Source organism: Coregonus clupeaformis, unplaced genomic scaffold (assembly GCF_020615455.1).
Source record: "Coregonus clupeaformis isolate EN_2021a unplaced genomic scaffold, ASM2061545v1 scaf0965, whole genome shotgun sequence".
Taxonomy (NCBI): domain Eukaryota; kingdom Metazoa; phylum Chordata; class Actinopteri; order Salmoniformes; family Salmonidae; genus Coregonus; species Coregonus clupeaformis.
In genome coordinates this window covers 64,418-136,506 of record NW_025534419.1, presented here as the reverse complement: position 1 = coordinate 136,506, position 72,089 = coordinate 64,418, and the positions used below count along the sequence as shown (strand labels likewise).

The following is a 72,089-nucleotide window of genomic DNA, read 5'->3' as shown; positions in this document are numbered from 1 at the left end:
GACTCGCAGTTCAGTGTGAAAGCTGCAGCTATCCGGCAAAACAAGTTTATTTTTATTTTATTGCTGCAATTTATCAAACGGGATTGATATTTGCTGGGCAATTCTTTTTGGCAAAAATGGTTGGGGAAATGAGGCGCTACTCTGAGGTAAAGCTGGCTGCTTTTGATGTTTTCTTTTACATTAGTGGGGATAGTTTATAAAGAGTTAACGAGGATATAGCTAGCTGCAACACAAGGCTTATTCGAATGCTGTACAGACTGGTTCGGAAAAGCGCAAATTCATCTGGTGAGTTATATGCGATTGTATCAATTGACAAACCTAAAGTATAGCCTACAATAAATATATCGCTGCAGGGATTTGTTTTAACCGTATTTGGTAACATAACCGTTTTGGGGATGTAACGCTATTCTTGTTGTTCTGAGCTTTTTCAAGTAGATCATGTGAATGACAAAATAATGTAATTAAATCGGACTGAGTGAGTCGAGGCTAAATAAATTATGCCAAACTAAAGTTTACATTGTGGAGAACGAGATAATTTAGCCCATTCAAAAGAGGGGAAACTGTAAACTCCCTTGGGCCTCCTTGGGTTCTTGAGAGCTACGGATAATTTAGCTACAAATGTTCTGAGATTTGCATCTGAGTCAGATTTACTAATGCTGTTGTGTGAGAATTTCCATAATCATAGCCTATTATGTCCTCTAATGTGGATTATATTTTTTCTTTCTAAGGGGCATCTCTGTTAGATTAAGTTTAGCCAGACCTTTTTTTCAGGGGTACCTCCTGCTATCACTATCACTGCAACTAGGCAGCCCCTGCAGCTGCAAGCTCTTTTTCTTGAACTTTTCCTGAACAGACTGTCTGTTGTGCACATCTAACAATGACCTTTCCTTCTCACTGACTGGATTGTCAGCAAAAAGATTGGAGAGGCCCCTCTGTTCTCTGGGCCAGGGCTTGCATAACAGGGGGCGAGGGTGTGGGATGTCGGTAGCAGTAGCTTAGTGGTTAAGAGCGTATGTGCCAGGAACCAAGGTCGTGGTCTAATCCCCGAGGCTGACTAGGTGAAAAATCTGCCGATGTGCCCTTGAGCAAGGCACTTAACCCTAATTGCTCATGTAAGTCGCTCTGGATAAGAGTGTCTACTAAAATGTAAATGTAATGTCACCAGATGCTTTTTAGGCTGGCATTATCAGACAATGTGTATGATATCATACACACACACACAATTATTGGGTAAGACTGGTAGGCTATATGTATGCTGCTTTGCCCAGTGCCCACACATCACCCATATTAGAAACCCAGCACATCTAGTGGAGCCACACACAGCTTTAGGGTGCCATTTCACCATAGTATTTACTGGCATCTAAATGGTATACTGGGCATACTATTAGCCTATAAGCCATATAAATAGATCACTATCCTGTTGAAGCTGTTGGAATTCAATGTCAGTCTGCCAACCTTGAGGATTAGTTGTAGATCTGTGTTGTTCCTCAGTGGTTTAAGATTCATGGGGGAAACCATGTGATACACTGTGAACAGAGGATGACAGTCTTGGATGTCACAGCTAAACCTCATCATTTGACTGGGTTTAGGCTATAAATGCAACACTGGATAATCCAGCCACAAATCTGCCCCAGAAGTGTCAGAAGTAATGTGAGTTTTTTTTCACCCCCTTGTTAAAGGTTAATGGTGCATCACTTTTATGCAGTGCCTCCAATGTCTTACCGGTCCTCCCTTTTCTACTCCATTTCATCTCAGCCATTTGCATTTTAGGCCCATAGCAGGAATAATAAAGTATATAGGGCCATCAATGGTTTGGGAATGGAAACTTCGCAGTTCAGCCAGTGGTTATGGATCCTAGGTAGTCATGTAGCTAAGCTTAGCTTTGTAATCTTGCCACAGCAATTGTGTGCACAATACACATTATGGGAGTGATAGCTTAATCGTTTTATTGTCACGGCAAGTGGCACAGTGAAATGCCTCTTCCAATCCCTTTCAACAATGCAGTAATCAATATGAGAAGTACTATAAAAAAAGTAAAAGGATTGACACTGATTCACAGTTATTCTGAGATATCCTTTCTGCTCACCACCCAGCCTTTGTAACTGAGATCCTGCGGTACAGTATGCTGTCACTTCCTGTTACTACTTGTTTTTGTTTTGAATGACGGGAGACTTTGATTTTTTCTTTTGGGTGTAGTGCAATCCCTCTGTTCAAGCAGATGGGGAATTTTTTTGAGTCTATCCCTTTTCAAATATCACCAATCTCATGCTCTCTTTGGAGTTTGTATTACAAATACTGAGTGTTTGCACGACCTTTCATAGGCATTCTTAAATCTGTCCAAGGCATATTCAAAATGGTTGGGGCATGGTATTCTTTCAGGCTCACTTGCCATGTAAAGGCTATTTGTAAGGTAAACTACCTGTGACCAGATGTAAGTGCTGGGAGGCTGGCACTCACGCTCCAACTTGACGTGTAGTCTCTATCTCACCCTGGATTACATACCATTTGCCTTACGATACATTATATCTTCATGTTTTGATCATGCCTTAAAATGAATGATATTCAGATTTATTTTCTCTGCTTCTCCTTTGGTAGCTCACCTAAAACATTTCTGCTATCCATCTATCCTATCTTTTACATAGGATATACACACAGTGGCCAGTTTAGGTATCTTGTACTGGGTCGGACCCCCCCTTTGCCTCCAGAACAGCCTGAATTCTTCAGGGAATGGAAACGTTGCTCAATTGGTATCAAGGGACCTAACGTGTGCCAGGAAAACATTCTCCACACCATTACACCACCGCCAACAGTCTGTACTGTTGACACCATACAGGATGGGGCCATGGACTCATGCTGCCTTACGCCAAATCCTGACCTGCCATCAGCATGACGCAACAGGAAACGGGATTGGTCGGACCAGCCAATGTTTTTCCACTCCTTAATTGTCCAGTGTTGGTGATCGCGCGCCCAATGTAGCCGCTTCTTCTTGTTTTTTAGCTGACAGTGGAACCCGGTGTGGTCGTCTGCTGCAATAGCTTATGCGTGACAAGGACTGACGAAAGTTGTGCGTTCCAAGATGCCGTTTTGCACATCACTATTGTACTGGCGCTGTTATTTGCCTGTTTGTGGCGCGCTGTTAGCTTGCACGATTCTTGCCATTTCTCCTTCGACCTCTGCTCAACGAGCTGTTTACGCACCACAGACTGCCGCTGACTGGATGTTTTGGTTTGTCGCACCATTCTCGGTAAACCCTAGACACTGTTGTAAGTGATGAAAAGCCCCGGAGGCCGGCCGTTTCGAGATACTGGAACCGACACCTGGCACTGGCGATCATTCCACGCTCAAAGTTGCTTAGGTCACTCGTTTTTGCCCATTCTAACGTTCAATTGAACTGCCTGTCTGCCTGCTTTTGTAGCAAGCCACGGCCCGTGACTCACTCTCAGAGGAGCGTAACCATTTTGCAATGGGGTAGGTTACTTTAATAAACTGGCACCACTAGTGTAGGGCAGTCAAAGGGTTCAGTCAGATCACTCTCATTCTCAGATTCTTGTGGATCTATAAATGAACCCTCATCCATATCAGAGTAAGGGAGAACAGAGTGAGTGGTAAGGCAGTGGAGGCACACAAAATGTCTTGTCCTTCTTTCATTGGAAGTTAAAGCCTGTGTGTCGAGAAGTCAGCCCAGTGACATATATCCTATCCCAGCTCCTGCAGCAGCTCAACTGGACATAAGCCTGTTTTCCGCATGCCAGCCCGACAGCTGTGTGCATGCTCATATCAAAGGTTGCCAGAACACTTTTCCCCAGCTTTTTCAAAAAGAGCATATCTGCCATTAGTATTGCCTTGAAGATAAAGGGAACTGTAAACAGCTGAAGATGGAGAGAAAAGGGGGAATGAAGACTGGGAAAGAATTGGTTCCATCTGGAGCGTTGAGCCAGAGTGCTTCCAGCTACGGTGGCAGGGGACTTGTGGTTATTGTGTAGGAGTTGCAGCTGCCATGAACAGTGTCAACCTGGGGGTGCCCTTACCCATAAAGAGTCGAATGGAGCTCTGTGGGATGGGTATTTAAGGGGCCCGACATCGTTCAGCAAACAGCCCCCCACTCGACGAAAAAGATGTCCACTGGACCATTCTTTAGGAAATCTGGCAGTGAAAGTCAGAAGAGACAAAAGTCAGCCTCTTACGCCTGTGTGTAGAGCGAAGGCAGAGAGAGGAGCTTTGTATGGACTGTTCATTAGGAACAGAGTTCTCATTTAGGTGGAAGGCCTTTTACAATACTTTCATGTTAACGGAGACATTATTCATGTTCGTTCTCCTCAACCTAAACACCACATGCTTGGTCCATGATGACAGGCTGTATGTACATACACCACATGCACAGTTCCAATGCGTCTCCTCTATGCAAAAGGTTTATGAGCTCCATAAGATGTTATGCTAGGGGCTGAGTGTCTGGAGTGGCTCCTCATTCCTCTCTACCATGGTATTTATGCAGTAATTCAACCTCCAGACTCACGGTCTGATGTCGGATTTCCAACGGGAGTCCCAAAACCTCTTTCCTCGGTGAGAACGCACTGAAGAAAATTTGAAATGGTCTTTGAAGCGAAAAGAATGCCTCTGCGGATACGTGGGCCCATACACTCCTCATGTCCTCTGGTGAGTTGTGACGTCTGGAAAGAGTTGGAGCATTTTCAGAGGTTTTACTCTGCTTTCCCTATGTCTCTTGGCTGTAAGCGAGCTCAGCTCCACAGTGGTTTTAAAACCTTGGAGTATGCTGATCAGCAGAAACGGTCGGGAGGACATGTCGCCAGAGAGGCTGAGACAGAGGGTGTAGTAGCAGACTGGAGAACAAAATTAGAACAATGCTTCTATTTCCGGAAGCCTTTGTCGTTGTTGTTACACACTGATTTCCACCAGAGACGTTGTGGTGCTGGATTGAAAATTACACCAAGCCAAGGCTACTCCTCAGGAGGTTCATTCAGTTATCCATTGTGATGACGGATGCTAAATAACAACATACTGTTATCATCACAAACCAAACCATGAAAAGTGCAGTGTTCACGAAATCACAGTGACATCTTATATTGTCAGTATGCCAACTGCCAGGTGTTGATGAGCAAGGATGCATAGTTGAGTATCTGAGAATCTTTGTTGGATGGTAAAGAAGCCCTTATCATTGAAGCCAGGTGCTCTGAGTTCCTGCCCCTCTCTTGTTCATCCACCCTTTGAAATGTAGTCTAATGTGTTGAATGCCAGGCCTGATGGACAGGCCAAATATTAGCACATTCCTCTATGTGATGGGCTGGCCTGTGGGCCTGTTGACCTGTCAAGGCTGACAAGGCCATGGACCAAATGGCTTCACTATGAGCTGAAACATTCCACTGCCCATGCACGTCACACGCGCACACACACATGCACATGCACACACACACACACACACAAACTAGCGGGAGTAGCTTTGCATAGTATTTGTGTGTTTCGGTCACCCAATAAAGGGCTTACATTTTAACCCTGAGTTTGCCCACTCAAGGACATGTTGAAAACAAAGAGTTCTTCAGTTCCACCCCAAACTGTCTCAGGAACACACAACAGACTGCCTCAACAAAAGCAACCATAGTTTGTGATCTAATGGTACAGTAAGGACACTTAGTAACTGGACATATAGTAACTGATATTATCCAACCTCACGATTTCCCCCATAATGGATATGCCTTCTGCTGTAGAATATGGTATGGCTAAGACAAAAATAGGACAGTTATGAGTTAGTGGTTTGGATGGCTACATACTCTAAGTCATGTAGACACATTTTAGTCATTTAGCAGACGCTCCAGAGCGACTTCGTTTCCTCCCGCCCCGCTTGTCGTTAGGGGAAAGAGTAAATGTACTTAGAAAAAATTGCTTTAACTAACTGAACCCAGGTACATGCCAAACATTTTGCCTTCTGCCTGGGGATCTAACTGTAACTGGCTCTGAGGAACCTGTCGATAATCACAGGATAGTTATTTGTATTCCTTTGTAACTACTGTGGAGCAACATTACTTGCTCAACTAGTGGTCAATCAGTGCTTATCCAGTGCTCACCCCAAATGTAGTTAAGAGGAGGAACTAATCTCCATTGATGTGGAGTGTTTTCCATCTGTTTTTCTACCTTGTGTCCTGGAGTTCAACAGAATATGGTTGTGTATGAGCTTTAGTCATGCAGGGTCAGGTTAACCTGCAGTTCACTTCTGGTTGTCTGTGGACCCCTGTTTGGTGGGCAGAGTGGGTGTAAATCTGCCTGCTGTCATCCATAAATGCTTCCCAAATGGTACCCCTATTTCCTATAGTGAACTACATTTTTAGACCAGAACCATAAGGCTCTGGCAAAAGTAGTGCACTATTGAAGAATAGGTGCCATTTGGGATTCAGGCCATGTAAACGTAGCATGAATCAATTAGAATGCAGAGGTGGGAGGACAGGCAGCCTGTTGAAAGGACAGTTGTTAGCTCCCTTTGTCACAATTCCAGGCTGTGTCTTGTTCATAACGTTCGCTGAATGTTAAGTCAATATCAAATTCCATGTCAATATCTGACAGGTAGGCGCATTCCTGCATAGGTAGTTAACCCTTGTGGTTAAAACAAAGCTGACGGTCTCACCAGTGACAGTGGTAAAAAATAGGTGGGTAAACCTGATCGTCGGTCGATGAAAAAAGCTAACGCATTTCAATACATTTTTTCTGCAAAAAGGTGGGTAAATTGTCAAGCAAGTTTGTTTACTTGTTTACCCTCCACTACATCACTGGTCTCATCTGAGCATCTAGGCCGACCATTGTAAATAAGAATTTGTTGTAACTGACTTGCCTAGTTAAATACAAAATAATCCACATAAAAATCTCTTCCCTTGACATTTATAAATGACTGAAAATAGAAGTTTAGGATGCAGTGTTCTTAAATCTCTCATAAACCAAGTGTTACGCAGTCTGTAGTTGGATAATATGTGTGCAATGCTTGATAATGTGTGCAATGCTTAACAGAGAGGGTCTATTTTCTGGGTGACCTGAACATTGACTGGTTAGCATCTAGCTGTCCTCTCAAGAGGAAGCTTCTAACTGTGACTGATGCCTGTAATATGGACCCAGGTTATGACTCAATCCAACTAGAAGGTGCATACCAATAGTGTTGGATCTGTGACATCCACTTGTATTGATCATATCTTTTCTTTTTTTTTCTTTTTTGAGGATGGATCAGTTAATATTGCAATAAAGATACAATCTATCAATGTAATTATCTGCATACTTCCAATCCCCCATGTTTTTTATATATATACTCCCCTTTATTACTTTTCAACCCCTGCCATCCTTTCCCTACTTGGAGTAAATTAGTGAACAACAATGCCCAGGCCTCTACTTCCAGTCTATACTTACTATCACCCTTATGACACAGTTAATTTTACAATAATTCTATTATATATATATATATATATATATTTATGTTTTTTTTCTTCTGAACTTCTTCTACTCTCAACCTCTCTGATCATTTTCATATTCCATCCGTTTTTCTTCTATATACCCTATCTTTCTGTGCTCTTTCCCCAAAACTCCCAACATCACAACCTATATACTTATTATGAACACAGTATGCTTACATTATTAGCTATCTTTGTTATTATTTATTTGTTATTTGTTATTAGTCCCATCCTTCAACTCTATTCATTACCTCCCATCTACAGTGGGGAAAAAAAGTATTTAGTCACCACCATTGTCAAGTTCTCCCACTTAAAGATGAGAGTTTATTTTCATCATTTTCGTCAACTTTACACATTCCAATCACATTGTAGGATTTTTAATTTTTAGCAAATTATGGTGGAAAATAAGTATTTGAGTCACCTACAAACAAACAAGATTTCTGGCTCTCACAACCTGTAACTTCTTCTTTAAAGATTGATTGACTATACTTTTCAGATCACCCCGTAATGCTATCTGCAAGAGTTAGCTCCAGGTAAATATTACCAATCCTTTAGCAACATTCCTACCTGTGTCCAAAAAACAAGCTACAAATGACAGAACCAAAACAAATGATCTATATTAAATGATCTAATATTCTATCTTCTGCAAATCTGCAGAGCTGGAAATTTATCTCCATATAAATAACATTCTATTGGTAGCAAAATTTTATATAATATTTAAATGGGTAAAATTCAAATTTTTGAATCCGGTTGTCGTTTGCAACGTGTCAGTTCCTCAACATATACCATGGGATCGAGTACTCAAAAATCTCTTCCCAACTATTTTGCAATCTACCTGGTTATCCTTTGGTCCTTAAGTGAAACTGATATACTTTTTATTAATCACAGTTTTCCTTACCAATTATGTTCTTTAATGCAAGGCCGACAGACAAGTTCCTTACTTTCTTCCTCTTCCACTTTCCTCTTCCACTTTTGCGGTAAGGCTGCAATTAATTTGGTTGTAATTTTGGGTAGAGCAGACATTTCCCTATGTTTTAATTAGCTGCATATATAAACATACTCCACCAGTCATACCCGATGATATCATTTACAGAAATTATACCTTTTTTAAACATTCTGTCAAAAAATTAAAGGTTTTTTGTCAATTAGTATATTTGAATTTAACCACAATATTTGTTGCATTATTTGTTCTTCGTTTCTGGAGGATTAATTAAATTGCAACCACTTTCTACTAGTTGTTTTAGAAATAGTGATAATTGGATTTCTTTCAAATAATGCAAATGGGTTATTGTAATCTGAATAAAGGGAAAAAAGGCCTTTCTTAACATTGGGTGAACAATCTTACTTTTGCTTGAACATTCTTTAAGTATAACTTTTGTATGACTGAACTTTAGTGATAGGTCTAATGCTTTAATATTTAACTCATTTTCTGTCCCTCCCAATTCATATTCATTATCTAAATATCCCTTTTAATTTTCTGGCTTTGCCGTTCCAAATAAAGTTAATATATTTCTCATATAATTTAAAAAAAACTTCGCTCAAGGCGTGAGGCAAACCATAAGCAAATAGGTAAACCTACAGGATAAAATGCTAAAGAGTTAATCCAGGGTGATTTTTCCACAAATTGACAGGTATTTTCCTTTCCATGGTAGTAAGATTTTATCTTATATATTAGCATTTATTGAAGTAGATCTTTATTTCCTTTCATATATTATTCCTTATCCACATCACCATCAAACTTTTATTATTAACTACATGGATTAATGTAAAAATTGCTTATTTTTAGTATCCAATAGCAATATAGTACATTTGTCTAATTTTGGTTGTAATCCAGGTTAAAATTATCTACTTTTGGAGGGATTATAGTTGTGGATTAAAAAAAAACATAAATCATCAGCATACAATACACCTTTTTTTTTAAGCCCTAGATTTCTAATCCTCTGATATTATTATTGGATCTGATTTTAATAGCTAACATCTTATTAATCCACAATAAATAGATATATCAGATAGTGACACCTTGTTTCACTCCTCTTGACAGTTTAAAACTTTCTGAGAAATCCATTATTGACTATTTTACTTTTATATTTTACCCATTTTATAAAATTCTCCAAAATTAATCTCCACATTTATATATAAACCCCATCAACTTTATCAAATGCCCTTTCAAGATCTGCTATGAATGGCAAGGGCCTGGTTTCCCCATATTTTCCATAGTGTTCTATTGTTTCCAATACTTGCCTTATATTATCTCAAATTATCTTCCCATTTAAAAAACCTGTCTGATTAAAATAATAATATCCACAATACCTTTTTCAAATTCATCCTTACATTTTGCTAATATTTACATCAACAACTGAAGTGTAAGGGACCTCCAATTTTGTAAATGGACTGGATCTTTATATTTTCCACTTGTATCCTGTTTCATAATAATGAAATCAGACCTTCTTCTTGAGTGATCAGATAATCTACCATTTACATGGAGTGAGTTAAAACATACTAATACGGTCCTCTTAGTATATCAAACCGGTTTTGGTATACCTCATTATTATGCCATCCAACCATAGGAGTTTTCCCAGACTTAAAGTCTCTTTATCATATCTTTACTAATGCTGCAAACTTTGCTCCCAAATAGCCAGTTTCCATTTGCTGTAGCTACCATAAAGGAAGCCAAAATTTCTGCCAAAGGTTGGGCCTAAAAAAGTAATTTATAAAAATCATACTAAATGTTTTCTCAGACTCTTTTTGTTGAAAGATGTAAAAAAATCTATGTAGGTCAAAAGTAGTTGCACTATATAGGGGAATAGGGTGCCATTTAGACATTGCTGTACTCTAGCCTTAACTTCACAAGAGCCATGCCACCTCTTACTAAACATGGTTTGGCAGTTTGCTCTTTCTTTGACTCCCAGGAAAAACAGTCTTGTTTGTACACTTCTGTCACCTTACACAGAGCTAGCTCTATTAGTTTATAGCTTGTTTTTTAATGTGAAGAAGTGGTATCAGTCCTCCAGAGTCACTGGCTAACCCTTTCTCTTCCTCCCCAAATCCATCTTGCTTCTCTACCCAAATCTCTCCATTTGTTGTGCATATAACCTATATCACTACACTCTTTTAAAAAGCACAAGTTCCAAAGGTACTTTGGCTGTCCCCATGGGGAAACCCTTTTTTGGTTCCAATATAACTATTTTTGGTTCCACTACAACTCTTTTGGGTTCCATTAGCAAACCCTCTGTGAAAAAGTTCTTCAAAAGGGTTATTCAAAGGAGTTCTCCTATAGACAGCCAAAATAAAAAATAAATGTTCAAAGAGTGTAGCCACGGTGCCACAGTAAATATTGCCGATTGCATAGAGTATGGAAGATGCAACATTGCTACGAAGTGTAAGTTAACACAACACTCAAAACTGAACTAACAAAATATTAAGTAGGCATTTGATGTGAATTTAATTTCCTATGAATCACCAATTCACTTGTTGCCCTCAACTTAGCTTGTTTGTAATTACATACTGAAACCTGCCTACTGTTCTTGAATTGCACAAGTAGCCTGTTACAGGGATTATTTAATGTTCAATTACTGCCATTTCCTTGTCATTCAAAGTGTTCCATATATACTGAGTTACAAAACATTAAACCTTCCTAATATTACTTCCACCCCCTTTTGCCCTCAGAACAGCCTCAATTCGGTCAGGGCATGTACTCTACAAGGTGTCGAAAAATGTTCCACAGAGGACGCTGCCCCATGTTTACTCCAATGCTTCCCACAGTTGTGTCAGAAGTTGGCTGGATATCCTTTGTGTGGTGACCATTCTTAATGCACCAGGAACTGTGATTAAAAACCCGCAGCGTTGCAGTTCTTGACACACTCAAACCGGTGCGCCCTGCACCTACTACCTCCCCGTACAATGGCACTTAAATATTTTGTCTTTGCCCATTCCCAAATAGCACACATACACAATCCATGTATCAATTGTCTCAAGGCTTCCAAAGTCTTCTCCCTTCATCTACATTGATTGAAAGTGGATTTAGCTCAAGGTGACATCAATAAGGGATCATAGCTTTCCTTATTTCACCTGGTCAGTCTATGTCATAGAAAAAGCAGGTGTTCCTAATGTATTTGTACACTCAATTACGTATAGGCAATAAGCCCCTTATTTGAACTTTACTGATCTATACATACAAAATTAATTGGGCCTATAAATAATCCTGGGCACTCTACATTTGTTTTATAAACCATTATTAAGCTCTTAAATGTATTTTTATTGCTGTGGTTGATCATATGCCTACAAGTAAGTAAGTTCTCTTTTTTAGGCATACTGTATTTGCTTCCCTTTACTGTTGAAAATGTTTTTATGTACATATTTTTACTAGGTGTGGCATCTTTCAACAAGTCAATGAACATATTCAGCCTCACTCCTTCTCCATAAATATTTCATCAAGCTGTTAGTATTTAAAAATCTTTTCAGACATCTATATTCTGTCCAAATTTCTGCATCTACTATTTCATGTGCTTCAGTAGCGGTTAGTGACGCTTAAATTTTTATATACATACCTTATTTCTATTACAGCATATTGATACTGTCATTCATATTCCATTCACCCAGCTCAATGTAACATCGATAGGGTTAGGCTACTACATGATACTCCAAATCTTCCTATACACATCATGAGGTTGCTACAACCTAGTTAATGAGAAGTTTACAACGTAGGTGCACAGGTCGAGATTTTTTTGTTGTTGTGATCAAGGTGACAGACAGTGACACATTCAATACCGCCTTGCACACTCTTGCCTGATTCTCCTTTAAATCTAAGGGTGCCAATCATTAGTCCAACTTCATAGCGGAGTTTCTATTGACAAATTAAAATATGTTTATTTTTGTTCCCTTTTTCCGTTTTAACGTTTTTCAACGAATAATAATACACCCTGATCACAGCCTGCAAACACAGTTCCTTTCCCAGCCACATACAAACAGCATAACATTTTTTTGCTCTTGTATAATTCCTTCTTGCGTCTCTGCGCATCTCCTCCCCTCTCACCTTTTCCCTTCGCTTGTGGACTTCCAGTGCACAACACATCAACTGTCTTATACCATAAAAAAACCTTTCCAAGCCAAACCTTCCTATCATAACCCTTACTTTCCTACACGCCTACATCTTTGTCACCATATTATTAACGTCTCACTTAGTTAAATAAATAAATTGATCATTTTGCAGGCGCTCTTATCCAGACACTTACGGAAGCAGTGTTAAGGTCTGCCTTGCTCCAGGGCACATCGACAGATTTTTCACCTAGTCGGCATGGATTAGGCACACCTTTCGGTTACTGTACACCGCTCTTAACCACTAAGCTACCTGCCCACCCTAAGGCATTAGTAAACCCGCTACAATCATGCAGTACAGTGTACAGTCGGCAAAGCAGTTTGAGTTCGGTGCCGGTGTCAATACATTAATCAAACCCATTATTTGACTTGGAGGAGTTCCAGTGTTGGATAGCCATACCAGCTAGCTAACATACATCCCTCTGTTTGAGCAGGCTAAACTATTCTCCACATCTAAGTAGAAAGTGAAAGTGAAAAAAAAAAACAACCAAAATATCTCTTTCTCTTGCTTCTCCTTCATTTTTAAAAAATTAATTTGTTAATTTTTCAACCTATTGTCTTTCTCTCTCTTTAGTCAACTACTCACCACATTTTTATGTCACTGCTGTACTAACTAGCTATAACTTATGCTTTCAGTACTAGATTCATTCACTGATCCTTTGATTGGGTGGGCAACATGTCAGTTCATCTAGAGCTCTCAGTAGGTTGAAGACATCCTCGGGAAGTTGTCATAATTACCTGTATCTTGGGGGGGTAACCATACCTCCTTAGTTTTAATAATGAAGTCAATACCCGATACTAGCTTCTTCCCGGCTACACCATGGTGCTACCATACGAGAGTGCTGTTGAGGCTACTGTGACCTTCATTGCAAAAGCAAGTGTGTTTTAATCAATTATTTAGTGACGCTAATATGTTTATATAGTTTTTATCTAAAAAGGATACTTTAATGTTTCACTATTTTAAATGTTTATGAAATTCACTGGGTCCTCCCCTTCCCTCCTCTGAGGCCTCCACAAGATGTGCTTTCATGTTCTGTTTTTCTCACACACCTTTTTAATGTTGGTGACATTGATGAGTGTAGTAAGTAAACGTATACAGGTGAAACTCCAAGTATACCTTTGGGTCCTTATGGTTATGATTGCACAGAAATAAATACAGACCGACCTATGGCTGTGTGTTTGAGTGTAGCCTAATCACCATCATTGCACTCCAAGGCTCACATTCTGAATACCTTGGCTTTCCTGCCTACAGAAATTCCGAATAAACCAAAAACAACTGCAGTTGTTAGGATAGAGTCAGGATATTCACCAGCTGTTCCCTGTCTCTATCAAAATAGGGGTTAATACTCTGTCCTCTCATCCCACTAAAACAGGAAATGCTACAGCAGGAATTCTCTCTCCTCCTGTCTCTATAGGGCTCAAGTCCACTAGGGCTACTGCTGTAAACAAACAGCTTCTGACCAGAAGCCCAACACCCTCCCCCTCCCTATCCACCTCTGATCTCTCTGGGTTTTCTATTGACCTCCATAAAACCAACACTTTGGAAGAGAATAAAGGGGGGGGGTTGTTCCAGTGCTGAGACTGTATTTTTAGATGGGATTGGCATTTGAAGGGAGGAAATTGTGCAGGGACATGTGGGCATGCAGGGACTGTTTATGGTGAAAATACAGGGTGTTCATTTACATTTACGTCATTTTAGCAGGCGCTCTTATCCAGGCACTTACAGTAGTCAGCCCCACACATTTTTCTACTTTTTGGTACTGGTCCCCCGTAATCAACTCTCCCCAACACTGCCGTTACAAACACCATGCTCTACCAACTGGAGCCACATGGGATCATGGGTTACTAACACAGGTTCCTCAAGTGCTGATATCTGTATTCATGACACCCTAATGTTGCGTTATAGGGGGAGGCGTTAATCTTAGCATTTGATCTGATCATCCATTTCCAACAACACAATAATACATGAATATATAATAAAGATGTTTTTGGTGAAATTATGATAATGGTAAACATATGAACTACAATATCAGGCAGAGAAATATGCAAGACTGGAAGTCATTACCCTTTGATTGAATGTAATGTTGATCAGAGTAGTGTAAATGTGATGACCCTTTTGGCTCACGTGCAGACTAAACCACACGCATGTTGATTTTGTCCATCCACACCAGATGCGATCAGGACACGCAGGTTGAAATATCTAAATGAACTCTGAACCAACTATATTAATTTGGGGCATGGTCAAAACACATGAAACATTCATGGGCATTTAGCTTCTTGCTAGCTTGATGTGGCTAGCTAATTTGTCCCGGGATACAAACATTGGGTTGTTATTTTACCTGAAATGCACGAAGGTCCTTTTTTTTTCTGGATCATTGTAGAACTTTGACCCATTTTGAGTCTTTACTCTGATAATTAATCTACAGATGAAATGGGAAACCTAGTTAGTTTCTAATAATCTCTCCTCCTTCAGTCTTCTTCTTTTTCTGTGGCCTTTATATGGTGGGTTGGCAACCAACTTTAAGGTGCATTACTACCACCAACTGGAATGGAGTTTGGACCTCAGTTCGTCTTTCGATCACCTACGTGGGTATATGCTCCTAAAAACCAATGAGGAGATGGGAGATCTATTTTAGCGCCTGGCTACGCAGATGCTCGTTGAAGCGCGCGAGCAGTTTCGAATAAATTATTGAATAACATGTATAGGACCAGTCCAAAGTTTGGGACACACCTACTCATTCCAGGGTTTTTCTTTATTTTTACTATTTTCTAGCATTGTAGAATAATAGTGAAGACATCAAAACAATGAAATCGCCATTATGGAATCATGTAGCAGCCCAAAAAGTGTTTTATATTTTTGATTCTTCAAAGTCGCCACTTTGCACACTCTGGCATTCTCTCAACCAGCTTCATGAGGTAGTGTCACCTGGAATGCATTCAATTAACAGGTGTGCCTTTGTTAAAAGTGAATTTGTGGAATTTCTATCCTTCTTAATGCTTTTGAGCCAATCAGTTGTGTTGTGACAAGGTAGGTGTTATACAGAAGATAGCCCTATTTGGTAAAAGACCGAAGTCCATATTATGGCAAGAATAGCTCAAATAAGCAGAAACGACAGTCCATCATTACTTTAAGACATGAAGGTCAATCCTAACCGGAAAATTTCAAGAACTTTGAGTTTCTTCAAGTTCAGATCTTTCAAGAAACCATCAAATGTATGATGAAATTGGCTCTCTGAGAACCGCCACAGAAAGGGAAGAACCAGTTACCTCTGCTGCAGAGGATGAGTTCATGAGAGTTACCAGCCTCGAGAAATTGCAGCCCAAATAAATGCTTCACAGAGTTCAAGTAACAGACACATTTCAACATCAACTGCTCAGAGGAGACTCGCATGTAAATCAGGGCCTTCATGGTCGAATTGCTGCAAAGAAACCACTATTAAAGGACACCAATAAGAAGTGACTTAGCTTGGCCAAGAAACACGAAGCAATGGACGTTAGACCGTTGAAAATCTGTCCTTTGGTCTCGATGAGTCCAAATGTGAGATTCTTGGTTCCAACCACCGTGTCTTTGAGAGGCCTTGAGGTGAACGGATGATCTCCGGATGTGTGGTTCCCACCGTGAATTATGGAGGAGGAGGTGTGATGGTGTGTGGGTGCTTTGCTGGTGCACACTGTCTGTGATTTATTTTAGAATTCAAGGCCCACTTAACCAGCATTGCTAACTCAGCATTCTGCAGCGGATCGCCATCCCATCTGGTTTGCGCTGAGTGGGACTATCATTTGTTTTTCAACAGGACATTAACCCAACACACCTCCAGGCTGTGTAAGGGCTATTTGACCAAGAAGGAGAGTGATGTGAGTGCTGCATCAGATGACCTGGCCTCCACAATCACCCGACCTGAACCCCATTGACCGCAGAGTGAAGGGCGCGAGCCAACAAGTGCTCAGCCTATGTGGAACTCCTTCAAGACTGTTGGAAAAGCATTCCTCATGAAGCTGGTTGAGAGAATGCCAAGAGTGTGCAAAGCTTCAACCAAGGCAGAGGGTGGCTACTTTGAAGCAAATCAAAATATAACATATTTTGATTTGTTTAACACTTTTTGGGCTACTACATGATTCCATGTGTTATTTCATAGTTTTGATGTCTTCACTAGTTGAGTTTCGTTGCAATGCTTAGAAAATAGTAAAAATAAAGAAATACCCGAATGAGTAGTGTGTCCAAACTTTTGACTGTTACCTCGTATGTGTAAATGTATTTTGCAACGCGCTCGCTCCGCAACTTGGCGGGCTTATTCATCATGTCAGTCAGATCAGAAAACATGTCTCTCTCCCTGTTTAGCCTGAGTCCTCAGAGCCTTCAGCATCACACAAACCACAAGCCTCAAACGAATATCTGCAATAAAAACAGCCTGGCTTTTTTCCTAGCCCTCTACGGTGAACACGTTCATGGAAGAGAGCAAGTCCTTGGCTGCTTCTAGTCCTTGAGACGGATACAAACACACATTCCAATCAAAGGGGATGGACTGTCTCCTCTCTTTAGTTGGCTCTGTGCTGTGTTTGCAAGATACTGGAGCTATTCTTGCCCACTTCAATCTGGAAACAGCCATTTTAAGGGTGCACTCGTAATCACAATCTAGACACCGTGCTCTGTAATTTCTTTAATTCTACCTTGTAAAGTTTTGTGCTCTCTAAATTGATGGGATAACAAGGTTTCTTTTTGAAGGTTTCTTTTAAACAAGCCGATATCTCCTGTCCAACTGGCCTGAATCATTCAGAAATATTTATCCCCGGTTTCTGTAACCAAACACGTTGTCTTCTGTTGTGAGACTTCAGGGCCCATTCACGATGGCGGTGACCTCCTTGGATTCTTTTATTTCCATTAATTTGTATGAGAAGAGAGATAGCGAGGTGCTGGGTTAACAGAGCAGAGCCTAGCAGCAGCAGATGGGTCCCTCACACAGCACAGCCCCTTTCTCTCCTTGGCTGTTGTATTTATGCTTTGGTGTTTACTCACACTGTTTGGAAAGTGAAGTGATTCATCTGATATCTGAAATGGCACTCCCATGGCTGAGATTGCTCCATATTTGTTATGGTTTTATGCAGCCAAATATGCACAGAGCACATTGACCCACTTAAACTTCTCAAAGGTCTCAAATTAGCGTGAGTGTTTTGGGTAACGCTTTATTTCACATAACTAATTTTCTTATTACTGCAGTTGATTAACAGTAAGTAATGAATTGTTGTGATTATAAACACAACATGTATGCGGCTACAAGTGTTACCCAAACAATCACAAAGACTTCAATATGTTGGATGTTGATGTATTGTAAACGTTACGGCTGGGAAGTTTCATGTGGTGTGTCGTGTCTGTCCATCAGGCGAAGTGGGCGGTCCGAGGGTGACGATGACTGCCAACAAAGTTCCGAAAGGCTGCACCCCGAGCAAGAGGGGGCTAAGTGTGCCCAGGGACATCCCCGACAGGTCAGTGATATCACCACCAGCCTTGAGGCCAGGGGGAGAGGGAGAGGAGGAGAGGGGGAGAGGGTGGAGGGAGGGAGAGAGAGAGGGGATGGCTCTCAACATGCACTATGATGTCAGGAATAACCAGCGCAGGTGCACATTATCCTTTATTGCCTCAGTCAGGACATTTTCTTCAGGGAGGAAAGTTATTTTGGTAAGTCTGTATGAGTGAGTGAGAGGATACCGTGGGATCCCCACTATGTGTCTGTGTTGAGTAATACACTGCATACAGTAGGTGACATGGCTCATCAACCCACAGTTGTTAGCATTACGTAATTGTTAATAAGGAAGTACTGATTGGCTGCAGTATTCTGTCTTGCCTTTTCTCCAGAGTTACAGGGAAGCAGGGATAAGACTAGTAGTCTCGCTTTTGTAAACCATCCTCTACATTCTGAATAGGGCCCCATTCAACTATAAACTCTTTCTGGTCTGAGCAGAGGGGTCTTGTTTTGAGTTACCATGTTATGAGAGATGACATCTTCCTCCCTGGAACAGAGAAACAAACAGGGCTCCAGAGTAATGAAAGTGCTGGCGATAGACTGTTCTGTTTTGTGATCTGTCTTTCCCTTCAACACTATATATACACAGACAGGCTTAGAGTGAAGATTTAAGATCTACAGGAACTGGCATCAACTGGCATGGAAATGCTTACATCGGACTCACAGGGTGCAACTGCAAGCCTTCACCATCTGCTACTTGGTGTGTAGTCTGTCAGGGGATGTTAGTTTACCAAGTGCTACATGTCCTTGTATAACACAGCAGTCAGTGTTTGTGGCTCTGACGTGTTTTAGTTGGATCTCTTATGTAAATAACCTGAGAAGGGATGCCAATTGGAAGTTAGCTACAGCCCTGGCTGCTACATTGGCTCAGTGTGAAATCACCATAGCCTGTGAGGAGTTTCAGAAACATGAACATCACTGACAGATATTTTTTTTAAGAGAAATTGATTTTGTGCTGAGAAGTTGTTTTTCCTGTTACCTCACCATGTCTCTGAGTTAGATACACTCTAGAAAAAAGGTGATATCAAGAACCTGAAAGGTTATTCTGCTGTCCCTATAGAGATAACCCTTTGAATTGCCTTTGGTCCAGGTAGAACCTTTTGGTTCCAGGTAATCCTTTTGGGTTCCATGTGGTGGGACCCTTTCCACAGAGTGTTCTACATGGAACCCAAAAGGGTTCTTCTTGGAACCAAAAAGTAAGTTCTCCCTGGAACCAAAAGTGTTATCCTATGGGGACAACCCAAATAACCCTTTTAGAACCCTTTTTTTATAAGAGGTAGTGAGCCCTGGTCTCCTTCTGATAATCTACTCAGGTTACATCAAGTGTTTGAATCTAACAATTGTACCCATCGCTCATCTAACGACCCCAGTCCAAAGAGAATAAACACAGTTCTCTAGAAACAATAACACTCCCTAGCTCTGTTACATCAACACTCTACACAGTTCATGATGTTTCTATAGTTTTTACTTATGTAAAAAATTGCACAATGTTAAATAAAGGTTAAATAAAATAAAATAACAAATAAAAATATGATTTAAGAGAGGAAACGTAATTTATGCAAACAGAGAGAGCAGCGTTATATACTTGCCCCCCAACTTCCCACAAGTCTCTCTATCCTAGATGGAGAAAAAAGAAAGGATTCTGTCGGTAATACTATCATTCCTTGGCAGGAAAGAATTCTTGAGAAGACAACATCTCATAAGATCTGGGAGGGTGCAGCACGTCTTTGATGGGCACTTCTTTTAATAGAAAAGATAATTGCTGAGAAAAGGGAAATTAAGAACTGGAAAGCTGAATATAAATCTATAAAAGGTCAAAGGAAATGAAATTAAACACATTTATGAGAGGAAGAGAGAGGGTGTCTTGAGGGTGAAGCTCAAAAAATGAAATAGAGGGGATGTTAATGCTTCTCTCTCTTTGGAAAATCTATCTATTATCTGGGTTACTGGAAGCCCTCCTGTTGTAGCCCGGTCTATCAACAGAACAGGAAGTGGCCTATGTTGATGTGGTGTGCCCTGGCTGCCTGCTGGAGGACAGGGGTCCAGGACCCAGGAGCCAGGCCCTCACTGGCACCCAGCTCAGTACATGTGTGGCCGCCACAGTTGAAGCTGCCCAGCACCAGAGCCAGGCTTGTTTTAACTGGCCCAGTCCTGACCACCACCAGAACACCCCCACAGGACCCCATCCCCAACGCAGCTATCCGTACTGGAGAATTCTGCACTTTATGTTTTTCCTTTTGTGTGAAAAGGAACTTACAGGGGCTTAATAATGCAGTCAAACCAGCTTTTATGACTCCTGGAGTAATCTTGGCCAAGGCGTGCCTAAGGGGTATTTTTGAAGTCGCTGTTATTCTACTGGCTGATTGAACTTACATTTGGGTATAATGGTCTGATGGGTGGATAGGGGGTGTTTGAATCGATATATTACAAAGGTTCTGTTGCTATTTGAAATACATCTACAGTGATATTACACTGGGGGCAAGGTTTTAACTATCACAGAATGTTATGGCTGTTGAGAGGTCAAACAAGAACCAGACCTGAATTTATACTAAACAAAAATCACAAATGCAACATGCAACAATTTCAACTGATTTTCACTGAGTTACAGTTCATATAAGGAAATCAGTCAACTGAAAAAAAAAAAAATGTATGCCCTAAATCTATGGATTTCACACTGACTGGGCAGGGGCACAGCCATGGGTGGGCCTGGGAGGTGCATAGGCCCTCCTACTTGGGAGCCAGGTGTCAACTGATATTGAATACTTATCGTTCCTAGTGAGATTCCAGTAACCAATCATATTATATTATATTGTGATATGTTTAAAAGTTGACAGCTATTTCAAATCAGCTGTCAGAAGCTGCATGACGAAGCCAGTTTATTTTGAGCCAATCAAAACTCAATATTCTATCCTAGTCCCCTCTCCTAACCTCACATTTCTACACCAGTGGGCTCCAACATGTTGAAAAGGAGCTAGAAACGGAACATGAAGAGCTACCGCCATTCTATGGAAGAAAAACTATGTTTCAAATCGTCATGGGAAGTTGTATAAAATTTAACAAAAAAGAGAACTGGATATTAACACTCCCTTATCTATCCGAACATGCGAAGGTTTTGAGGGAAAGATTAACGCCAAGGATTTGGTGAGTTTTCATAAGGAGAACGAGCCACTAGCGATTAAGGCTAGTTAAGCTATTGCTAGTATTTTGTGTGTGTTCATACTGAACCAAGCATATCGCACGCTGTTAACATTTAGGCTAGCTCAGCTATCGATCAGTTGAAATAGCAACGTTAGTGATCATGCTAATCATGCATGGCAACTATTTTAGTTTTCATACTTTTATAAAATGTGATTAGCTATTATCATAATCCATTTTGGTACGCAGTTATGTTTTTAGATGACTTTCTAAGAAATGGTGTATAGGTATAAGCACTAGCGCTTTCCATTTGACCAGGCTAGTCTATTGTTCAGTCCACGTGCGCCTGGTGCTGTAGTTGTGTAAAGATCTTTCCATTTGCCCAGGCTAGTCTATTGTTCAGTCCACGTGCGCCTGGTGCTGTAGTTGTGTAAAGATCTTTCCATTTGCCCAGGCTAGTCTATTGTTCAGTCCACGTGCGCCTGGTGCTGTAGTTGTGTAAAGATCTTTCCATTTGCCCAGGCTAGTCTATTGTTCAGTCCACGTGCGCCTGGTGCTGTAGTTGTGTAAAGATCTTTCCATTTGCCCAGAGCTAGGTCTATTGTTCAGTCCATGCGCCTGGTGCTGTAGTTGTGTAAAGATCTTTCCATTTGCCCAGGCTAGTCTATTGTTCAGTCCACGTGCGCCTGGTGCTGTAGTTGTGTAAAGATCTTTGCATTGCTCAGGCTAGTTTATTGTTTAGTTCAAGTTTTATTTTCTTAAGCTAAGAGCTATATTAATGTTTATATGAAAGGTACTCATGGTATATATAGTGTGTGATCCTGTTTGTAAAACAGGTCCGTTTTTTTGTTGTTGTATGGATTCAGTTCCACCAAGGATGGCGAGCCGCCTAACCCAGGACATCCGTAAGAAGATTTGCATGCGAAGATTTCATTTCCTTTTCCTTGGAGGGACACTGAATTTGCACTGCCATACTACGGTGTGGTAGGATTCTTTGTTGCAAGACATCATTGCACCATACATTGCAGTGGACTGACATAAGCACATACCACTTTTAAACACCCTTACAGTGTTTATTGATATGCACAGTCACTCATTTGATTCCATCTCATAGTGGTTTATAAGTCAGTATTTGTGAATTGGGTTGTGTTTTTCTGTGGATTCATGTTTATTTTATTTGTATTGAACTTTGAACATTGAAAGCTGAGCTACCCTCAGATTAAAATAGTTGGGTGCACCCTAGTAAACTATAGGCGGGCTATATGGCCGATATCTAAGTCTATTGTACTGTTGATGTATTGAATTCATATTGAGCTCATTGTACAAATGTCACATCAATATTTACTCAAAGTGATTCTTTTTTTTGTACTAAAATTTTAATTACAAAATGCAAGCCGGCATTCTTTTCCTAAATTATTCAGTTGTGCGGTCTTCATTTCTCACTACTTCTCAGTAGCGAACCTAACTGGTCCAATAGAGTTTAAGCTTAAACATAGTGTTAAGCAATTGTTACACAGGCCCACCCACTAGGGAGCCAGGCCCAGCCAATCAGAATGAGTTTTTCCCAACAAAAGGGCTTTATTACAGACAGAGAATACTCCTCAGTTTCATCAGCTGTCCGGGTGACTGGTCTCAGACGATCCCCAGGTGAAGAAGACGAATGTGGAGGTCCTGGGCTGGCATGGTTACAAGTGGTCTGCAATTGTGAGGTTGGTTGGACTTACTGCCAAATTCTCTAAAACAACGTTGGAGGCGGCTTATGGTAGAGAAATGAACATTAAATGATCTGGCAACAGTTCTGGTGGACATTCCTGCAGTCAGCATGTAATTGCACTCTCCTCAAACTTGAGATATCTGTGACATTGTGTTGTGTGACAAAACTGCACATTTTAGAGTGGTATTTTATTGTCCCCAGCACAAGGTGCACTTGTGTAATGATCATGTTGTTTAATCAGCTTCTTGATATGCTACACCTGTCAGGTGGATGGATTTAAATTGGCAAATTAGAAATGCTCATTAACAGGGATGTAAACAAATTTGTGCCCAACATTTGAGAGAAATAACCTTTTGTGTGTATGGAACATTTCTGGGTTCTTTTATTTCAGCTCATGAAACATGGGACCAACACTTTACAAGTTGCGTTTCTATTTTTGTTCAATATATACAGTGGGGGAAAAAATATTTAGTCAGCCACCAATTGTGCAAGTTCTCCCACTTAAAAAAGATGAGAGAGGGCCTGTAATTTTCATCATAGGTACACGTCAACTATGACAGACAAAATGAGATTTTTTTTCTCCAGAAAATCACATTGTAGGATTTTTTATGAATTTATTTGCAAATTATGGTGGGAAATAAGTATTTGGTCAATAACAAAAGTTTCTCAATACTTTTGTTATATACCCTTTGTTGGCAATGACACAGGTCAAACGTTTTCTGTAAGTCTTCAGGTTTCACACACCTGTTGCTGGTATTTTGGCCCATTCTCCATGCAGATCTCCTCTAGAGCAGTGATGTTTTGGGGCTGTCGCGCTGGACAACACGGACTTTCAACTCCTCCAAAGATTTTCTATGGGGTTGAGATCTGGAGACTGGCTAGGCCACTCCAGGACCTTGAAATGCTTCATTCCGAAGCCACTCCTTCGTTGCCCGGGCGGTGTGTTTGGGATCATTGTCATGCTGAAAGACCCAGCCATGTTTCATCTTCAATGCCCTTGCTGATGGAAGGAGGTTTTCACTCAAAATCTCACGATACATGGCCCCATTCATTCTTTCCTTTACACGGATCAGTCGTCCTGGTCCCTTTGCAGAAAAACAGCCCCCAAAGCATGATGTTTCCACCCCCATGCTTCACAGTAGGTATGGTGTTCTTTGGATGCAACTCAGCATTCTTTATCCTCCAAACACGACGAGTTGAGTTTTTACCAAAAAGTTCTATTTTGGTTTCATCTGACCATATGACATTCTCCCAATCCTCTTCTGGATCATCCAAATGCACTCTAGCAAACTTCAGACGGGCCTGGACATGTACTGGCTTAAGCAGGGGGACACATCTGGCACTGCAGGATTTGAGTCCCTGGCGCGTAGTGTGTTACTGATGGTAGGCTTTGTTACTTTGGTCCCAGCTCTCTGCAGGTCATTCACTAGGTCCCCCCGTGTGGTTCTGGGATTTTTGCTCACCGTTCTTGTGATCATTTTGACCCCCACGGGTGAGATCTTCGCGTGGAGCCCCAGATCGAGGGAGATTATCAGTGGTCTTGTATGTCTTCCATTTCTAATAATTGCTCCCCACAGTTGGGATTTCTTCAAACCAAGCTGCTTACCTATTGCAGATTCAGTCTTCCCAGCCTGGTGCAGGTCTACAATTTTGTTTCTGGTGTCCTTTGACAGCTCTTTGGTCTTGGCCATAGTGGAGTTTGGAGTGTGACTGTTTGAAGTTGTGGACAGGTGTCTTTTACACTGATAACAAGTTCAAACAGGTGCCATTACTACAGGTAACGAGTGGAGGACAGAGGAGCCTCTTAAAGAAGAAAGTTACAGGTCTGTGAGAGCCAGAAATCTTGCTTGTTTGTAGGTGACCAAATACTTATTTTCCACCATAATTTGCAAATAAATTCATTAAAAATCCTACAATGTGATTTTCTGGATTTTTTTTCTCAATTTGTCTGTCATAGTTGATGTGAACCTATGATGGAAATTACAGGCCTCTCTCATCTTTTTAAGTGGGAGAACTTGCACAATTGGTGGCTGACTAAATACTTTTTTTCCCCACTGTAATGTGCATTTGGAGCAATACTGTGGATATATACTGTACAGTTTGATTTAAAGGCCATTAGTAATAATGTTTCCCCAGCAGAAGCTTATTGTTGAACATAGCTAACATCAAAATGCTTTTTAGATATATTCTTACAAATTAATGTGGCAAATCAAAACTAAATGTAGATTAATTACAGAACTGAACAATGGAGTTCAACCTTGAGAATGTTGGTTACTAAAAGTAATCCGTCCTCTTGCTATTTTCACCCTTGTTTGGTCTTTATCCATTTGCTTTCCTTTGAAACCATATCGCATATGTTTCCATTTTAGACGCACTGGATAATTGGACATAACTTTGGACTTTTACCACAGTCAACTGGAACGTGATCTAGCTAGCACTATTCTGCAAAAACGATGATGTATGAATAGCTTCATCCAGGACACTGGTCATTATGGTCCTGGACTAGGGCTTAAACTGTGTCCAGGAAACTGAACCTATGAGTCCAGCCTCTGGACTGGGTTTAATGAGAGTGAACGCTGAGTCCAACCCCCAGGTCCAAACCAGGCATGTGGGGCCAGTTTCACTCCCCTCTACCTCATTATGAGAAACCAAGCAGTTTCAACTGGAGAAGTAATACAGTAGTCCCTCAGAGCTAATCTGTAGTGATCTGGTTCTCAATTTATTTTCTGAGATTTTTACAAATCAATTAAAATGAAAAGCTGAAATGTCTCGAGTCAATAAGTATTCAACCCCTTTGTTTTGGCAAGCTTAAATAAGTTCAAAAGTAAAAATGTGCTTAATAAGTTGCATGGACTCACTGTGTGCAATAATACATTTACATTTTAGTCATTTAGCAGACGCTCTTATCCAGAGCGACTTACAGTTAGTGAGAGTGCATACATGTTTTTAGGTTGTTTTTTTTAAATATTATTTTTCATAATAGTGTTTAACATGATTTTTTAAAGACTACCTCATCTCTGTACTCCCCACATACAATTATCTGTAAGGTCCCTCAGTCGAGCAGTGAATTTCAAACACACAGATTCAACAAAGACCAGGGAGGTTTTCCAATGCCTCGCAAAATAAGGGCACCTATTGGTACATGGGTACAAATAAAAAAAGCTGACATTGAATATCCCCTTTGCGTAATGGTAAAGTTATTAATTACACTTTGGATGGTGTATCAATACGCCCAGTCACTACAAAGATACAGGCGTCCTTCCTAACTCAGTTACCGGAGAGGAAGGAAACCGCTCAAGGATTTCACCATGAGGCCAATTGTGACTTTAAAACAGTTACAGAGTTTAATGGCTGTGATAGGAGAAAACTGAGGATAGATCAACAACATTGTAGTTACTGCACAATACTAACCTAATTGACAGAGTGAAAAGAAGGAAGCCTGTACAGAATAAAAAATATTCCAAACATAATGTTATGGGTATTCTTGTAATCGTTCCGGACTGGGATGTTTTTCAGGATAAAAAAAGAAACGGAATGGAGATTAGGTACAAGCAAAATACTAGAGGGAAACCTGGTTTAGTCTGCTTTCCACCAGACACTGGGAGATTAATTCACCTTTCAGCAGGACAATAACCTAAAACACAAGGCCAAATCTACACTGGAGTTGCTTACCAAGAAGAGAGAGAGTGAATGTTCCTGAGTCGCCAAGTTACAGTTTTGACTTAAATCTACTTAAAAATCTATGGCAAGACCTGAAAATGGTTGTCTAGCAATGATCAACAACCAATTTGACAGAGTTGAAGAATTTTGAAAAGAATAATGTGCAAATGTTGCACAATCCAGGTGTGGAAAGCTCTTAGAGACTTACCCAGAAAGACTCACAGCTGTAATCGCTGCAAAGGTGCTTCTACAAAGTATTGACTGGGTGTAGTAAATTAGATATTTCTGTATTTAATTTTCAAAACATTTGCATAAATGTCTAAAAACATGTTTCACGTCGTCATTATGGGGTATTGTGTGTGTAGATGGGTGAGAAAAAACATCTATGTAATCCATTTGGAATTCAGGCTGTAACACAACAAAATGTGGAATAAGTCAAGGGGTATGAATACTTTCTGAAGGCACTGTAATTGAAATACTTTTTGTCACTCATATTGTTATTTGTTCTATAATAGGCCCACCCTACACTCAGAAAAAAAAAGGTGCTATCTAGAACCTAAATGGTTCTTCGGCTCCAGGTAGAACCCTTTTGGGTGCTGTACAGGTGCTGTACAGCTCTCTCCCTAGTAGTCCCCACCCTAGGTTTGTTCTGTCAACTCTATTGGATTTGAACCCGTAATGCTTGTTTAGAATTTAAAATGTACAATTAGGGATTGTTTGAGAAGGAGGCAGGCAGTTTGTCAGGAGGAGTTAGGTCACTGACACAGTGAGTCAGACAGTCTGACTCTGGCCTGCAGGTGATCAGGTGCTGCACAGCTCTCTCCCCCAGTAGTCCCCACCCTCGTGGAAAGACAGAGCCCAGTGGTGTGAAGAGATCTGTCTCAACCTGCAGCTCGGATCACAGCCATCACTTCCTCCTCCCTGCCCAGCCCAGCTCACACTTGTTATTCTAACCATCGCTAGCTGTGACATCAGATCCCCACCACCGCCTTGGGTTTCGCAAGCCTCAGTCAGGAGCCAAGTCCAGAAAGTTCCCAAAGTCTTCTGAGTGGGGGTAGAAACGGAAGAGTCAGAGATGCGGTGAGAAATGTGTCTCTCTGTGAAAAGCCCAAATGAGGTCAGCAGCAGGGTGTTTTATCCACATTGCTCAGCAGTGAGCAGCAGCAACGTAGCATTAGCGTCGGTGTGAGGTGAACAATGGGCCAGTCTGTAATGAGCCAGGGGCCGGGCCGGCGTCCTCTCTGTGAGGCTGTTAGCTGTTAGCATCAGGAAACACAGACAACTCTCCCAGGACTAGTGCGGTAGGCTGCTGGTGAAGGTAAGACCTAAGAGCGTCTCATCTGTCTCTCAGTGTGGTGTATTCCCATGGCTTTGTGTGTGGCGTCTACATCAATTCTACCCAAATTATTTTAATTGAAAATCCACACATGCATTTTTACTGTAGATATGTATTTGCTTTGGCCAACAGGGATCCCATACTGCCAAAGTTATGTCACATTACTGGGTGCTTTCCATTGGTTATTTTACATGAGTGGTCAAAGTTTTCATGTTGCCTATTATCTTAGAAATACATTCTGGCGTTTAAGGTTTTTCTTCTCCAAAGAAAGCGTTTTTCCCCCTCTGTTGCCATATAAGCTTTAGCTGCAATGATTAATCTTCCGCTGGTAAGCAGAAAACACCTGAGGTAACTACTGGTATTCCACGCCTAGTTTCTCTCAATGTGCAGTCAGCAGTGTTGAGAGGAATTCACAGCAGCTCTCAGTGCCAGACTCTTCCGAGCTGTTTAGTGAGCAGAATTATTATTTTGCTATTTGGGAGCAAATAAAGTAACGTTGTGAGAATGGTACCATGATGTTTCTGACCCAGCCCCCCTACTCTTGTTCCAGGTGCAGTCTCGTCCCCACCCCCTATTCTCCTCTGCCACACAGGGGCGGTGCCACGCCCGCTCAGCGACAGCGAGGACAACAGGCAGCACGTCAGATACGTCAAAACAGACGGCAGACTCTTGGGCCGGGCCGCCTGGAGCAGCAAGACCGCTAGCCTCTGCAGCGGAGCCCTCCCTCTCCTGTGACCTACCGTCCCAGAGCCGACTTACCAAGTCCAAGAGCATTGGCTGCCTGGACAACAAGCTCTCCATCTACAAGCCCTCTGGTGGGGCTCAGGTGGGTCAGGAGGCCCAGAGGGGCCAGGAGGAGCAGAAAGAGAACCAGAAACAGGAGGATCTTCCTGGGGGGTGGACTGAGTGGTGGGCCCCTCGAGCTGGAGCACCCTATCCCTGGGACCCTCGTCCAACCACGTCCACAAGCGCACCCTCTCTCAGCCGCCCCGTGTCGGGGGGCATCCTCTGTGGCCATCCGTAAGAAGATCTCCAGAATGGGAGTGCAGGAGGGTGGCTCTGCCTAGGATGAGCCTGTGTCTGGAGAAGAGGCCTGTAGGTGAGCGTGTGGGCGCAGCGAGGGGCTTCCCCAGCTCCTCTCCTCACCTTGCAGTGAGAAGACCTTTGACTTCAAGAGCATCCGGAGGATGAGTATGGCTTTCTCAGAGTGCTCCTACCCAGAGACGGAGGAAGAGGAGGCAGCCTCAGACAGGGAGGGCGCCGCTTCCCAGAAGAGGCCAGGAAAGACCGACTCCTCTGCGTTATTCATGCACTCCCTGTGCGCGCGAAGGAAACGTCTGCTGTACTCAATCGGATACAAAAGATCGAAGGTGCTGAAGGAGAGCCCCAGCCAGCCACCGCGGTATCTTAGTAACTGCTATGCACCAGACAAAACGAGACAGAAGTCTTTTACAATAGGTGGGATCGAGGACTTGGACAGTAGGGGCACCAGTAAACGCAGCAGTATATGTTCCGTGGCCACAGAACCAGACGCCCCGCCGGCATCTGATAAACTCTCCAGACAGAGGTTCAGTGTGAGCTCAACCCGGTCAGAGACCGAGAGCCCAGAGCCCCCATGTCAACAGACCCCGGAGGGCATGCCAGTCAACCCCCTGCCCAAACCTAAACGCACCTTTGAGTACGACGCCAACCGCAACCACAAGGGCATGTCGCCAAGCAACGGACTACCTCCTGGCAGTGCCTCTGAGGAGTCACCACCCCCTGCTGCCCACCACTCCCCGCACCCAACATGACGCAAAATCTGACAAAGGACGGGAGCACCCCTAAGAGACTACAGGACAGGTGAGAATAGTCACGTCACCTCTAGATGTGTACACGCTTAGGAAAAAGGGTTCCTAATAGGTTCTTCGGCTGTCCCATAGGAGAATCCATTTTGGGTCCAGTTAGAACCCTTTTGATTCCAGTTAGAACCCTTTTTAGTTTCCATGTTAGAACCCTCTGTAGAAAGGGTTCTTTCTATCTGGAACCAAAAAGGGTTCTTCAAAGTGTTCTCCTATGAGGACAGCTGAAGAACTCTTTAAGGTTCAATATTACACTCTTAGAACAGAATGTGCTGTCTTTTATTGTAATGGTATGTGTCAGTAAGTACACGGTTCAGTGAACTGATGTTTTTGTGTTGTGCTTAGTGCATTCTCAGACAGTACAAACGTATCTTATCCCCCGGGCCCCCCCCTCTCCCTCAGAATCAGCCATGCTGATCAAACAACATGGTGAACAGGAGATGCTGATTATGTAGCTGCACAACAAAACATGGGTCCTGCAGGCTGCAGTAAAACAGAGAGGCAGCGAATTTGTTTAGTTCCTTTCTGAGAGTGGCACATGGACGACTAGAACATTTATTTGTCTTGGATTTGTAAATGTCTCTAACATGTCCCGAGAATGTTTTTAGGGGGTAAGGATCACAGACCAAGCGTTTACTTTGTTGGTGTTCTAGTGTATTGAATTATTGGCCTTTTGTCTGTCTCTGGCTGTAGTCAGATAGACAGTAGAGTGGTCGCACTCACTTCATATTGATGCTGCTAACTGAATTGGTTCCACCAAGTCTGCCTCTGTTCAGCGTTTGATAATAAGCAGATAAATGTTGAATCAGCTGTTAATTTTCTCAAGGCCTCAATGTTTTCCTGCATTAGAAAAGAGATGGTATTTTTGGCCTCATATGAAGAGTGTCGCATTGTTCTATTGATATTGCTTATAGCTTTTTTTTCTTGGCTTTTCTAATATGAGTTGTCTAGAATGCTGCCATTGAAATGGAATATGTTAAATTGAGTTTCTGCCATTTTTTCCAGTGTTCTTTTGTAAGAATGCCAGGCTCATTGAACAAAATTAAGTAGCCTAATTGCACATACAAACAAATTGCAAATGTCAACTACATTAGACAGGGCATTGTATATCTTAGTATAAGGCCAGGTAACAAAAAGTCTGCTGTCTGTGAGAAACAATCAAAGTATTACTTGTAAATAGCTCTATAACACAATGCACTCTAATAATTACATTTTTACATTTACATTTTAGTCATTTAGCAGACGCTCTTATCCAGAGCGACTTACAGTTAGTGAGTGCATACATTTTCTGTTTGATATAGAACATCCTTAAATATCTCTACTCAGCTCGACCAAACTGTTAATATCCAAGACCATAAATAGTTCTATCCTTGAAATCCAACAGCTTTTCAACAACGTTCCAAGTAACTCTTACATCAAGCAGGACTGTATTATTCTTCAATCATGCCTGTTATATAGCAAAGGCCTACAGTATATTGTCTTGCCAGTGGACATCCCAAGGTTCCCAGTGTGTGCCTCCTCATCCCTCTTCATTATGTTGCTATAGAGCTGTGCAGTACAGGCAGCTATTAGCCTGTTCATGTCTTTCTGGAACACTTGATATTGTTTATTACCCTCATTCTTTATCCCCCTTCAAATTGACTTCAGAGCACAACTTGTTTAGGCAGTGACTGAGGGCAGGGCCTTGCAGATCCCTCTTGATGAGCGGGGAGGGAGGAGGAGGAGATCTTTTAATGTCCCTGACTTGGAGTCAGTGTTTAACATTCCTGCGGCAGAGGCAATTTCAGAGCATGTTTAAAAGCCATGAGCCGTCAATGGAGCAGGACAGCAGGCTTGAGCTCACTGATTTAATGGAGGGACACTCCCCCTGTCCTGTCCTGTCCTGAGCATTCAGAGTCCAGACACACATAAGCTGTCATGCTATGTACATACGTACAGTACACAGAACTCCAGAAAAGATGTGGGTTGGTGGTAAAATAAACAGGAAATGACTTTGTGATTGGAGCACATGTTGCTGTCAGGTAATTAGATTAGTGGTGCTCCTGAACCAGTGTTCCAGGTCTTCTCTCTCTCTCTCTCTCTCTCTCTCTCTCTCTCTCTCTCTCTCTCTCTCTCTCTCTCTCTTCTCTCGCGCTCCAAACAAAGCCGCTCTCGCTCTGCAACACACCAACAACTCTGGCTCTCGCTCTCTCTGGCTCTCGCCGCGCTCTCGCCTCCCTTCGTTCTCCCGCTCTCCCCGCTCTGAATTGGCAGCTTCTTAGAGGGCTGCTGAGGGATGAGGTTATTTGGGTCTCCTTGGAACATTCAAGTGGCTTGCATCCTCTCAGGTGGTCCTTGTCGATTGTAATCGGCCAGTAGAGGATGTCAGGATGGAATGAACCAGACCGACTGCAGCTCTTCTCCACTGTGTCGCACACAGCCATGCATGATTAAATACCATTTTTCTCTTCTGCTTTTTTTCTCTCTCCTCTCTCTCTTTCTCTCTCTCTTTCTCTCTCTCTCCTCTCTCTCTCTGTCCTCTCTCTTTCTCTCTCTGTGATTCTCTCTCTATCTTCCTCTCTCTCTCTCTCTCTCTCTCTGACTCTCTCTCTCTGGTCTCTCTCTCTCTCTCTCTCTCTCTCTCTCTCTCTCTCTCTCTCTCTCTCTCTCTCTCTCTCTCTCTCTCTCTCTCTCTCTCTCTCTCTCTCTCTTCCTCTCTCTCTCTCTCTCTCTCTCTCTCTCTCTCTCTCTCTTCTCTCTCTCTCTCTCTCTCTCTCTCTCTCGCTCTAGGAGTCATGTGAGTTGGAGGATGCTGCCAGCCTGGCCTCTCGTACTCCGTCCTCTCCCACAGAGAATGGCACTGTTCCACAGAGACCTCGGCAGCAGCCGGCCCAGCTCCAAAAGCACTTTAGAGGAGAACGCCTATGAGGACATAGTGGGTAAGCATGGTGCTGTGTCTGGAGACCTGAGGAGAACTCCAGCCTGACCCGGGACACGTACTTATGCATATAATTCAGTGAATAACCAGGATTGTGAAAGCCAAACTCTATCAGTGGCTCCCGATGCAAGCAGTAATTCCAAAATCCTTTCACACACTTGAGATTTCTAGAGAAGTCTGATTGTTGGCCACTCTCTCTATATCCTCACGCTCTCAGCTGCCAAGTAGACTGGATTGTTTTTATTCTAAAGGATGGCATGAAGATGTGTGCTGCTTTCTGGTTTCACCATCAACTCCTAATTGTTATGGACTTATGTCAAGCATTTCTTCTTCTGCTGAAAGGCTCTGTGTGTCTGTCTCGAGACAATGGTTGTGCGGAGCCAGCAACAACAGATGGGTTATATAATGCTAGCTGGCCTTCCCTGGTTAAAAGGAATTTGACAGTCATGGTGTACATTTATATCGCATCTGCTTTCTATTGGAACAATCCCAATTAGCTGACTGAAAAACTCTCAGGGCTTTTCAAAAATCAATGGTAGGTTTATACTTCATATTCCTGCTTTATGTTTATTCAGCCCTGTATGGTCATGTCAAGAAAATATGATCATCACTCACTCTACATTATCAGGCCATTCCTTGAGACAAAGAATGGCATTCCACCGTTTACTGGATTATATTGTAAGATTACTCTGTGGTTGTAGCACTTTGGGAAAATGTCAACTTGATATGCCTCAGCTAAAGCCCAGACCTAGCACTAAAGCTAATTTCACATAAATCAAGTGTTCGACAGTCTCACAAGGAATTGCTTTCACAAAATTGGGGGAATATCAATCCTCCAACAAGGACTTTTGACCTCCTGATAGTTTTAGTAACATGGAAAACTACAATATCACAGTATAAGCAGGACCAACTCTAATTTCTCTGTATTGAGGTTGACAAAGTACAAATGTATGCCAAATTCCTTTCCAGTAGTAAATGTCCTGAGGACTGTGGACAGTGAAAAGGCTGGTTCTCCTGAGGTGCTTCATGTGGCATCGATGTCTGTCACGGCTTGAATGTGAGACCCAGTAAAAGAATGGGGAATGACATGTTTTCAGTTGGAAATTAGCACGATTAGTGTTGGTGGACATATGTTGTAGCCTTTGAGCATATTTTTTTTTGCAAGCACATGGGTCAAATTAAGACTAATGGCCATATTTCTCCCTCATACATGGTTGACTCTCTTCCTCTATTCGTCCTGTATGGCGTTTTATTCAGTCACTGAGGATGACCAATGGTTCCAGGCAGAGCATGAATCGGTGGCCGCGAGGGGACCCGGGGGACTTTCATGCGTACCCCAACAAAGAGTCCATTGTTCGCCGGCCGAACACCTCGAGTATGGGATCGGCGATGTGGTCAAAGGCATTTTGGCTGAATGCTGATTAGTTCCAGAGAAATACATTGCCTCTGTGAGCTCTCCCTCCCCAGTGATCCTGGCTGCTCCAGTCTGAAATAGGCCTAGCTGGCTCTGATCACGGCATGGAATGGTGGTTCCACCACCATTAACAGCGGTTTACAGGTCAGATGTTCCGTTAGGCAGCAGCCACAGCAGTGGGAGATAAGCCATATTCTAGTCCCTCTCCGCTCGTATTTCAACGTAGCAGCTCAGACACTTTGGACTCAGACACACACAGCCCTTCTCGAAGCATTTAATCAACTGTGAGAGATCATAGCTGTCTGAGAGACAGTAGGCCACTGACAATGAGCACATTAAATAAAGACTCTTCTCAAAAAATCAAATCAATACAATTTAATTTGTCACATGCGCCAAATACAACTGGTGTAGACTTTACAGTGAAATGCTTGCTTACGAGACCTTCCCAATGTTGCAGAGTTTTGAAAATAATAATAAAAAATTGAACACAAGGGAATAAAATTAAATACACAAGAATGGAGCTATATACAGGGAGTACCAGTACCAGATCAATGTGCAGAGAGGTACGAGGTATATGAGGTAGATATGTACATGAAGGCAGGGTAAAGTGACTAGTCATCAGGATAGATGATAATAAGAGTAAGATAGAGAACAGAGTAGCAGCAGCAATTGATAAGTGTAAAGGTGTATGTGTGTTTGTGTTGTGTCTGTGTATGCATATGTAGTGTATGTGAATGTGTTTGTGTGGGAGTGTCAATGTAGTGTATGTGAGTGAGTGTGTATGTGGTGTGTGTATATATAGTCTAGTGAGTGTGCGTAGGGTCAGTGCAAGATAGTCAGTGCAGATAGTTTGGGTACCATTCATTTACTATTTAGCAGTCTGGCTATTTAGCAGTCTTATGGCTTGGGGTTCGAAGGTTGTCTGAGCCTGTTGGTCCGAGAGCCGATGCTCCGGTACCGTTGCCGGACGGTTTTCATCCTCCTGAGGGGGGAAGAGTTGCTGCCATGCCTCTTTGCGGGTGTGTGTGGACCATGTTAAGTCCTTAGTCATGTGGACGCCATGGACCTTGAAGCTCTTGACCTGCTCCACAACAGCCCGTGATGTGGATGGGGGCGTGCTCTCCCCTCTTTCTCCTATAGTCCAATCAGCTCCTTGGTCTTACTGACGTTGTTGTCCTGGCACCACACTACTAAGTCTCTGACCGCCTTCCTGTAGGCTGTCTCATCGCGCCCATGATCAGGCCTACCACCGTTGTGTCGTCAGCAAACTTGGTGATAATGTTGAGTTGTGCGTGACCACGCAGTCGTGGGTGAACAGGGGAGTACAGGAGGGGATACACACAGGGGACCCGTGTTGAGGTCAGCCTACCCTCACCAGCTGGGGCCGGCCCATCAGGAAGTCCAGGATCCAGTGCAGAGGGAGGGGTTCAGTCCCAGGGTCCCTAGTTTGGTGATAAGCTTGGAGGGGATTATGGTGGTGAACGCTGCGCTGTAGTCTATGAACAGCATTCTCCCACATAGTTGTTTTTCATCTTGTCCAGGTGGGAGAGGGCAGTGTGAAGTGCAATTGTGATTGAACTTCCTGTGGATCTGTCGGGTGGTATGCAAATTGGAGTGGGTCTAGGGTGTCTGGGCTGATGGTGTTGATGTGTGTCATGACCAGCCTTTCAAAGCACTTCATAATTACAGATGTGAGTGCTACAGGGCGATAGTCATTTAGGCAGGTTACCTTCGAGCTCTTAGGAACAGGGACAATGGTGGTCAGCTTGAAACATGTTTGGATTACAGACTGGGACAAGGAGAGATTGGAAATGGCTGTGAAGACACTTGCCCAGCTGGTCTGCGCATGCTTTGAGAACGTGCCCTGGTATTCCAGCCTTGTGATTGCATTCCACCTTCCTCCTATAGTGTCCTTTTGCATCTTTGATGTCTTGTCGGAGGTCAGATCGGGTTTTTCTTGTCGTCCATGTCCATGTCCGTTCCTTGTAAGCAGTAGGTCTAGCCTTTAGCCCAGTGCGGATATTGCCTGTAATCCATGTTTTTTTGGTTTGATACATTCTTATAGTCACTGTGGGGATGAAATCGTCTATGCACTTATTGATGAAGCATGTGACTGTTGTGATAAACTCCTCAATGCTATCGGATGAATCCCGGAACATATTCCAGTTTGCTTCATCCAACCACTTCCGTATTCAGCGCATCACTGGTACTTCCTGTTTGAGCTTTTGTTTGTAAACAGAATGCAGGAGAATGGAGTCATGGTCAGAGGATGGGGGAGGGCCTCGTATGCGTTTCTGTGGGTAGAATAAAAGTGGTCTAGAGTTTTAGTGCCATTAGTGACACAGGAGACGTGTTGGTAGAAGTGAGGTAGGACGGTTTTAAGTCTCCACCCACCCACTTGTTTGTTTATGGCCCCATACAGTTAGTTGAGTGCCAGAGTGGTGTTGGCTTGTGGAGGGATGTAGACAGCTGTGATAATTACGGATGAGAACTCTCTTGGTAGATTAAAGGGTCTGTAGCTAACCATGAGGTATTCTATATCAGGTGAGCAAAAGCTTGAGATTTCCTTTACACTGGATGCAGCACATCAGTTGTTATTTATGAAAAAAACACACTTTCGACTTCCCGAAGCAGCCGTCCGATTCTGCCGCTGCATGGAGAATCCACAGAGTACTACGTGCATAGCGTCATCATCCAGACACGTTTCAGTAAGACATCATATTGCAGCTTTTCAAGTCTCTCTGATAGGAGACTCTCGAATCCATTTTATTCTTGAGTGACTGGACATTTGCCAATATTCACTGGCTTCACTGGTTTCTCAGTCTGAAGTCAGTGTCTCTTATGTCTAATTGGCAACTGTCAAAATGTACTTTGAGAAGATCAGTCATCTGCCACCTGTGTTATGATCAAATTCATGATTCATCATGGTGTTATGGTATAAATGGTTATATTATGACTATAGTTTGATTAGCGTAGTGCCATTGGGAACAGGTTGTGTACACAACAGTGACTCAGTAGTAATGGATCATGTCTGTGTCATCAACCCCAAGCTGAACTGAGTCTCTCGACATCACCTTATGCAGCAGTGGTGGTGGTGAGTAAGATGGCCTCCCCTGGCCTGTCTGTCTGAGCCATATTTCTGCTCTATCATGCATGGCAATCTGCTGACTGGAATAATGATGCCTTGTTTTGTCTTTGTAATCATACATTTCACATAGATTTATGAATTGCTGATGAATACAGTATGGCATTTCTCTTTAATTTACAGTTGAATATATACTGTAGTTTTTAGCATTTTTTGAGGTATGAGTGTTAAACAATTTAGATTCCATAAATACTGTGCATCTCCCAGCATAATTTGGCCCATGTGGTCACAAGCCTTCTCTGTCCTCAGGGTGAAGGATGTACACTGTACAGTTACAGCATGGTTTGTGGTGCCACCAAATGTTTAGACAGATCTCGAGCCCGTTTTGGTCACATGAACATCTCTGTTTATCACATGAATGAGTGGTGCCACTGTAGCAGCCACTCGACGGTGAGGGACATTCTGTCCATAGCCCTTTTATAGGGTAATCCGATCCTGACATTGTGTAGATAGTCTGTCCTCTGTCTCGCTCTAGAGAGAGCCTATTGTGTAAACCGATGCCGAGTCACAGCGTGGGTGCAGCCAGGCCAGGAGAGGTGTGCCCACTGTGTGTGTGTTTGGATGTGAGTAACCACAGCAGTTGATTAGTACCCTCCAGTGCGTCAGAAGCCAGGGAGACATATCATCATCCCAGCAGGCTGTCATTACTCTGCTTCAGTTGAATGGTGTCCCAGAACACTGAGGGGTCAGTCAGTCCATCCCTAGAGCTGGGTCATATGGACAAAAATCCATATTGCGATAAATTGCCTGAATTGATGCGATAACGATAAATAGAACTATATGTTTATAACATTAATGTGCACTAGTTTTTTTAATTATCCTTTAAACTACTACTACTAGTTTGAAGTTTGTAGCCATCAATTGTCCCATTAACAATCACACATATTAGTAAACTTATTTCATTTCAAACTTCACATTTCTCTAGTATAGGCTACTTATCGTAATGAACGATATCAGCAAAATGCCTGCGGTAAGTGATCAGTATGGTCGGTGTCGATAATTTTCAGTTTATGGTCCCAGCTCTATCCAGGCCTGTTATTCTATTCCTCAGCTCTAATAATACATAGGGAGGGAACAGGGAAGAGACCAGTCTGACTGGAATTTCATTTTCAGTATGACATGGCAGAATGCACTGATGATCTCACTAAGATGGTTCATAAATAGGCTATAAATGATGAACCCCTTTTAACAAAACAGATACCTTTAGCACAGTTTAACTTTGGCCTTCAAGGTGTTCCTCCAGTTCATAGGATTCTCTTCCATCATATTGAGATGGAAAGAATCTCAGACATTCATGCTGAAGTGTAGATTTAGTCTATTTTGACAGACACTAGCTCTGTTGTAAGACTCATGCTCGTCTTTCACTGCAAGTCTTTTCCCTCATGCCTTTCGACACCATCTGGCTCTGTTTTCGTTTTTAGTGCAGTTCCTTCATTTTCTCACAACCTTTTCAGACCCAGCCAAAATGCTATTCTCAGAGCACATGTCTGGATGGACATGGGAAGGGGTGTTACACAAGTTTTTATACAAGCTGGCTGGCCCTTTTCCAAGTGACATCAGTGAAAGCAGTGCTGTGTGAGATTCCCATTTTTCCATTTCTCTTATCAGTTATTGATTGTATGCCAGTCAGTCAGTGTTTAGTGGGAAAACCCAAAACCCACACTCTTTGCACAACACCTCTGAAGTGTTGAGTGAACATTTCTACATCTACAGTCTCATTGAAAGGATGCGAGAATGAAGTTCTGTGATACCTGAGAGGGAGAGGAAGATGCCCCTCCCTCCCTCCTCCCTGAGCAGACAGCCTGCATACTCCGGCCATGACTCACCACCAGCAGCCCCAGTGTCCGGAGTCCGCACAGTGCAGTCGGCCAGGTCAGCAGGTCCGCTGAGCCCTGGGGCCAAAAAGTGCAATCTTTTTAAAGAGACAGTACATTTGGGCATTGTAGCAGCCAGCTGAGAGTGACCTTAACCTGGCCCCTGCATGACCTATCTGATCTGAGCTACCCACAGGAGCCTCTCCACTTCCCTCTCTTGCCCCCGTCATCTCACACAGACCCTGGCCCGAAGCCTCTCTGGCTGTGTCTTGTCTAGTCAAATACCTTCCTTCTCCTGAACCACAGATCCTTCTGAACAGCTGCTGCTGTTATCTTAGACCTTAATCTGTTTTCTTAATGTCGTCACACAGAGAAGGAGAACCCGTATGAGGACGTGGACCTGAAGAGGAGGAGTTTGGGTCGGAAGAACCGCTTGGTACCGGAAAGCAACCGGACCTGGAGCTCCCAGAAACTCAACTCACCTCCTCAGGTAACCCAGCTAGCTAGCAGAACTGATGTATTTTCCTGCGGTAAAATTCTCCCTCAGACTAGAGTTAGATCTCTGAAACCTGGACAGGATCCTCCAATAATCTTGTTTCACAGCTAGATTTCTCATTAGTTGTGCTACAGAAGCCTTTTGATGTGCTGAAACCATTTGGAGTTCCAGTAAAATACTGTCTGTCTGCCTGGAAATGTAGGTTTGGCTCTGCTGCTTTAATATGGATGGGCACTGTCTCGTCGTAGGAAAGATGATTTAGAATTTCCTTGTGTTCAACTGGGAATGAGGTCACTGTGCGGTGAGGAAAATATATTGTATTATTCGGTATGGTTACTTATTGTCATGACAAAAACCTCAGTCAATCCCAGACCAAACCAGGATCCATTGCTTCATCCTATGGGCCCTGGTCAGAAGTAGTGCACTATAAAGGGAATAGGGTACCATCTGAGACACAGCCTCAGTATTGTCCTCTCTCTCCCCCTCCACAGCTGCCCTCTAAGCCCAGTAGCCTTTCCCTGCGCCTCTCTGGTCCCACAGACAAGAAGAGTCACCGGGCGTCCCGCCTGTCCAAGCGCCACAGCCATGATGACATGCTGCCGCCCCAGCTGGGGGTCTCTCCCTCCCCCTGCTGTCTGCTGGATGACGGCTTGAGCAGCGCCAGCGACACCCTGGCCTCCCGTAGACACCGGAGGATCCCCAAGGCACCAATACTCCGCTAAACACTCCAGGCTGTAGGAATGAACCTGTTCTCTCCATGAGGATCTCCTCAAGGACTATTCTGGGAATGGAGCTCTTTTGTTTAACGTTTTGCAAGCCATGCTTATCTAACTGAAAGGCAAAATGGAGATGTAATGGATTTGCTATAGACTATACAAATGTCATTCTTTCGAATAATTCCTAAATGCACTGTGTCCGAACTCTTTGCTGATTCTCTTCATTACTCTGTTTTAAACACAAGCCATATCCAGGGATATTTCTGGACATGAGGAGAGAGAGAACTGAGAAGAATTTTATGTCAATCTCCTCCCCTCCCACACACTCAAATGGAACCAACTTTGAAGAGCTTCACCACAGGAGATCAGATAGTCCTATACTGTAGGGGTACACACACTGAGCTTCCCCTTTCCTCTCACTGTTTACAGATGGTCCAGAGAATCAACTCCATTTACTGTACCAAGCGAGGGAAGAAGAGGCTTAAGAAGCTGACCTTGTCTAATATTGAGACGGCATCTCTGAGAGGTACGTAGGGCTCATCCCTTCCTTCTCTCCATCCACTGTCTGGATCGGGGAGTAAATATTTGTGTCTCCTACCCACACAGTGTCCCAGTCATCTCATCTGTATGGCATAAACATATAGTTGTAGAGTTGACCCTGACCCCTAAACAAACCTTTTTCTCTCTCGATCTGTTTACAGATGACAACAGCGAGCGCAGAGCGACTCTGATGACAGGTTCAAAGGTGAGAGGTCACAGTATGCAGTTGAAGCTCAGTCCCTGGAGGGCAATGGTGCATGGATTTGTTTCACTCACAGCAGATACAACAAGCGCACGTCTCTGTTAGTTTTAACAAGTCAGTGTTTGGAACGAGACATCGATCAAGTGACTTGTGACCAAAGGGACCACAGAAATGTAACTGAAAGGCAAGATGTAATGGATTTGCTATAGACTATACAAAGTCATTATTTCGAATAATTCTTAAATGCACTGTGTCCGAACTCTTTGCTGATTCTGTTCTCACTCTGTTTTAAACACAAGCCATCTGTGATGACAGTTATGGTGAACTATAAGGTTTGTATTTCTCTCTAATCTGTGTTTAGGTTGTTATGTGTTGGACTGTGTGAGGATAAACATGTGTGAGTATAGAGGTTTAATCAGTGTGTGGAAACCCATCTAACGTTTTAAATCCAGTTAAGTTTTGGTTCCCAGAATGCTTTTGGTAGGTTAGAGATAACAATCATTTAACCTCCATTTGTTTGGTTTTTAAAGCATTTCGTGAATGTTTTTTTTTTTACATGCCAGGAACAGCCTGGCAAAGTTTTCAGGGGGAAGTTCCTACAATGTTTGATTTCATTTTCCTTTTACATTGTAACAGCGTTTTGGAAACATCTTGATTGACTAAATATGTTCCAATAATGTTTGGACTGTAAGCTCTTTGTCAGACTGCAGGGCTTGTATTGCACTATTAGCTGTGAGTGATGTCAGTTGTGTGTAGTACACAGTATTTGGGCTATACATTGTGTCAATACAACCCTGTACTGAAGGTTGAACTGTCCATATCCCTCTCTCTTCTCTCCCCAGCCCACACCCAGAGGCTGCTGAAGCTGCAGTCAATGCTGCGGCGGGCCCCTAGCTACCGCACACTGGAGCTGCAGCTGATTGAGTGGCAGGAAAGGGAGCTGTTTGAGTACTTTGTGGTGGTGTCCCTCAAGAAGAAGCCCACCAAGAACTCCTTCTCCCCCGAAGTCACCTACCAGTTCCCCAAGGTAAGGGAACAACCCAAACTGTATTCTGGCCCCTTTGGGCCCCTTGGTCATGGGTCAGACAGCAGTGTCAATTCCCTTTTTAAGTGAGAGAGAGGATTTAAACATGAAAGGGGTCCTCGTAGATAACTCTTCTGAGACATTACTCACTGGACCTACAGAAGTATGTATGCTGAGAGCGCTGATACAGTTGAAGTCGGAAGTTTACATAAACTTAGGTTGGAGTCATTAAAACTTGTTTTTCAACCACTCAACAAATTTCTTGTTAATAAACTATAGTTTTGGCATGTCGGTTAGGACATCTACTTTGTGCATGACACAAGTAATTTTTACAACAATTGTTTACAGACAGATTATTTCACTTATAGTTCACTGTATCACAATTCCAGTGGGTCAGAAGTTTACATACACTAAGTTGACTGTGCCTTTAAACAGCTTGGACATTTCCAGAAAAAGATGTCATGGCTATAGAAGCTTCTGATAGGCTAATTGACATAATTTGAGTCAATTGGAGGTGTACCTGTGGATGTATTTCAAGGCCTACCTTGAAACTCAGTGCCTCTTTGCTTGACATCATGGGAAAAAGAAAAAAAATTTGTAGACCTCCACAAGTCTGGTTCATCCTTGGGAGCAATTTCCAAACGCCTGAAGGTACCACATTCATCTGTACAAACAATAGAATGAAAGTATAAACACCATGGGACCACGCAGCCGTCATACTGCTCAGGAAGGAGACGCGTTCTGTCTCCTAGAGATGAACGTACTTTGGTGCAAAAAGTGCAAATCAATCCCAGAACAACAGCACAGGACCTTGTGAAGATGCTGGAGGAAACAGGTACAAAAGTATCTATATCCACAGTAAAATGAGTCCTATATTGACATAACCTGAAAGGCCGCTCAGCAAGGAAGAAGCCACTGATCCAAAACTGCCATAAAAATGCCAGACTACGGTTTGCAACTGCACATGGGGACAAAGATTGTACTTTTTGGAGAAATGTCCTCTGGTATGATGAAACAAAAATGGAACTGTTTGGCCATAATGACCATCGTTATGTTTGGAGGAAAAAGGGGGTAGCTTGCAAGCCGAAGAACACCATCCCAACCGTGAAGCACGGGGGTGGCAGCATCATGCTGTGGGGGTGCTTTGCTGCAGGAGGGACTGGTGCACTTCACAAAATAGATGGCATCATGAGGAAGGAAAGTTATGTGGATATATTGCAACATCTCAAGACATCCGTCAGGAAGTTAAAGCTTGGTCGCAAATGGGTCTTCTAAATGGACAATGACCCCAAGCATACTTCCAAAGTTGTGGCAAAATGGCTTAAGGACAACAAAGTCAAGGTATTTGAGTGGCCATCACAAAGCCCTGACCTCAATCCTATAGAAAATGTGTGGGCAGAACTGAAAAAGCGTGTGCGAGCAAGGAAGCCTACAAACCTGACTCAGTTACACCATTCCCTCACCTACCCTGGACGACGCTTGGCCAATTGTGCGACACCCCATGGGTCTCCCGGTCGCGGCCGGCTACGTACCCTTGACTTATTCCACATTTTGTTGTGTTACTGCCTGAATTCAAAATTAATTTAAACAAACAAATCACACCCATCTACACCCAATACCCCATATTGACAAAGTGAAAACATGTTTTTTGAAATTTTAGCACATAAAAAAAATGACATACAGAAATATCTAATTTACATAAAAATTCACACCCCTGAGTCAATACATGGTATAATCACCTATGGCGGCGATTACAGCTGAGTCTTTCTGGGTAAGTCTCTAAGAGCTTTGCACACCTGGATTGTACAATATTTGCACATTAAATTTTTTAAATTCTTCAAGCTGTCAAGTTGGTTGTTGATCATTTCTAGACAGCCATTTTCAAGTCTTGTCATAGATTTTCATGCCGATTTTAAGTCAAAACTGTAACTAGGTCACTCAGGAACATTCAATGTTGTCTTGGTTATCAACTCCAGTGTATATTTGGCCTTGTGTTTTAGGTTATTGTCCTGCTGAAAGGTGAATTTGACTCCCAGTATCTGTTGGAAAGCAGACTGAATCAGGTTTTCCTCTAGGATTTTGCCTGTGCTTGTGGTCCTCTGTAGCTCAATTGGTAGAGCATGGCGCTTGTAACGCCAGGGTAGTGGGTTTCGGACACCCATACGTAAATGTATGCACACATGACTGTAAGTCGCTTTGGATAAAAGCGTCTGCTAAATGACATATTATATTATTATTATATTCCGTTTATTTTTATCCTAAAAAAAACTCTGTAGTCCTTGACGATAACAAGTATACCCATAACATGATGCAGCCACCACCATGCTTGAAAATATGAAGAGTGGTCCTCAGTGATGTGTTGTGCTGGATTTACCCCAAACATAACACTTTGTATTCAGGACATAAAGTTAATGTCTTTGTCACATGATTTGCCATTTTACTTTAGTGCCTTATTGCAAACAGGATGCATGTTTTGGAATATGTTGATTCTGTACAGGCTTCCTTCTTTTCTTCTCTTCTTTCCTTCATTTAGGTTAGTATTGTGGAGTAACTACAGTGTTGTTGATCCATCCTCAAGTTTTCTCCTATCACAGCCATTAAACTTGAACTGTTTTAAAGTCACTATTGTTCTCATGGTGAAATCCCTGAGCGGTTTCCTTCCCTCTCTGGCAACTGGAGTTAGGAAGGACTGTAGTGACTGGGTGTATTGATACACCATCCAAAGTGTAATTAATAACTTCACCATGCTCAAAGGGATATTCAATGTCTGTTCGTTTTTTTTACCCATCTACCAATAGGTGCCCTTCTTTACGAGGCATTAGAAAACCTCCCTGGTCTTTGTGGTTGAATCTGTGTTTGAAATTCACTGCTCGACTGAGGGACCTTACAGATAATCGAATGTGTGGTACAGAGATGAGGTAGTCATTCAAAAATCATGTTAAACAACATTTCTGTCCATGCAACTTATGTGACTTGTTACTCCTTAACTGGTTTAGACTTGCCATAACAAAGAGGTTGAATACTTATTGAATCAAGACATTTCAGCTTTTCATTTTAATTAATTTGTAAACATTTCTAAAAACATAATTCCACTTTGACATTATGTGTTATTATGTGGAGGCCAGTGACACAAATTCTCTTAAATTGAAGCTGTAACACAACAAAATGTGGAAAAAGTCAAGGAGTGTGAATACTTTCTGAAGGCACTGTAGATGCAGAGATTGCGGAAGAGTAGGGTCATGGCCGTAACATACGAGTTGAGGGAGTTTTGGGAGTTTATTGACAGTAAGTGGTGTAACCAGGAAACGGTTTCTATGGTACATAGCGTTTGCTTACTCAAAGATCTCTTTTTAAGTTATTTAAGATTTGGTTCAGTGATAGAATCCCCTGGGAGATGTCGGTATGTTGGTTCTCTGTCAGAGAAAAGCCTGACCCAATGACGTCGGGGGGGAGAGGGGGGTTGGTGGTAATGATAAGGGGAGGAGGCGCTGACCCTGTGTGGGAGAATGCTTAGGCTGGTAATTTATTCGTACTATAGGGGAGGTTTTTGGGGACCCTGTAAAGAGGACACTCAGTAGACTGTAAGCGTCTGGGTCTGTTTCTGACTGAGGCGTTTCCTGTTCCTTTCTGTCTCGTCTCACAGCTGAGAGAGTGCCCACCAAGCTGATGAGGGAGGCAGAGCAGAGACTCAAAGCCATCCCCAATTCTGCTTTCCAGATGCCAAGGACTGGACCCCAGTGTCTGAATACAGCAGGAGGTACAGTATGGGTTACTATACAACCCCACTGCATCACTGAGGAAAGCTCACCACCACACTGTTGGCCTATTAGTCCCATTCCTTGCTACAACCAGATGGGCACTAATCAGTTGGGATGCACAAGTGTTTCATATATAGATTAAAGTTTTTAAAAACTACCAAATCGATAGTATGATTAGACGTGTAAATATCAACGAGTAAAATTAGGAAGAAAACACAGAGATTTAATGCCATTATCTCCATGAATTCCTGGTAGACTCTTACTCTCACTCCTACTCCTGACAACGTGGGTCCCTAAAACAGTCTTCTCTCTCCGCCACAGAGACTGTACTTCTTCACCAACCCTAAAGTGGGAATGAGATCCAACACTATGTTTCCTTTGATCACTGTTCAGTCTCTACAATCTGAATGCTGGTTTGACTATAATAGAGGCTGTGTGTCTGTGTCTCTGTGTGTGTGTGTGTGTGTGTGTGTGTGTGTGTTTCTCGGTACAGTGAGACCTTCTCGTTCATGTTGACTGGAGAGGATGGCAGCAGGAGGTTTGGGTACTGCAGGCGTCTGCTGGTAAGTAAGCCACCATTAGTTCACTGGTCCCTGTTCTGTTCACACCCTGCTGAGCCAGCCCTGTTTGTTTTGACAAGGTTTTTTTTATCTGAACAACTGATGTTTTTTTCCTGTGGGACCATTGAGGAGTTATTGCGTCACCAAGCTGGGTGTGAGTAGGAGAGAAAGTAAATAAAGTGAATTTTAATGGCCGTATGTAACAAAGCTTGGTTGTTTTTGCCTTTCAACACGGTCGGGATTAATCCTAGTATAACTGGACTCCTTCTGTTTCATGAGAGTTTCTCAGGAGAAGAATGACGAAAAACAAACCATGAAATGTCTAAGTTAGTCATTGTAGAGCACAACCCGCCAGTAAGGGTTTCTAGTCCTTTGATGTTTTATAATGAGCCCACATTTGGCTTGAGTTCAGAACGTATGGCTGTGTGGGATGTTGTGCTTGCTGTGATTTTTTTATGTCACTGTTATGCCCAAGAATGTGTACATTCACACAGTGTGTATGTTTTGTAGGGTTTGTCAGTGTGTTTTAGTAGCCTACTGTATTTATGTGTCACGTAGTCTTAAATTCAGTTGTGACTGTTTCTTGATTGTATTGAGCTCAGTAGTTGCTGACATTAAGTAGCTGTAGATCAGACGACTCCTGATGCTGTGAGAGAGTGTGAGGTTACTTTTCTCCTCTCCGGTAACCCAGCTCCTTCCTTCCCTGGTGGAAGTCTAAGGAGCTGGCATGAGCAACGCATTCCTAAGGACTTTAACCAAGCTCCACATGCTTGATTTAATCATCCATTTGGAGAAAGCAGAGGAGAAAATTGCATACCTAATATGGACAAGTGGATCGGGATTTCTTTATATGTATGCACGTGTTAATTTGTGTGTGTGTGTGTGTGTGTGTGTGTTTGGAGATGGATAGATCCAGGAGGCCTGGTTGGCTCCAGAGTAGACTGGTGTGTGATTGTTTAGTGTGGAGGGTAGAGGTGATCATTAACTGTGTAGAGACTGCAGCACCTGTGTTTAGTTTACAATGGGAAGCCTCAGTCTCTCCAGATTAAAGACGTCCACCAGCAGCAGAAAGGACAAATCTATAAATATTTGGTCAACCAAAGCTGATTGTGAACTAACCTGGTGCTTTATCTGAATAAAAGCAAGTACACCACATAGCTTTGGTCAAATTAAGCTGTTGGCTTTATCATGTTTGTGTGTATGATACTGTTACAGTATATTCTCATTGATGTTGCATATAAACCCTACCAAGCCCCCTTTCTATTTATCTTAGTATCTATTGCCATATTACTGTCTGTGTCACCTTATAAGCCTCTCTTCCCCAGTGACTGACGACTCTTAATTTGTGCCCCTGTTCCAGCCAAGTGGGAAAGGGCCTCGCCTTCCTGAGGTGTACTGCGTCATCAGCCGACTGGGCTGTTTCCACCTGTTCTCTAAGGTGAGTTCATGCTTACACACAAACACACACACACACACACACACACACACACACACACACACACACACACACCCTAGTTTAGCCATTGTTGCGGTTACCTGTCTCTGAGTCGAGCCGAGGCCAGTGTTCCCAGGAGTGAGCTAGTTGAGGCTGTGCCAGCATTTCCACTCAAAGGCATCCTGTTCAGCATAAACCTTATTTTCTGCTTTTTTCTCTTTCTGATTTCCCAGTTAAATTGTTTCCTTCACTTGTTCGTGAGTTGAGATAACATGAAACAGAGTGCTCATTGTGTTTAAGTTCTCCATGCCTTATCTGCCTCCTCATGAATCCTCTATGAAGAGTGTATTTGAAGTGAATAAGGCCCGTGTTAAGGGAAACAGTTAAGAGGTAGTAGACGTATCTAATGAATGGAAATAACTTTTTATTACTGTGTCGTGAGTGCTAAAATGTGCCAAAAACTGTCTGTGAGTTTCATTTCATATTCATTTAGGGCTAAAAGGATGCATAAATACAATAGATTGTTTCTGTCTTGTGACAGCACGGGCACCTCAACAGTGAGGGTTGAACAGCCCTCATACAGATGGCAGGGTGTAGGTTTCAGAAGGCACCGTTTTGAGGGCTTGAGAGCTGCGTAGGTGAGAGAGGAAATGTTTTCCAAGGAGTTTGAAGTGCTTTTCTAGTTAAGGCGAGAAAGACGGGAGTGTTTGATTTCACCGGGAACAGAGGGTGTGTGGGGAGTGGAGGTGATATCATATGACCCTTAATGTGAGTGTGTGTCTCTCTCCAACAGACTTTCCAGACAGGAGTAGGCAGGTCTGAAACAGACAAACACATGGGCATATTGGGTGGGATTTTCCTTTGCCCTTTTCCACACATATCAGACAGCCACAGAAAGAAATTCATACTGTATTTGTCAAAAGGAGCAAAGGTAGCCTGGTTCCAGACATTAGCAGGAGCTTTCCTTCAGACAGCAACACGCTACCATTTCCATTCTATCTTCACTGGCCATACTGATTGAAGGTACTGGTCTTGGTCTATTACTAGGACTCTCAATCTACATCCCAAGTGACACCTTATTCCCTGTTTAGTTAACTGCTTTTGACCACGGTCCTTAAGGCACTATATTGGGGCTCCCGAGTGGCGCAGCGGTCTAAGGCACTGCATCGCAGTGCTAGAGGCGTCACTACAGACTCTGATTCGATTCCAGGCTGTATCACAATCCATTCTAAATAAGAATTTGTTCTTAACTGACTTGCCTAGTTAAATAAAAAAATTAAGGGAATTTGGGACATTCTGTTTAAAAAATTGAGTGTTGTGTCTGCAGTGTGGTCTAACTCTCAACCCCCTGTCCTGTGCTGTATGTAGATCCTGGATGAGGTGGAGAGGCGGAGGGGGATCTCTGCAGCCCTAGTCTACCCCTTCATGAGGAGTCTGATGGAGTCACCCTTCCCAGCGCCGGGGAAGACCATCAAAGTCAAGACCTTCCTGCCTGGAGCAGGGAATGAGGTTAGAGACACATCAGCCCTTGGTTACTAAGGTTCCAGCAAAGAAGGATGATGCATGAAGATAATGAGATGTATGCTTAATTGAGCATGACCTGTGACCTCTGTGAATGTATGACTGGTTGTGACCCCAGGTTGTGACCCCAGGTGGTGTTCTCCTCCCCAGGTCATTGAGCTGAGGCGGCCCATGGACTCCAGACTGGAGCATGTAGACTTTGACAGTCTCTTCAGCTGCCTGAGTGTGCGTCAGGTGGTGCAGGTCTTCGCCTCCCTGCTGCTGGAGCGCAGAGTCATCTTTGTGGCTGATAAACTCAGGTGAGCGGCCAGACTTATTGTTAGTAACCCTTCTAGTGATAAGTAAAGATGGAGAGAGAACTGAATCACCTTCTCATGGGAAGCTGTACCTGACTAATGGTCATGCCTTGTTAGAGGCAGGTGGGGGTTGTTGAAACTTGTAGATGTTAGATGATAGTTACTTGTGCCAAGTGAAATGCTCAATAATACCTTTAGAGGAAGTATTTTGTTTAGGTAGTTCTGAAACGCTGTTGTCATTTTTAAATAATGATTGAAACTACAGTATTTACAGATAAATCTGATACGTAGAGCTCTGAAGGCCTGCTCATATTTTAGTGTAAGGTTATCGCCCGACAAAGATCTTAACCCTCTGACATTAGGCTATAAATGGTAAAAATAGTTCCTAGAATACTTCATCCTTCTCACACATGGTGGCTAGGAGTGAGATAAATTGCTGTCTAGGATTACATTGTATGTTAGCAATAATATCCCTCCTCATTTATCGCTGAAGTCCACTGTCTTTTTCTGCAGTGAATCCACCTATTCTAACTCCATTACAATAACATCTGCCTTAAATGAGAGGGATTTTATCGCATGCTCTTGTACATTTTCCCTTTTCTGTTTACGTTCACACAGAGGCCTGACTGGATTTGTTCAATTTAAAAAGGTTTTCTCAGACCCACCTCATTGCTGAGCTCAGGGTTCCTCTATCTGTATATTTCTGGACACATGGCTGTAAAGTACAGACTGACTATGATACCGTCATCATAACACTGTTTCACATGTCTTGGTGCATTTCCTCTCACAGAGATGACATATCCTGAACTTTAAAGAACGGACTAACTTCAAAGAGAGATTATTTACATAGTATGTATAACAGTTACAATAGTGGGGATTGCCCTGCCACTCTGCCAGTGCACTCTGGCTCACCCTAACTGTTGATGCCAGATTTAATTCCTCAGTCGAGCTACTTGCCATTCACCCGATCTGCACGGAAAATAGCAGCCTTCTACTGTGGCTTTGTCAGTTGGTGCTTAACGGGTTTAGCATGCGGGGACAGGGTTAGAACTGTTAAATTAATCGGTGTAGCCATCTTGGACCGCACCTACCATCATGGAGTAATGGAACTCTCCCTGCATGGACTCACAACTGATGTGGTTCCAGAAGTGGGTCATCTCTCTGCCGGGGGCCACTGTCCAACCACAGCAGGCAGGGTGGGGTGGGGCCGATAACATGGAGCTAGGGGTCTCCAAGGAGCCAGAGTCCCACCAGGCAGGCACAGCAATCTGCCCCTGGCTATAGCACAGCACTCTGGGCTGAGGGGCTCTGTTAGAGGGGGGCAGGTTTGTGTTGAACGGTAATCTCTACATATCAGAGGACAGTTTAAACAAACATCAGTGGGGGGCAGTGACTGTGAGGGGAAGGAATGTACTTCCTGTGTGCAGCGACTCTCCCCTCTGATCTATGGCTTCACTGTCACTGTATGACTGATGGCGCCATGTTCATTCCCTGGTCCCTGCCTGGCCTGTTCACTACAGCCCTCTCTCCACCCAGGGGGACTCCGAAAAAGCTGTTTTTGTCGTCACTCTGCCGTTTGAGACAACGACACGACTCCCGGGTTCATGTCAGTTGGCACATCACCCAAAGATTGTTAATCAGTCACCCATTTCTAAGGGCTCTCGTGAACAGCAGCAAGGACTTGAGAGCTGGATCGAATAGTCTGTGTCTGAGGTACTGTTAGTTAACAACACTGAAAATCAGCACCATGAGTCTGAACAGACTACAGTACTACAGCCCTGCTCAATATTATAACTTCATTGAAAACCATACACTATGACTTTTTTGAATATCATAAAACCTGCTTTGTATCAACACAATCAGCGCTCCCCAGAAGCGGACCAGACCCCCTGTGTCTCAGTTCCCGTTGAAAACAGGATTCGGAGCCACTCTGGGCGTCATTGGGCCCGTGTTGGGGAGAAGGGAGAGACCCTCTACTGACTTCACAGGTAAAAGGGTCTGGTCCCGCTGGAGACAGAGAACACAATTCCAATCCCAGAAATTCCCTTCCAACACAACATGATGTATGACTGGGTGTAATGTTATCAATAGGAGAAGGGTCTGAGGGAGGGAAAACACCAAACAGGCCATGTTAGGGAATGTGTCAACACTGGGTTGTACTGTGGTAATATTTGATATATAATATTATTTTTTAAACCAGATGGTTCGAGCCCTGAATGCTGATTGGCTGAAAGCAGGGGTATATCAGACCGTATACCATGGGTATGACAAAAAAGCTAAAATTATTTTTGGCCTTACTGCTATTAGCCCATACAAATGCATTGAATAACAGATTCACTACTGGAACACGATGGTCCCCCCAAAAATCAGATGTTTATTATTATTATTATTATTATTATTATTATTGTAGTTTTTTTTTTTTTACATGTATTTAACCTCTTATTGTTGGCGCTAAACAGTCTAAGTCCTGTCTAAGCCGAGGGGGTTCTACTAAGCTATATGGAATTGTTTTAAGAAGGTCATACCAAGGATCATTTTGCTATTTGATTTAGAATTTTGAGACCCCTTATATATTAAAATATGATTTGATTAACATTTTTATTTGGCCTTACTGCTGTTAGCCCATACAAACGCATTGAATAACAGATTCACTACATGGAACAACAGATAGGCCCCCCAAAAAAATAAAAGGATGTTTGTTCTGAAATGTCTGTCCTATATCTGAGAGAAATAAGAAAGATCAGCAAACATATTTTTTTTTTTTTACATGTATTTATTAACCCCTAATTTTTGGCACTAAACAATGGGCCATATATACAGTTGTATCATGTTTCAGGAGATGACCCAGATGCAGACAGTGTCGAAGTAACAAAAGTTTATTACAAAAACAGGGGGCAGGCAAACGACAGGTCAAGGGCAGGCAGAGGTCAGTAATCCAGAACAGAGTCCAAAAGGTACAGAATGGCAGGCAGGCTTTGGATCAGGGCAGGCAGAATGGTCAAAACCGGGAAAACTAGAAAACAGGAACTTGAGAAAGACAGGAGCAAGGGGAAAACCGCTGGTAGGCTTAACAAAACAAAACGAACTGGCAACAGACAGAGAACACATGTATAAATACCCTGGGGAAAATGGGGAAGATGGGCGACACCTGGAGGGGGTGGAGACAATCACAAAGACAGGTGAAACAGATCAGGGTGTGACAAGTAGAGCAAAATGGAGAACACCATCGTGTTTGTGAGAGTCTCATCTTTCCACAGAGGTTTGTAGGCCAAACCGTTCGGACGCAACAGACGATTTTGCGAGAAGACCGATTTTCAGGATGTCTCATGGTCTGAAAAACACAGCTCTAGCTCTGTCACCTTTCATTGCAGATGCGGAAGTGCGACATAGATGGATGCGGTGGATTGAGACGCATCCAATGCAAACAAACAGATATCTCTAGCTTAAACTGACAATTGTTTGTTTTTTATTATTAATAATATGCTAATTAGAATATGCTAATTACACGTCAACCTTCGTTTTTTTTTTATGTTTATCTGACTTTTTTTGAAATTATGGTAAAACCATGTGCAATCAAGTATAATGCGTTTAGCCGACTAAGATCAACAAATGGTCATGAGAAGCGAATATCAAATTACAGACAAGGTATAAAGCTTATGTTATAAGGCACTACTGACCCTTAGGCATTGTTCTGGGCCATTAGCCATGGGGCCAGTAAATTAGGGCTGAGCCTACGGGGTTACATGTACATTTTAGTCATTTAGCAGATGCTCTTATCCAGAGCGACTTACAGTAATATTTTTTCATACTGGCCCCGTGGGAATCGAACCCACAATCCTGGCATTGCAAAGCGCAATGCACTACCAACTCAAGCTACAGCGGGACTACGTGTACTGTTGCGTTAACCCTTTATTTGTACTGTAGGCTGTGTGTGACTTGTTTAAGGGGTCACAACGGGTCGTTTGCCTAAAGAAAGCGTCTTGGTATGTCTCACCAAAACGTTTTCAAAATGCTTTATATCAGACATGTTGCTGCTTATCTGTGAAATCAAACAGCCAGACAGACAGTTACTCAGAACTGATGCTGATTAACCAGCAAATGGCTGCTGTAATAACAACGTTGATGCCTAATTACATAAATTCATCATCGGTTACATCAGTCTGTAATTGCTTAACCAGATTTACCTGAAGGCTCTGTGCTGGGATTGCTGCAGTGCTCATAATGTAAACATAATCTTCCAGTTATTATGGGTCTAGGGAGAGAAGGGTTACCACCACAGAGAGAGTTTAGGCTTGTTTGATCTGCCTGTGAGTCTAAATGGGCGGGTCTAAACTTTCCCTGCCATTCTATTGTTAGGGCTTGCCTGTGGGCTAGGTTCAAAATATACAGGTTAAGACAAGAGGATTCTAATATCCCATAACTCTTTGCAATTCATGGGACCAGCATTGCTAGTTAGCAACGGCGCTAGTAGATATCAATGGAGCTGATCCCATTTAATGTGTTTATTTTCGAACGCTTCCGCATGGAATTACTTTGTTGTCTTAACCTTCCCATTTTCAGCCTAGCCTGTGGGTGTAGAGGTGATTGAATCGCTTCTCTTTTTTTGGGCCAATCTGAGAGCATGGAGGTAGTTTCCGATTACTGAAGTGCTTTAATAAGTCAATGTTTCTATTGTATTTGATGAGAGGCCAACAGTAGAAGAGACAGGGGGTTGGGGGTAGGTAGTGTGTGTATGAGTGGGAGGAGGGAGGAGAAAGCTAGTGGGTAAGAGAGGGAGAGAGGGAGAAAGCTAGAGGGTAAGAGAGGGAGAGAGGGAGAAAGCTAGAGGGTAAGAGAGGGAGAAACAGGGAGAAAGAAAGAGCGGGGGGTGCAGAGGCAGAGCAAAAGACCGCCTCTGAAAGCTTTTCTCATGGTCATGGTGAATTAATCAGGCTCTTGTTGTCTGAGGGGGAGAAGGAAGGCTGCTTTCTGTACCTAGTTTCCCCTTACACCGCTCACTGTAATATCAGAAAACTTCAAACTAACCCATGGTAGTCACCAGATGTATTGCATTTTTATTTGTTTAAAATCCTCCATTCACACCCCATTCATAATCTTCTTCTACCACCTGTTGAAATGACTGGGGTTTGCAGTAGATTCAGGAAGAGCCCATTGCTCCAGACTCCAGCAGCCGTATTATATGGTGTATGGCAGTCTATCTGTAACCCCAGGCTGTTAAAGTGAGCCACTGGAGGTAGCTACAGTGTACCGCTCTAATCTGGGAACATGCTGAACAGTTTATTTAGTCCCTTATTACTCCTGAACACTGTTGTATCACACTGAGCAATGCTGGCACCGCACCAAACAACCTACAACAACTTAACTCGTTCCCTGTGTGTATTTCTAACACCCAAAGGTGGAGTGGATGAACATAGTGGAAACATAGGTCAAAGATTTCTGTGAGACTGAAAAGGGAAACTCAGATGAGGGAAACCAGAGGCCAAGCATCTGACTTTCCTATAATTATTATTGTTATTATTATTAATATATACACACACTACAAAGCTGCCCACAAGAAGCACTGGATTCAATAGGACCATGTGTAGGGTTGCCCAAGGGAAGCCTGATCTTACTCTTCAACAGCTTCCGCTGCAACTGTTCATACCAGGGAGTCCAAGCTTAGGCCGAGATGGGGACTTGAGATCCTTATGGAGAGGAAGTGGGGGAAAGACATTGGAGCTCTATGTGAATACTAAACATTCTGCTAGATGAGGACTGAGGGTTGATTCATTACTTATTTTATATTTACATCATTTAGCAGGGATGTCAATGGGAGAAGTTGAGTTATGAGCATACATCAATTAAGATTCAGCTCTGTATAGATAATACACACACACAAAATGCACCAATGAGCAGTATGCACACAAATTCAATCATCATTCTCATCATTGCTTAATTTGAGCCGGATCCTAATAAAAGCGATCAAAGTTCATTTGAGTTTCCTCAACGTTAATTCTCCTGACTCTAATCTGTCTGCTGTAGGCTACTAAAATATTTGATCAACTTCCAAATATTGTTTTACAAAGTAAAACAAGAGAGAGATATAGACTTTTGGCACAAACACATCGGCCATCACCGGCATGTGAGTTGCGCATGATTGGGTTATTGAGTCAGTGAAACTGGAAAGCATTTTTAGGACTATAATTTCAACCTCATATTGTAGCCTACAATATGTGTGTCTCCACACACCTAGGCCTAGGCTATTGATGGATTCAAGACAAGGTCATTTTTATTGATCTCAGTGTGTCAGTGTCAAAGTAGCTTGTCATTTCGACCATTTGTGAGATATTAAAAAAGATTCTGCCAAAGTCTCCAGTCATGTAAAATGATGCAGAATTGCATGAAATGCATTTATAAAAGGCACAACAACAACAAAATCCCAGACCCTAGGCTACTAAAAATGTTCCCCATGTGTGCAACTTCTGGAAGTGCCTCTACTCTACTGCAGTGCTTTATCAGAGCTCCCCAGGTCACCCCTCTCTTGCGCTCACTTTTTTCCCCCGGTCCCTCCCGATGTACAAATTCATTCATCATTCTCACCCTGAAAAATATGTAGAGTATATATGCTTCAGCATTAGGAGCTGTTAGGCAACAGGTGTACTGATGCTCCTGCCAGGGCCTGTGTTTGTCCTAGGGTGAAATGGGCCCGTCTGGGCTGGTGGATGGTGCTGCAGACACTGGGACTCTCCATCCTGCACCTGTGGGTCTGACAGAGTAAGCCTGTCTATCCTGAGAGTTTCCTGGGAATCTGCATGCTCAGCCACAGGCAGACCCAGGCCAACCATTCCTGATCTGACATGCTTATATAACCCCAAATGCAAAATATCACAAAGCAAAGTTAGGATCCTCTAAACTTAAGTGGACATGGTTTTGTTATGACCTAGTCTGTAAAGGTCTGCCATTCCTTTCTGCTTTAGGCTGCGTCCCAAATAGCACCCTTTTCCCTATTGTCCCAAAAACCACCCTTTTCCCTATGTAGTGCACTACTACCAATATGAGCTCTGATCAAATGTTGTGCAATATATAAGGAATAGGGTGCCATTTGGCACGCAGCCTTAGAGAGTTGACTGGCAGCTCTGGGCAGAGATGGTGTTTTTATTGCAAGTTCATCTTTTCCCATGAGTGTTTCCCTCAGGACTGAGTGTGTAAGTGATACTCATGGTATCAGTCCTCTCCTCTGCAGCGCTAGCTCTGTCTAGCATGTGGCTGAGGTTCTAAGAGCTGTGCCCCATCACTCCCTGTTTGAACATGTCAAACCCCGGAGACTGGCTCTGTTGAAAGTGATCAGCTCCTTCTGCAAATAAAAATCAGACCGTGAAACTGAGACTGCTTTCTGCTCTATGTTATGATGAGTGAATAAGAAACCTGAACAGACCATGGGGCTGCAATTATTGAGCCATGTAGATACTGGTCTCGCTTCACAGTGTTCATTAACTAGAAAAACTTGCCATTATACTCATAGCTCTATTTACAGTAAACTGTACTAAAACAAGATAAAGGTTCCGTCAAGGAGAGGCTGTATTCACATCAACATTGACATTGTGATACAGCGTGGACACCTATTTGTAGTGGGAGTACTGTGTGTTTGGTAGAATATGCCCTCTGCTGTTGAAGAGAACAACTATGGAAAACATTCCTTATTAACACTGCATTCATCTTAAGTGGAGTGTTTGCATACCACGTTTGATGGTTAGTCTTGGTCTTGGTCCCCACTGATTTAGAGTTGTGGTATCTGTGTGTTTCTGATGGGCCTCATGGTTTATTTTCCCTCTCTATCTGTGTGTACATGGACTGTATGGAGTGCAGGGGGACAGAGGGGAGGCGGGTCGGCCACTGTCAACAAGCTTGGGACCGTGAGAAAGACGACATACTATTTGTGATTTTGTGTTAAGCCACAGCTGTCAAAATTCACCAGCGGCAAGGGTGCTGTTTTGGGTAATATCAAACGGATTCAAGATCTTGTTAAACTATTGTAATACACCCAACCCATCTCTGAGGGTAAGGGAGTGGTCCTACTGTGTGTTGCCACAGTGGCAGTGCCTAGTGTACTCAGCCTGTCACAGATGTTTATAGAGCAGGCCTTAGCTGTGGGCTGTGTGGTTAAGGGTGTTACACTGTCAGTGGGAAAGGTGGAAATGTAAAAGATGAAAACGTTTTAATGGTTGCCATGGGTGAACCTGTCTGTCTGTCTGCTGCTCCCAGTGGTGTAAAGTACTTAAGTAAAAATACTTGAAAGTACTACTTAAGTAGTTTTTGGGGGTATCTTTACTTTACTATTCATATTTTGGACTACTTTTACTTTTACTTCACTACATTCCTAAAGAAAATAATGTACTTTTTACTCCATACATTTTCCCTGACACCCAAAAGTACTTGTTACATATTGAATGCTTAGCAGGACAGGAAAATGGTCAAATTCACACACTTATCAAGAGAACATCCCTGGTCATCCCTACTGTTTCTGATCTGGCAGACTCACTAAACACAAATGCTTCATTTGTAAATGATGTCTGAGTGTTGGAGTGCCGTGGCTATCCGTAAATTAAAAAAAACAAGATGGCGCCGTCTGGTTTGCTTAATATAAGTAATTTCAAATGATTTATACTTTTACTTTTGATACTTAAGTATATTTTAGCAATTACATTTACTTTTGATATTTAAGTATATTTAAAACCAAATACTTTTAGACTTTTACTCAAGTAGTATTTTACTGGCTGACGTTCATTTTTACTCTAGTCATTTTCTATTAAGGTCTCTTTACTTTTAATCAAGTATGACAATTTGGTATTTTTTCCACCACTGGCTGCTCCAATGTGAAGTCTTGTCCAGACATCAGTCTCCTGGCAGCTGAATGTCAGGAGGAGTGATTTATTTCTGCTCTATCCTTTCCTTTCCTGCCTTTTTCTTATTTTCTTCTTTTGTTGGAGAGAAAGAACAGCCTGTTGAGAATGGATTTCAGACTGTCCCTTAGACCAACTGGAGGAAGGAACGTGGTGTTAAGCCAGGGTACATAGCTGCAGTGGTTCACCTCACATATACAAAAGTAATTGTTTCAAGGAAAAGAGGATCAGGTTGTTGTTTGGTTTGGATGTTGGAAAGACTGGTTCACTTATGACATTAAGTAATACGCTCTCATTTGGCTTTCTTCTTGATATTAGAGGAAGATAATGATGAACTTTAAACAAATCTCAATAAGGTTTTATTTTGTATTTTATAGAAGAACATGAGAGTCCACATTTTTGTTGCATCTGTTTGTTGTTCTTTGTCCGCTGCTGGCTGTTGTTTTAGGAGTATTCAGGGTTCACTTCAAAACACAACCCACCACTCCCTTTTCAAAGGTCAGGATAAAGTGGGCAATCTGATGGAAAATCTGGCATCCCCATGTTTTCCCCTAACAGTGTTCATATCTGGTTTGCTGATCGGCCCCCTGCAGTTCTGTGTTGTGATTGTAAAGGTGAGTGATGTTGTCTCTCTCCCTCCCTGTCCAGCTGTATCTGATGTTGACTGTCTCCATAGAGATCTTAAAATGATTAGATATAGTGATTCTATATGTAATTCTCTGGTTGTCTGTCTCCCTTCTGCAGTACCCTGTCCAGCTGTATCCACGCGGTGGTGGCTCTGCTCTATCCCTTCTCCTGGCAGCACACCTTCATCCCCGTCCTGCCTGCCTCCATGGTGGACATCGTCTGCTGCCCCACACCCTTCCTGGTGGGGCTCCTGTCCAGCTCACTGCCCAAACTCAAAGACCTGCCTGTGGAAGAGGTTGGTACTTGATTTTCTCCATCTGTCTCTCTCTGGCTTTTCCCCTTTGTCTCCCACTGTCTTGCTTTTCTTTGATCAGGTTTAATGTATTGGCTCCTCCTCATTCTGTGCCTCTGATTTGGTTTGCTTGAGGCTACAGATTAGAGGCTATTCCACTGTCACATTCCATCTCTCTGTTAGACACTGGGCTGGGGAGTTGCCTTCCTGTTACTGGTCAGCAGTAGAACGCCCACAACAACCTACAGTATATTACACAGTCAATTACCCTGCTTGTTTTCATTAAACATTTACCCAATGAGGGACTTATATTTCTGACGAGAATTGCGTAGAGAATGTTGATCCTCTTGGCTGATTGGTGCAGCCATGGGACAGATTCAGAGGGATCCGGATATACAGTAAGTGGGACATCTCACGAGACAGCTATAATGGTGCTCCTCCCAACCTCCCTCAGAGACCCAGTACCACCCCTGGGTCCAGGATGAAACCACACTCTCATGATGACTGTCACAGGCTAATTTGAAAGAATGCCCTCTTGTCAATTGTTGGACCATCTGAACAATTATTTTCCAGTGATTCAGAGCAATTTTACCCTCAAACTTTTTTTAAATGTCCCCTATTAATTCAGCGCTACATACCAGAGATAGTTCTAAATCAGTCTCATGTTAAATTCACAGTCACACATTGAGCAATAGCATTGTGTTTTCGAAAGGTCAGCTCAAATTCTCTCAGAGCGCTGGATGTAATATGACCCGTTTCCTCTGTTTTGCTGCCCATGGACCCTGTAGGCTCCCAGTATTGAGTATTAGAATTCAAGCCATGAGCTTCCCAATATTGAGCTGTCAGAGTCCACACAAAGTGTGAGGCCTGCTATAGCTATAATTGCCTGTTCAGTGCTGTCCAGCAGTCTCGCTGTGGTCAAAGTCTGACAGGACGTTGACCTGCAGTAGTTTTGTCACCAATTACAGAGAGAGGAGGACAAGACGACGCGTCTGCTTCTCTGCTCTCCCAGCTGGACTGTTCTGCTCTGTTCTGCAGCATTCTTGGAACGGAGCGCTGATTTGCCGAGGCACAGTGGAAAGAGGGGGAAATCACTTGAATCTGTCCTCGTTAAAGTAGCAACAACTCCTCCTGCCTCAATGTGCTGTAGTGTGGCTGACCCTGGCCTAAACCCCCCAGTGAATGTGGCCTTGGCAGTTGGCAGCTGCTGCTGCCTGCAGGGCCCATGCCAGGGCAGCCTCAGCCCTCCACTCTGGGGTCCTGGGAGGGAGGTTCTGTCTCTCACTAAAAGCCTGGCAGGAGAAGCCATCAGGCCTCTTAAAGCCCAGCTCTCTGCCATTAACACAGTTAGTCCAAGTCAGCAGCATCTGCCCTCAGCCCGTGGAATGAGTGAAAAGACCATCTCACCCCGTCTGTCATACTTAACATAGGGCTTTTAATGGCCTGTCAACAGCATCTGTTGTCTGTTTACATCTGTCTTGATGTTGCTGATCGACTCAATAAAAATTCCTCAAGTATCCTTTCAGTGCTTTTAAAGATCTCGTTTTAACGCTGGTATAACACTTCCAACTTCTGGAAGAGCTTGTCTTTCTCTTGATGGAGAGTTAGATTTATTTGTAGAGGGCATTGGGATTCCACTGTATGCACATGGAAGAAGCCTGGATTTGATTGAAGATTCCTAAATGTGATCGACCACCTCGATTCGGTCTTATGGAGCAAAATAGTTTTTTTTTTTTAAAGTTTTTTTTTTACATTGGATAAAAGTAGAGCCTCAGAGCTAGAACATGGTATATCATACATTGCAGTTGATGAACAATGGGAAAGTAATTCTGCTTTGAAAGTTGATAAACTTGTAACCCCACTTTTGAGAAAATGGCCCTTGAATGTTTTGGTACACCTCCTGAAAGCTCTCCTTTGTCTACACCCATTCAGCATCGTTGACACATTCTTAAGCCTTAGCACCCATCTCTTTAAGGATTCATATGTGAGGCCATGTGCTAAACAGAGTGAGCAGTTTAGTAAACAACCAAAGATTTCAAGACTAAAAGTTGTAAAAGTAGTAGCCTACAATAAAGAAAAACTCCAGGTAAATATACACTTTATCTAGTCCTTGGCCTATATCCTAATCTGACTTTGGTGCAGGTCATGTTGTTCTTCACATTACTGTCTCTGGTAAACACACACTATATTAAATAAATAAAATCTAAGTTAATTTGTCACATGCACAGGATACAGAAGGTGTAAACGGTACAGTGAAATAGTTACTTGCATAGTAGAAATATCAAAAACAGAAAGTGTCCAGATAAAATATTTTATAATTATTAGATGACACTTACCCGACACACTTGTCTAAATTGATGGGTCATGTGAAGGAAATGCTATAACCACCCCCCAGCCACATCTAGCTAAGTGGATGGGCCACAGTTGTCTAGACATGTGCACATGTTCATGAAATACAATAGATGGCCGTAATCACCCTGGCTAACTTGATGGGTCATGTAATCATCTGGCGAAGTGGAGTCTTTTGTTTAGACATGTAGCTAGCTAGCTAAACAATGAACCAGCATAATCCCAACTCGAGGGAAGATATAATTATAGTGTAATGCCTTGGATGAGGCTTCTACTACTACCAATACAAACATTGTCATAGCTGTAGTATGAATCTGCAGGTAGCTAAAGCTAACCAACTAGGTTCAATGTTAGCTAGCTAACATTAGGCTGTAACTAGTAATGAAAATGGTTTTCTGATTCAAATAATATTACTACACAGATCTAACGTTAGCTAGCGAGCCAGTAAGCTAATGTTCGCTAGATAGCGAACAGTACGCTTTAACTTGCAATGAAAACGACTTTCTGACAAAATTAGAAACTGATAATATCAGACAATGTTGCTAGACTCTTATCTGTATACATGGGTGAATGCTTCACGACAGACTGGAACCATTTAACTCTGTTTTGTTTGTAGCTACATCTTGTTTGGCCAGTGTTGTGTAAAGTCACTCCGGTTCACACTGGCCGTGGCCTGTGCAGAAAGTAGCCCATCACTTTTTCCAACTGATCTGTTGATAGCGCCTGCTAAATTCAGGGCATCAATGTTGTTGAGAAAAGTAGCAAAACTTTTGCAGTTCTCGATGGCTAACGTTATATCTTTCATAAACGGTGCGGTAGAAAGGACTATAAACACATACTGAACAGTTCAAGTTATAGACAGAAGCATGCTACATGTCAGACCAATCCAAACTCATCTCTCGGCATGTCCAGCCCATCCATTATCTCAGCCAATCATGGCTAGTGGGATGGTTCCTGTCTTTTTCCGTAGCTAAACCAATTAGGCTCGTAATTTAACAATTTTATTCGTATTTACGGATGGAATAAAAGTTTGTTATTGAGGCACATGAAAGTTCACATGTTCCAGAATGCATTTCTGCCAAAAAACGCATTTTGATAAAAAATACTTGTTTAAGTTCAAATGCCTCTCCTGTGAAGTAGTGACGTGCGACATACGCCTAGTTTCCTGAAATGAGTCACAAATATGTGACTTGTTTGTTTCCTTTGCAGGCTTTGATGGTGGACCTGGGAACTGACCGCTTCATCAGACAGGTTGGTCTCAATTCTCCAGTACCTCCCCGTAACAAAGACCAGAAAGTTTATTGTAATATAATATGGACTGATCATTTGATATTTTTGTTTATTATCGCTAATTAAATTGTTATGCGTGTGTATAGATGGATGATGAGGCCTCGTTGTTGCCACGGAAACTCCAGTCTGCTCTTGAGCTAGCTCTGGAGCAGAGGAATGACATCATCAATCAGGACTCTGACAGCGAGTCAGACCGAAGGTGAACGAGGGACACATCATCACTCTCTACTAAACCAGATGTTACGAGTGTAAATTAGGACAACAGAGCACTGGCCACGTTTCAACCCTGTGAACAAGAACATGTACAGCACATGTCTGGGAGCAATACACTGTCTGTGGAGTGATGAGAACTCCTGGAATGGGTGATTCACCTCACTGAATTGAAGGTTACTGGTGTTCAGAATGTAGTGTTTGTTTAATATTACGTATGAATACACTATCAGTCAAACATCAGCTCTAAATAACTCTTGTGTCATTCCCACAAATGATATAGGCTTTACTTGATTCTCAAGCACAATTCTCAAGCATAAAAAGAGTTCCATTGTAGATTGTGTTGCTTCTTTGTAGATGTATTGAACATGTATTAAGTGTGTTTCAGCATCATAATACTAACCTATCCTGTCTCGTCTGTTTCTGTAGAGTGTAACTCCTTGAACAGCCTGGTGTCGGAGGCCTTCATCCGTTTCTTCCTGGAAACCATCGGCCACTACTCCCTTTTCCTCACCCAGAGCGAGCGCGGAGAACGCATCTTCCAGCGCGAGGCCTTCCGCAAGTCTGTGGCCTCCAAGAGCATCCGTCGCTTCCTGGGGGTCTTCATGGAGTCCCAGATGTTTGCCGGGTTCATCCAAGACCGAGAGCTGCGGAAATGCCGGGCCAAAGGTAGAGCAAACCTACAGTGACCCTGTTAATCCACCCCTACACAACAGTCTGTAATGGTATGGTCCTGTCTACTTGTTAAAGAGATAATAACGTTACGTGTGTCCTGTCCTCCTAAAATGGATTCATTGTAGTTCATCATAACACAAATAATATGTCAACTGTAATGATTGGTAGAAATCCTCTTTAGAGGTAGGCTCTGCCACCCCTCACCTTTCCACCAAAGTAGTCCAAAATCCCTAAAGGGATCTTCTCAAACCTGTGCTGGTACGGACCTCTAGTTGACAGTGGTTCTAGCTGGGTATTCAGTGCCATCTCCTGGTCACACAGTGAAGGGTATTTCACCCCATACCAAAACATGCCTTCCCTGATATATTGCACTGTAACATTACCTCACAATATAACATTAATAACGTAATAATGTTAATAATTGCCTCATGTTATTCTGTCATTTTGTTGTGTTTCTGTCAGGACTCTTTGAGCAGAGGGTGGAGCAGTACCTGGAAGAGCTACCAGACACAGAGCAGAGTGGAGTGAACAAGTTCCTCAAAGGGCTAGGTGAGTTCTCAAATAAAATAAAATAGAATCTGCACTTAAAACATAGAAAAGATCTCCCCTCAACAGACCTTTCCCGTCTACTTTACCACTGGGACAAATCGTAACCTGACTTAAAATGTAGGATGATACAAAGTTTTGGTCTAAAAGAAGCCTATTCACATTTGGCCATGATGTAGTAATGAGCACCATGTAGTCCAGGGTTCCCCAACTGATGGGTGTTTTTTTTTAAATTTTTTTTTATTGTTGGACATAAAAGACAGTAAAGGTACCAGCAAATCAGCTACAAGTGATTAACATTTTGGAAATCTGTTCCAAATTATTCCCATACGTTATAAAGAGATATATGTGATCGTATACAAACCTAAGCAAGGTTCAAAATTATTATATTTTAGTCAAATATTATATCTGTTTGGGTTTCTTGCGGTCAATTTGCAGTCTACAACTTATTTGTAATTATGTTCCGGCCCCCTAACCATCCGCTCAAGAAAAAATCTGCCCACGGCTGAATCTAGTTGATGATTCCTGATGTAGTCTAAAGCCGGGATTCCATCCGAGGCACTATATAATTTCCCCGACATTCATGGAGATCACATTCACAGTAAACGCTGCAGATGTCGGCTTAATTGGAAAATGTCATCGAAGTGTGTAAAAAAAAAAAAGAATTGCATGATGTGAACAGTTCTTACTTGCATTTTGTTTGTGTCTTTTAGGAAGTAAAATGAAGTTTCTTCACAAAAAGAACTGAGGAAACCTGCTACTTAATAACCAAATACCGGAGCATGAAAGCTTGTTCTACTGCAAACTGAAGATCTGATACACCCAAAACCCTGTATTTTATTGACTTATTCACTTGTTTGTCTATCAAGAACATCAATGAAATGTCAATATGTTGTACATATTTCACTGTAAACTGGCTGTGATACCCTCCAATGTAGCTTGATTCTTAGGTGTCTGGTACCTTAATTATGAGGCTAGTTACAGTAGGACGGTACAGAGTGAATGTGCCTTTGTTTCTGATTAACCACTGACATTAAAAGTGTGCTTGAGAAGAATATGATCAGACTGAGTGAGTGAATGCAAGCTAATGTATGGTGGATGTACAGTTACTATGTTTTGTTTTGTATTTTAGATCATCGTTGTCCTGTCTTTTTGCTGAATGAGAGCTTTAAAGTCCACACCTGGTTGGGAGGATTTGTACATGCATTAACACATGAAGAAAATGATTGTAAATGTTTCAAACATGCATTGCTTTGTAAAATTCAGTAATTAAACACAAAAGACTTCAAACGACTGGATTCTTTGAACTTTTTTCATATGCTACTGTTCTGAAGAAACAGAACTTCAGCACTTACAGGAAGAGCAGTCGGTGAACAAGGTAATTGTTCCTCTTCAGGTGGAACCAGGGTGGTGGCTCTGTACAGACAGGGAGGTTTGATCACACATTTTAAAGAAGTCAAACACTCAAAACAAATTTGAGTGCTGCAAGATGACAGTAAGCTTCCAACTCCGCAGAGCTGATAAAAGCATGGCAGTGACAACCACTGGAGTGATGTGTGAGGACATAATTAGGTTACTGGCAGCATGTGCATCCTTACCTTCAGGCTCTGATCAGACCCTACACCCAAACAAGGGCACTACGTTCATCCACCTCTGGCCTGCTAGCCCCCCTACCTCTACGGAAGCACAGTTCCCGCTCAGCCCAGTCAAAGCTATTCGCTGCTCTGGCACCCCAATGGTGGAACAAGCTCCCCCACGACGCCAGGTCAGCGGAGCCACTGACCACCTTCCGGAGACAATTGAAAGAAACCCTACCTCTTTAAGGAATACCTGGAATAGTATAACAATAATCCTTCTACCCCCCCCAAAAAAATGTGGTTGTCCCACTGGCTATCCTATGTTGAATGCACCAATTTGTAAGTCGCTCTGGATAAGAGCGTCTGCTAAATGACTTAAATGTAAAGTGGTAGCTATGTGTGTACCTTTTAGGATTCCACCCCACATTTTTTGTCATTTAGCAGACGCTCTTATCCAGAGCGACTTACAGTTAGTGAGTGCATACATTTTCAAACTGGCCCCCCATGGGAAACAAACCCACAACCCTGGCGTTGCAAGCGCCATGCTCTACCAACTGAGCTACAGGGGACTTGCCAACTACACAGTTGGGATGCTGGGGTGGGGACTTGTCATTGAGTTGTCAGAGATGACGTCTAGTGATTTTATACCTTTTGGCAAGGAATGGAACAACAATCTGGAACTGAATAACGTGCGTAACTTGTCAATTTCGGGTGCATATAAATGCATTGCTGGGTCATATTTATAATGAGAGTAATATTGTATTATAGTCAATACTAGCCCAGAACATGTGTACAGAGATGAAACTGTCACTGAGTGTGTATTTGGGTAGCTGACTGGTGTACAGAAAGGCCATTCAGTGAATAAGATAATGTTTATGTTTTAGCTCTAGCCCACCAAGACAAGAGGAACAGAGGGTGTCAGGTTGAGACAATAGTCTCAGGACTAATAGGTTAGGTATACAGTGCATTCGGAAAGTATTCAGACCCCTTTACCTTTTCCACTTTTTATGTTACTTTTTTTTCTCATCAATCTACACATAATACCCCATAATGACAAAGCAAAAACTGATTCTTAGACATTTTTGCAAATGTATTAAAAAAAATAAAAAACAGATACCTTTTACATAAGTATTCTGACCCTTTGCCATGAGACTCGAAATTGAGCTTTTGAGATGTTTCTACAACTTGATTGGAGTCCACCTGTGGTAAATTAAATTGATTGGACATGATTTGGAAAGGCACACACCTGTCTATAAAGGTCCCACAGTTGACAGTGCATGTCAGAGCAAAAACTAAGCCATGGGGTCAAAGGAATTGTCCGTAGATCTCCGAGACAGGATTGTGTTGAGGCACAGATCTGCATTGAAGGTCCCCGAGAACACAGTGGCCTCCATCACTCTTAAATGGAAGAAGTTTGGAACCACGAAGACTCTTCCTAGAGCTGGCCGCCCGGCCAAACTGAGCAATCGGGGGAGAAGGGCCTTGGTCAGGGAGATGACCAAGAATCCGATGGTCACTCTGACAGAGCTTCAGAGTTCCTCTGTGTAGATGGGAGAACCTTCCAGAAGGACAACCATCTCTGCAGCACTCCACCAATCAGGCCTTTATGGTAGTGGCCAGACAGAAGCCACTCCTCAGTGAAAGGCACATGACAGCCCGCTTGGAGTTTGCCAAAAAGGCACCTAAAGGACTCTCAGACCATGAGAAACAAGATTCTCTGTTCTGATGAAACCAAGATTGAACTCTTTGGCCTTTGAATGCCAAGCGTCACGTCTGGAGAAACCTGGCACCATCCCTATGCTGTGGGGATGTTTTTCAGCGGCAGGGACTGGGAGACTAGTCAGGATCGAGGGAAAAATGAACGGAGCAAAGTACAGAGAGATCCTTGATGAAAACCTGCTCCAGAGCACTCAGGACAATGACCCTAAGCACACAGCCAAGACAACGCAGGAGTGGCTTCGGGACAAGTCTTTGAATGTCCTTGAGTGGCCCAGCCAGAGCCCGAACTTGAACCCGATTTGAACATCTCTGGAGAGACCTGAAAATAGCTGTGCAGCGACGCTCCCCATCCAACCTAACAGAGCTTGAGAGGATCTGCAGAGAACAATGGGAGAAACTCCCCAAATGCAGGTGTGCCAAGCTTGAGCGTCATACCCAAGAAGACTCAAGGCTGTAATCGCTGCCAAAGGTGCTTCAACAAAGTACTGAGTAAAGGGTCCGAATACTTATGAAAATGTGATATTTCTGTTTTGTATTTTTAATACATTTGCAAACATTTCTAAAAAACGGTTTTTGCTTTGTCATTATAAGGATTTGTGTGAATATTGATAAGGCTGTAAAGTAACAAAATATGGAAAAGTCAAGGGGTCTGAATACTTTCCGAATGCACTGTACACTATCTAAACCAGTGGTCATTAAAATCAATCTGGGTTACAGTGTGATACACTAACAGGCATACAAGAAAGGGGCAAGTTTACACATACTTGAATTGGCTTCTGCATTAAAAGGTATTGTATCGACATTGGATCTGTGATGGTGCATATCATCTGTCAGATGTTCTGTGTTGAGCTGTGGGATGACAGAGCAAAGACGGTCAGTTGAGTAATACCAGAAAAAACGATTGGGATGCAGTTATACATTAGACCAAATTAAGGGCATCACTCACCATACGCCCATGCCCGTGGCTGACGTGCCCGATGCCTTCTAGTTTCAGTATTTTTGGTGGCTAGGAGGAATAACGGGTTGGGTAAGTTATCTGTTAAATATTATTTAAAAAATATCTTAACTGTACTGTCGTTTCATGAACTGTCCTATCATGGTAATATGCTTGCACCGATTTACCAGGCAGGCACAACTGGCTTTTACAGTGGAACATTAAACATCGACAGCATATTTTAAGCTTGAATAAATAGGAGAAATAGGCTAGTCATAATGTTACCGTCATAAAATGACTGTAAAATGTATGTGTTTGGGAAGATATTTGTACAAAAATTCATTGTGACAATAAGATTCACCGAAGATCAAATGTGTGTGGGGCGGTTGGAACAGTGGAAGAGGTTGAAGTTTGATGTGAGATTTCAGATGGGAAGTACCATTTTTTCCCGAAGAAATAAACGCATGTAACTCTCACGATCAAACACGAGACTTTATAACTCTAAAATATTTGAGCTGGACAAAAGAGCGACATCCAATGGATGGAGAGGGGGAGACAGTGATGATCAGGTTAAGGTAAAAAAGAACTCAAGCTTTGGTCATACTTGAATTGTGACAGCCATTCACCATCGTAGGGTAGGCCTAGGTGAGTATATTCTGTATCGCAGCGAATATACCAGTAGCCTACAGTCCAATTTAAATTCTTAAACATGCTCATAATAATAACGTAGCCCGTGCATGTTAGATGCTTTTCCCAGCACACTACGTGCGCACTGACAATGAAAGCAATTGTCATCACATAACCGTAGTTGATATTGTCTGACACAACCTTGCGGACGCACTGCCAAAGCGAAAGTTATTGCGTTTGAGGTATGTTATGAGCAACTATTGTGTTTTGTATCTTAAAAACGATATTGTAATACACGATCTATTGGACAGTTTAAACACATGCGTAAATAATCGAATGGATTTAGGTGCGGCTCTGTTGACTATTGAGTATCTCAAATTATGCGCATCATCCGATACTGTATGTGAGCCAAGATTTCAGCAATGTCATATAAACAACAAATCGATACCAGTTAGGTTACCATTATATTTGAATTACAACAGGGAATGTCAATATAATTAGACTAGATTCTGTTACACAATCTATCTGTTTAATTTTAAAGTCAATGATTCACCTGTTCCTTGTCTATCATGATGAAAATCAGATATTTGCACATAGCCTACTGGAATGATAGCCCAGCCATGTATCATAACTTGTTTTACTTTTAACAACTTTATATTTTACAGAAAATGGCTGAAACAACAGCAACCAAGTTTTTATTCATTGATCAGGCTCAATATGCAATTGTACAAAAGTAGCTTACAAAATCAGTATTTAACCTACATACAGTATGCTTACTACTGCATTTTCCCACTAGTAAAAAGTTGCATGAATAGTGATACCATCACATTTTTCTCTATATGAAATTTAATATATTATAATTGATATACATGATGACAATGACAGGTTATCAGTGAGTGATATTGACCTCAGTGAAGTGTCAGTGTGGCCAATCTGTATAAAATAGGGCAATAATACAATAATTTCCGCACACATTGATTCAATATTGGGAGGTTTAAAACATAATTATCCAATCTAATAGAAAGAGAAATGCCCAGCAATTCATAACTGCATATTCACATATTATAACTCTTATTGCCAGCAGAAACATGAACAAGCTGGTAGAAAGTGTGTAGTCCCCCGAGCATACAGGGAGGTGTTAGTGAAACACAGGGAGGGGTTGCACTGCTATAAAGCTGTTATTGACAGACAGCCAGGGAGTGGTGCTCACATTCCTTCTCACAGGAAACACACAGCAACTCTCAGAGAGCCCCCTCAACACTCATCATCACTCAAAGATGAGACCCAATACATGGATGGTGCATTAGGATTAGGTGTCATAATGTAAAGAAAAGTAGCTTAAACACAAGCAGATATATACAGTGCCTTCAGAAAGTATTTATACTCCTTGACTTTTTCCAAATTGTTTTGTGTTACAGCCTGAACTGAAAATTGATACAATTTAGATTTTTTTGTCACTAGCCTACACACAATAGCTTATAATGTCAAAGTGGAATTATGTTTTTTTTCGAAAATGTTACACATTAATAAAAAATGAAAAGCTGTAATGTATTGAGTAAGTATTCAACCCCTTTGTTATGGCAAGCCTAAATAAGTTCAGGATAAACATTTTTTTTAACAAGTCACATAAGTTGCATGGACTCACTCTGTGTGCAATAATAGTGTTTAACATGATTTCTTAATGACTACCTCATCTCTGTACCCCACACATACAATTATCTGTAAGGTCCTTCAGTCGAACAGTGAATTTCAAACACAGATTCAACCACAAAGACCAGGGAGGTTTTCCAATGCCTCGCAAAGAAGGGCACCTATTGGTAGATGGGTAAAAAAAACTAAACATACATTAAATATCCCATTGAGCATGGTGAAGTTATGAATTACACTTTAGATGGTGTATCAATACACCCAGTCACTACAAAAATACAGGCTTCTTTCCTAACTCAGTTCCTGGAGAGGAAGGAAACCGCTCAGGGATTTCACCATGAAGTCAATGGTGACTTTAACACAGTTACAAAGTTTAATGCCTGTGATAAGAGAAAACTGAGGATGGATCAACAGCATTGTATTCAGGACCAAAAGTTAATTGCATTTCCAAATGTTTTTGCATAATTACTTTAGTGCCTTGTTGCAAACAGGATGCAAGTTCTGGAATATTATTATTCTGTACAGGCTTCCATCTTTTCACTCTGTAATTTAGGTTAGTATTGTGGAGTAACTACAAAGTGTTATGTTTGGGGCAAATCCAATACAACACACTATGGAGTACCACTGTCCATATTTTCAAGCATAGTGGTGGCTGTATCATGTTATGGTTATGCTTGTAATTGTTAAGGACTGTGGATAAAAAAGAAACGGAACGAAGCTAAGCACAGTCAAAATACTAGAGGGAAACCTGGTTCAGTCTGCTTTCCACCAGACACTGGGAGATTAATTCACCTTTCAGCAGGACAATAACCTAAAACACAAGGCCAAATTTACACTGGAGTTGCTTACCAAGAAGACAGTGAATGTTCTTGAGTGGCCTAGTAACAGTTTTGACTTAAATCTACTTGAAAGTCTATGGCAAGACCTGTAAATGGTTGTCTAGCAATGATCAACAACTCATTTGACAGAGCTTGAAGAATTTGAAAAAGTTGCACAATCCAGTGGTGGAAAGCTCTTAGAGACTTACCCAGAAAGACTTACAGCTGTAATCACTGCTAAAGGTGATTCTACAAAGTATTGACTCAGGGGTGTGCATACTTATGTAAATGACATATTTCTGTATTTTATTTTCAATACATTT

General features: G+C 42.4%; 1 pseudogene; it reads left to right on the top strand.

Moving 5' to 3' along the window:
- The first annotated feature begins 28,950 nt into the window (after positions 1–28,950).
- Positions 28,951–65,476, top strand: LOC123486038 (annotated as a pseudogene).
- Positions 65,477–72,089: the final 6,613 nt, after the last annotated feature.